This window comes from Lissotriton helveticus, chromosome 2_1 (assembly GCF_964261635.1).
Source record: "Lissotriton helveticus chromosome 2_1, aLisHel1.1, whole genome shotgun sequence".
Classification (NCBI taxonomy): domain Eukaryota; kingdom Metazoa; phylum Chordata; class Amphibia; order Caudata; family Salamandridae; genus Lissotriton; species Lissotriton helveticus.
Genome location: NC_136059.1, coordinates 849,016,146 through 849,088,234, shown reverse-complemented (window position 1 = coordinate 849,088,234; position 72,089 = coordinate 849,016,146).

Genomic DNA, 72,089 nt, shown 5'->3' with positions numbered 1-72,089 from the left:
GGTCTTCGGTAACTTTGCTCCAGCAGCGGGGAGGCATCTGTTGGGTGTGGTGGTGCGTGGTGGGCTTCCTGAAGGTGAAGTGGATGCAGTTATGGTCGGTCCATTGGAGTTCGGTGGTGTGGTTAAAGGAGATGTGGGAACTTGCGGAGAAGATGGGGTCAAGCGTGTGGCCAGCGGCGTAGGTGGGTGTTGTCACGAGCTGTCTGAGTCCGAGTTTGGCGAGGTTGTCGATCATGGTGGTGGAGTTGGTATCGTTGTTGTTCTCAAGGTGGAAGTTCAGGTCCCCGAGGAGGATGTAGTCCTTGGAGGCAAGGACGTGTGTGCTGATGAAGTCGGAAATGGAGCCGCTGAACTGTGGTCGGGGTCCGGGGGGGTCTGTAGACGAGGGTTCCTCTAAGGGTGGTGTTGGGGTCAGTGGGGATCTGGAAGTGCAGGTGTTTGGTGGTGCTGAGGGTGTCATCGGTGTTGGTTGAGACTCTGAGGGGGTTCTTGTGGATGATGGCGATTCCTCCTCCTACTCCATTGGTGCGATCCCTGCAGGTGATCTTGTAGCCTTCCGGGATGGCTATGGCAATGTCGGGTGCTGAGGCGGGGTTCAGCCAGGTCTCCGTCAGGAAGGTGACGTCTGGGGAGGTTGAGTCAAGAAGGTCCCAGAGTTCAAAGGCGTGTTTGCGGGCGGAGCGGGTGTTACGGGGGATGCATCTGAGGTAGTTGGGTTCTTTCCTGGGCGGAGGTTTGGCGAGGCGGGTGCTGGTGTAGCTGCAGTTCCGGCAGGTGAAGGGTCCTTGGGTGCGCTTCTGGGTGGCCCGGTAGCAGGTGTGTTCTCATCAGGAGTTGAGTGCGTGGAGGGTGCTTGCATTGTAGAGGAAAGAAAAAACAAAGGTGGTGATAAACGGAGCATTGACAATACAAACACTCACCCCCAGTCAACTGATCTGGGTTTAATCCATCACCGTTCTTTAGCTCACTCCACCACCCCAGTTCAGACATGGCCAAATGCAAATCAGTCTGACGCTGTGCCTCATGGGAACAGTCCAGCCCGAACTGCCAAGCCATGTCTTCCCTGGACCGGAATCAAGCTTCCCAGGACCGGTTTTTGGCATTACAGCCATCTTCAGCCGGGCTTGCTTGACTCCAATGGCAAAGTGAGCAAGGGACTCATGTCTGAGCATACCCAGACAACTTAGGGCGAACAAAGAAAACCAAAGGTGGTGATGGACGGAACGTTGACAATACAAACACTCACTCCCAGTCAACTGATCTGGGTTTAATCCATCACCGTTCTTTAGCTCACTCCGCCACCCCAGTTCAGACATGGCCAAATGCAAATCAGTCTGACCCTGTGCCTCATGGGAACAGTCAAGCCTGAACTGCCAAGCCATGTCTTCCCTGGACCGGAATCAAGCTTCCCAGGACCGGTTTCTGGCATTACAGCCGTCTTCAGCCGGGCTTGCTTGACTCCAGTGGCAAAGTGAGCAAGGGACTCACGTCTGAGCATAACCTGCCAAATTAGGGCGAACAAAGAAAATCCAAAGGTGGTGATGGACGGAGCGTTAACAATACAAACACTCACCCCCAGTCAACTGAGCTGGGTTTAATCCATCACCGTTCTTTAGCTCACTCCGCCACTCCAGTTTAGACATGGCCATATGCAAATCAGTCTGACCCTGTGCCTCATGGGAACAGTCCAGCCCGAACTGCCAAGCCATATCTTCCCTGGGCGGAATAAAGCTCAGGACCGTTTTCTGGCATTACAGCCGTCTTCAGCCGGGCTTGCTTGACTCCAGTGGCAAAGTGAGCAAGGGACTCACGTCTGAGCATACCCTGCCAACTTAGGGCGAACAAAGAAAAACCAAAGGTGGTGATGGACGGAGCGTTGACAATACAAACACTCACCCCCAGTCAACTGATCTGGGTTTAATCCATCACCGTTCTTTAGCTCACTCCGCCACCCCAGTTCAAACATGGCCATATGCAAATCAGTCTGACCCTGTGCCTCATGGTAACAGTCCAGCCCGAACTGCCAAGCCATGTCTTCCCTGGACCGGAATCAAGCTTCCCAGGACCGGTTTCTGGCATTACAGCCATCTTCAGCCGGGCTTGCTTGACTCCAGTGGCAAAGTGAGCAAGGGACTCATGTCTGAGCATACCCTGCCAACTTAGGGCGAACAAAAAAAAACCAAAGGTGGTGATGGACGGAGCATTGACAATACAAACACTCACCCCCAGTCAACTGATCTGGGTTTAATCCATCACCGTTCTTTAGCTCACTCCGCCACCCCAGTTCAGATATTGCCATATGCAAATCAGTCTGACCATGTGCCTCATGAGAACAGTCAAGCCCGAACTGCCAAACCATGTCTTCCCTGGACCGGAATAAAGCTTCCCAGGACCGTTTTCTGGCATTCCAGCCGTCTTCAGCCGGGCTTGCTTGACTCCAGTGGCAAAGTGAGAAAGGGACTCACGTCTGAGCATCCCCTGCCAACTTAGGGTGAACAAATAAAAACCAAAGGTGGTGATGGACGGAGCATTGACAATACAAACACTCACCCCCAGTCAACTGATCTGGGTTTAATCCATCACCGTTCTTTAGCTCACTCCGCCACCCCAGTTCAGACATGGCCATATGCAAATCAGTCTGACCCTGTGTCTCATGGGAACAGTCCAGCCCGAACTGCCAAGCCATGTCTTCCCTGGACCGGAATGAAGCTTCCCAGGACCGGTTTCTGGCATTACAGCCGTCTACAGCCGGGCTTGCTTGACTCCAGTGGCAAAGTGAGCAAGGGACTCACGTCAGAGCATACCCAGCCAACTTAGGGCGAACAAAGAAAACCAAAGGTGGTGATGGACGGAACGTTGACAATACAAACACTCACTCCCAGTCAACTGATCTGGGTTTAATCCATCACCGTTCTTTAGCTCACTCAGCCACCCCAGTTCAGACATGGCCAAATGCAAATCAGTCTGACCCTGTGCCTCATGGGAACAGTCAAGCCTGAACTGCCAAGCCATGTCTTCCCTGGACCGGAATCAAGCTTCCCAGGACCGGTTTCTGGCATTACAGCCGTCTTCAGCCGGGCTTGCTTGACTCCAGTGGCAAAGTGAGCAAGGGACTCACGTCTGAGCATAACCTGCCAACTTAGGGTGAACAAAGAAAAACCAAAGGTGGTGATGGACGGAGCGTTGACAATACAAACACTCACCCCCAGTCAACTGATCTGGGTTTAATCCATCACCGTTCTTTAGCTCACTCCGCCACCCCAGATCAGACATGGCCATATGCAAATCAGTCTGACCCTGTGTCTCATGGGAACAGTCCAGCCCGAACTGCCAAGCCATGTCTTCCCTGGACCGGAATGAAGCTTCCCAGGACCGGTTTCTGGCATTACAGCCGTCTACAGCCGGGCTTACTTGACTCCAGTGGCAAAGTGAGCAAGGGACTCACGTCAGAGCATACCCAGCCAACTTAGGGCGAACAAAGAAAACCAAAGGTGGTGATGGACGGAACGGTGACAATACAAACACTCACTCCCAGTCAACTGATCTGGGTTTAAACCATCACCGTTCTTTAGCTCACTCCGCCACCCCAGTTCAGACATGGCCAAATGCAAATCAGTCTGACCCTGTGCCTCATGGGAACAGTCAAGCCTGAACTGCCAAGCCATGTCTTCCCTGGACCGGAATCAAGCTTCCCAGGACCGTTTTCTGGCATTACAGCCGTCTTCAGCCGGGCTTGCTTGACTCCAGTGGCAAAGTGAGCAAGGGACTCACGTCTGAGCATACCCTGCCAACTTAGGGCGAACAAAGAAAAACCAAAGGTGGTGATGGACGGAGCGTTGACAATACAAACGCTCACCCCCAGTCAACTGATCTGGGTTTAATCCATCACCGTTCTTTAGCTCACTCCGCCACCCCAGTTCAGATATTGCCATATGCAAATCAGTCTGACCATGTGCCTCATGGGAACAGTCAAGCCCGAACTGCCAAGCCATGTCTTCCCTGGACCGGAATCAAGCTTCCCAGGACCGGTTTCTGGCATTCCAGTCGTCTTCAGCCAGGCTTGCTTGACTCCAGTGGCAAAGTGAGAAAGGGACTCACGTCTGAGCATACCCTGCCAACTTAGGGCGAACAAATAAAAACCAAAGGTGGTGATGGACGGAGCGTTGATAATACAAACACTCACCCCCAGTCAACTGATCTGGGTTTAATCCATCACCGTTCTTTAGCTCACTCTGCCACCCCATTTCAGACATGGCATTATGCAAATCAGTCTGACCCTGTGCCTCATGGGAACAGTCCAGCCCGAACTGCCAAGCCATTTCTTCCCTGGACCGGAATCAAGCTTCCCAGGACCGGTTTCTGGCATTCCAGCCGTCTTCAGCCAGGCTTGCTTGACTCCAGTGGCAAAGTGAGCAAGGGACTCACGTCTGAGCATAACCTGCCAACTTAGGGTGAACAAAGAAAAACCAAAGGTGGTGATGGACGGAGCGTTGACAATACAAACACTCACCCCCAGTCAACTGATCTGGGTTTAATCCATCACCGTTCTTTAGCTCACTCCGCCACCCAGTTCAGACATGGCCATATGCAAATCAGTCTGACCCTGTGCCTCATGGGAACAGTCCAGCCCGAACTGCCAAGCCATGTCTTCCCTGGACCGGAATCAAGCTTCCCAGGACTGGTTTCTGGCATTACAGCCGTCTTCAGCCGGGCCTACTTGACTCCAGTGGCAAAGTGAGCAAGGGACTCACGTCTGAGCATACCCTGCCAACTTAGGGTGAACAAAGAAAAACCAAAGGTGGTGATGGACGGAGCGTTGACAATACAAACGCTCACCCTCAGTCAACTGATCTGGGTTTACTCCATCACCGTTCTTTAGCTCACTCCGCCATCCCAGTTCAGACATGGCCATATGCAAATCAGTCTGACCCTGTGCCTCATGGGAACAGTCCAGCCCGAACTGCCAAGCCATGTCTTCCCTGGACCGGAATCATGCTTCCCAGGACCAGTTTCTGGCATTACAGCCGTGTTCAGCTGGGCTTGCTTGACTCCAGTGGCAAAGTGAGCAAGGGACTCACGTCTGAGCATACCCTGCCAACTTAGGGCGAACAAAGAAAAACCAAAGGTGGTGATGGACGGAGCGTTGACAATACAAACACTCATCCCCAGTCAACTGATCTGGGTTTAATCCATTACCGTTCCTTAGCTCACTCCGTCACCCCAGTTCAGACATGGCCATATGCAAATCAGCCTGACCCTGTGCCTCATGGGAACAGTCCAGCCCGAAATGCCAAGCCATGTCTTCCCTGGACGGGAATCAAGCTTCCCAGGACCGGTTTCTGGCATTACAGCCGTCTTCAGCCGCCAGTCAACTGATCTGGGTTTAATCTATCACCGTTCTTTAGCTCACTCGCCATGGCGGAGTGAGCTAAAGAACGGTGATGTTTGGCATTGTAGAGGAGTCAGGTGTTGTTGCGTTCACAGGAGCCAGGTGTTCTGGTACTGGACTCCGTCCAGGCACGGCTGGCCGCAGGCGGGCTTACCTTAGGCGCGCCTGCTGCACGTGGCTGCACAGCGGCCGCCATAAGAAGGGGAGGTGGGAGGGAGGAGCAGCTGGGAGGGGAAACGACGAATGGGCAAGCGGAGGGGGGGGCCACAGGGGATGCAGCAGTGGGAAGAACGGGAGGAAGGAACGGTGAAGGGAAAACAGAAGGCAAAGGGCAAGGAGAAAACAGGAGGGAAAAACGGTCACAGAAACAAATAAACAAAATACAAAATACAATACAGTTACAGAAAGGCAAACCTACGGAGAGCGGAGGGGGGCGGGGCGGCCGGGGATGCAGTGGCGGGGAGGACGGGCGAAAGGGAAACAGAGGGCAAAAGGGCAAAGAAATAGCAGGGATAAGAACGGTCACCGAGCAAGTAAGAAAAATACAAAATGCAATGCAATTACAGAAAGGCAGAAGGGCACAGAAGTAACTGGAGGAAAAAAAAATGTGGTAGTAAAGTAAACAAAATACAAAATACAATGAAATTACTGAAAGGCAAACCTACGGCCTACCACTGGCCACCAGGGATGAGGCGCAGGTGGTAGCCTGCGGGTGGAGGTGGGCCTCGAACTCAGCAATCAGCAGAAGCTGGGCACAGGAACACAGGCACAGTCAGGTGGAGCTGCGCAGCGTGGGGAGGGACCTGCCCGGAACAAATGTTATGTAGTGCTTGTGCTACTGTGCCACTATTATTTTATGTGATAACTTTATGTGTTACTGTTTTGCTAAGAGTATCGGTTACAATTGTCTTTTTTCTTTTTTGATATAGCTACTCCTTCCCAACACACCAGGAAGGCAATAGAAGCCAAGACCTGGCAAGAATATCAGCGGCTAGTGGCCTTGGAGGTGAAGGAAGTGGCATCAGCTGCAGCCGCCAATTCACTGGGCACCAGCCAGGCCCCCCCAGTTCCTACAGTGGTATGGCGCCATAGTTCAGCAGCAGCCCGCCGCAAGTCTTCAACCACTGCTGCTCCGCCCTGTACACTTCCCACATTTCAGCACCGCATGCTCCTCAGGATGGTGCACCTGGAGGCCAGGATGGAGGAGCATTTCGACTAGCTGGAGAGGAAGATCTGAGTCCCAGCCCACTACTAGATAGACATCTCTTGCCCCTTTTTTACTCTTTTGTTTGGTGGGTGGGACTTGGGGCGAGGGTGGTAATGTAGGAATTGTGGGAAAACTTGGGTATACTATTTTTTATGGACATTTGATTTATATGGACAATATTAATGTTGGACTTGCTTTACAAGACATTGGTTGTGGTTAGGGATTGGAGTGGTTCAGGTGCTGTAGGCTTCTTTCCTTCTGATTTATATTTGTTAGTGGAATACATTTATAGTTTTACATATGATGTAAATCTTTTTTTGGGAGGTTTACTCTTTTACTTCACACTGTTTCCTTTGCTGCAGGGCCGCAGCCAGTTTTTGAAATCTGCTGATAGTGTAACACACAAACAGATAGTTTCAGTACCCTCACTTGTCCTACTACCGTGAGTCTCTCCTCCTAGTCTATGCAGTCTGCAACTATATTAAATCCTATGGACTCGGAAGAGGTATGGGTGTGTGAATTAAATTCCATAATTAGTAGAATATTGCATCTTGAATGGATCCACCACAGTATTTCTCTTACCTATGATTAGGCAAAGCGATGGCTGCATGGTGATGGTTTTCCAAGGTGACATGGTGGTGGTACTAGTAGACAGTATGCTAGCGGACTAGTCAAATCCTAGTGAAAGCAACAGATTCCACTGTGAGGTTTCACACCCTCCTAGCCAAACTCAAACTGTAGGATGAAGAATAATCATTGCTCGGCACTAGTTAAATTGACAAACAGAGTTATTGCCATTTTATATGCAAGCTTTGCAAAAATAATGAGACATTCACCTGAGGGAGACTAGACTGAATCGAGTACGACTAGTAGTAGTACACAAGAAGAAGACTGCCAAATGAGAAAACATGATAAGCAATGCTAAAGTAAAATAAAAAAAAATCAGAATGGTGGGCTAGTACAAGTTACAAACTAAAGTCAACTCGAGCTATAAAGTGGAGTGGACAAGCTTAACCTTTAGTGCTTGATGATGCTGGCAATTTTGATGGATTACGTTTCTCTGAAACAAATTTGAATATTGAATACTGTGCATGGGTGGGCAATTTAATATATATAATATTGCCTGTGTGGACTATACTTAAAGCAGAAGAAGATCCTCACTCTGCCTGACCTTGAGCTGGTCTTGTTTTCACCACATCCTCCCCACCAAGTGTGTGAGCAATTAATGGTGTAAATTTAATTTAGTCACATCTCAATAAATCACATAGCTTGAGGAAAGAGGTTTAGGGGATCAATGAATGGATGGGAAGGGGATTTGAGGGAAAGGTTTGCAAAAGACAAACACTACTACACAAGGACAACACATTCATCTTGGCGGCCGACCATCATAAATCTGTTATGGAGGAAAAGGAAATGCATGCAGGATGATGAGTACTAGACTAGTACAAGTAAATCAAATTTTCTGCGTGCCCCCAGAGAGACCCAAGTTACAATATGTTCTTGTACCGGGCTTTGAAAGATAGCAAATAAAATTAAAATATCTATAGGAGTCAAGTAAACAAACATAAACAACACACACAGTTGTAATGAAAGAAGAGAAAAAATGATACTGTATTGCCCAATTGGGAGTTGCATCTCTGCATTCCTCTTGGACTGTCCATTAATCTTGGGTTCTTGTTGGATGCGTTTTTTTATATCAAGGAATCAAGGAGAAAAATTAAACTGCATAAAGGAGTGCATCAAGAAGACTTTCAGAGGCAGCATGGCTAAACGTCTGTTTCCGTCAGTTACCTCCAATAACAGGCCCCCCACCCAAGCTCCACTTAGCTTCGAATTTGAGCCAGACAGCACTGAGCACAGACACACACAGCAACATAGGATTTTCCCAATTAAGTAAAAAATCAATGCACTGCATTCAGACAGTCACACCACACTCACCTCCACCACTACACAGACATGTGTAGGTCTGGTTAGACCACTTCAATGTCCTCATCATCCAAATCAGTGGGTTTCAGTGAGTTTTAAAAATGCCATCTTTTTCTGGTGGCAGTTTTCGAAGTAGTCACACTCACGCCCATGCCTTGAGTCATTCCATCATCTCTGATCTTCCTGAATCAGACTCCAACTCCAAGTATGGTGTCCAACTCCGTAACAACGGTGACCGGAGTGAGTCCCGACTCAGAATGCAATGGATCAGCGTGTAGTAGTAGAACATTTTTATTAAACAACAAGAAGGTAAATATTGACTTCACTGAGTCACTTTTTGTTTGTAGAGTAGACTAGATTAGACTAGACTTGTGTTTGCACGCTTTGCATTAACTAAGTGACTGGTTGGATCTGAGTCTTTGAAGGGTATAAGTAAGCATGAAACAATTTAAAAAAGCAGTGAGGACAGTGTGGAGTGGACCTGGTGAATGAATCTCACAATCCAATCTCTCAAAGGGAAAGGAAAATAAATAAGCTTCAGGGGAAAATTATTGATCAGCCGTCAGTAGACCACCACAACATTGGGAATGTCATTCATTATCACTAGCACATTAAGCATAACAAACAAACACCGAGGCTCACACTGCCTGCCACCACATGACTCATCACTTCTTCTCGAATCTCAACTCAAGTTGACAGACACAAGATGAGAATGACTTATAATCATTCACAACAAGTTGACATCACAACAAACAACAATCACTCAGTGAGGAATGCATGCCATCTTTTACCTGTTCTTCCGGTGTGCTCACCGTGATCAATTTTTGGCACATTGCAGAATGCAAATCATCTATTTCTTTGCTATATATCAAATTATATAATAATGTCACATGTGGGGCAGTCCTTCTAGGCTAGGAGGAAAAGTTTTGATAGATAGTCAGGGCCCAGGGATGGAGGCAGAGGCAGGCACATATTTGTTTGTTTTCTCGAGCCAATGTCTGGCTTGAGGGAAATTGCTTTCAGGCAAGTCAGGATTCTTCACTGCACACAGTTGCAACTCCATTCTGGCAATAAATTGTGCATAAGCGTAAGACGGTGGGGATTGATTGGTCAACCAGACAAACACAAATATAATGAAATAAATAATGTCCCTTAGTTATATCTTTTTTTGGGGGTGTTTTGACGTCAAAAAAAGTAAGAAAAGCCTTGTAGTCAGGGAAGTAGAGCTCGTCCTCAAACTCTGGTGGTCCGCCCAGAAGTATGTCATCTAACACACTACTTCCATGACCTGAGTCTCTGTCATCTTCCTCCTGTGGTACTTCAGGTATGGTGTAATCTGGTGGTATAAAGTGCTGATTCATTTTTATCATGGTTAATTTCTCTATGTTTTGGAGTGAGAGGCTGGTCTTTCTCACTGTCATTGTTGCACCAGCAGTACTGAAAACACGCTCATCAGAGACATTGGCTATGGGGCAAGCCAGATAATTTATCGCTAGCCTGCTGGGCACTGTCCATTGGCGCTTCTTCCCATACCAGTACAGCAATGGGGTTTGATCAAAGTAAATCTCTGTCGGGTCATCCAGATAGGCCTGGACCATCCGCTCAATGGTCATGGGTGCTCTGCCTTGCTTGGCCTCCTTTGCCATTGCCTCAGCACTGGACTTAAGTACTGCCAGTAGAAAACATTCATTTGCCGATTTTGGGGCTAATGCTCCTGTTCTTGATGTTATTCCTGCTGTTGGGGGTTTTGGCTGTTGTGAGCCAACTGCACTGGCCTCAGACTCTAAACGTGAATGCTGCCCTGCAGTATTTGTTATGCCTTGGAATAGCGGGCCTCTAATTCCTAGCCATTACTTTTTCTCGCTATCCAGGTTTTGTAGTTGGCAACATCCCCATCTTAAAATAGGAATGAAGGTGACCAGCAATGGTTTGTACCATGGATCAAGAATTGTGACACAAATGTAATGGTTGATTGACACAATGTCTCTTTGCACTTTGGTATTTTCAGATAAGCGAAGGATTAAGCTATCCACCAACTCAAAAGCCTCTTTTATTTCCTCTACACCTGCGCACAATGCAGACTCCTCCTTTAGCTGTTCCTGTAGCATGTGAAACAATGGGATAGCTTGGCCCATGGTACTGCCCTTCTTGCCAGTCCCTAAACCTTCCCTTTTCTACATGTGGGTCACCCCTAAGGGAGGACCAAGGTACCCCCATGGGCAGGGTGCATTGTATGTGAAAGAAAATGGCCTGGTGTGTGTGTGGCATGTCCTGATAGTGAATTACAGCCTACTTTGTTTTTCACTATTGCAAAGCTACCTGTTCCCCTTAGGTCAAAGTGGGCAGTTTGATTATAACATCCTATAATCCTAACTGACTCAGAGAACATGGTAGAAATTCGAGTTTAGTATGCCTGAACATAGAAAGATAAAATACGTCTTTTAGTGAAGTTGGTTTTAACGTTCTGTGTTTTCAAAATACCACTTTTAGAAACTAGGTATTTTCTTGCCTAACCATCCAGCCTGCTTCTGCGAGGTTGTGCATTGTCTGTCTAATTTGTGAGTGACAAGGGCTGGGGGAGACTCCAGGAGACAGGGTGAGTCAGCACAGGGCTGAATAGACCTATCTGCACATAGATGGCTGTTAGGAGTAGCACCTGGGTCTGAATAGGGATGTGCCTGCCTCCCACAATGCTGGCTCCACCTCCTGTGGTGCGGTGCGTCTGATGTCCCTGGCCTACACTGTCAAAGGAAAGGCAGGAATCTTGTAAACAAAGTGCTGCAAGACTGACAAGAACTGGTTTGGACTAGGTACAGGACCCTCTGCCATCAGAGGACCAAGGAATTGCTGGTATAAATGTTGGGGCCCAGACCCCAACACTTTAGAACTCTTTTAGGATCAAGAAGACTGCTAAGAAGAAGGGCTGGGGAAGCTGTGAGGCGGAACTACCACTTTGCTATGTGCTTTGCTGTGTTGGCCTGCAGTGGATGCTTCTGTCTTGGGCAGTGAAAGGACTGAACTGAACTTTCTGCAATCTACTTTTGTGAGTGTGTCTAAAAACTTGAGGTAGAGCTTGCCCTCTGTTCAAGAAGTCTCAGGAACACCAAAGACTTCAAGCTCGATGCCGTCTACAACGCTGCTGCCAACTCCGTGTCCTAAAGGCACTGCTGCAACACTGCACCGCGACCCTGGTCGCACCAACGACACCTGCTGTTGGCACCACCGAGCCGCTGCTCACACCGCGACCTGTGGGCACCGCACGCCGCACTGCCTCGCTGCACGACTATGCCATGGTTCCCCCGATGACGCCGCTCCACGCTGGAATGAACACCGCTGCTTGCACCGTGGTTCGAGGGCACCACTCGTTAAGTTACACAACGCAACACCCTCATCCCACACTGCAGCCTTGGCCTACTGATGCCAGTGCCATCGACTCCAGCTCGTCAGCCTGCCAGCACCGTGACGAGCACCGCCTTCATCTCACACCGCGACTCTGGTCTCACCGATGACGCCATCTGATGCCGCCACCGAGCCGGTGCTCACATCGTGACCTGAGGGCACCGCACGCCGCACCGCTTCATTTCGCACCGCAGCATCCGACGCCTGCCGATGCCAGCACTCTCAACTTCACCAGAGAGGAGTTCGATCTGCAATGCGTGTGACTTCGAGGGCCCCAGACGACTCCTGCACCGACATCCCGAGTCGACGCCTGCGGACGCTGTGTTTTTGGAAGCTCAACGAGAAGTCATCGACGCCCTGCATTTCTGAAAGGTACTGTTTGCTGGTCTACCCGACACAGTAGTTGGCCCGCAGTGCCGGGGTCAGCCAGAACTGTTTGGATTTGTTTGGTCACGACGCCATGATAGCCCCGGATGAAGCTATCGACATCAAGGAACTGTGTTTCAATATTATTTTGACAACTGAAGATACTTAAGTACTGGATTGTGGATTTTTATCGTTTTGGTCTTGTTTTAAGTATATACAAATATTGGATATTTTTCTAAACTGGTGTGGTGTCCTTTTGTAGTGCTTACACTGTATTACTGTTGGTTATGTGCAAATGCTTTACACTCTGCCTCTGAGATAAGCCTCACTGCTCGTGCCAAGCTGCCAAGGGGATGAGCAGGGGTTATTTTAGGAGTGTAACTCCCTTATCCTGACTAGGAAGAAGGGTCTCTCCTTTGACAAAGGTGCAAGCCCTTGCCAACTAGAGATCCCCATTTCTAACAATGGTTGTCAGCTGTGAGGATAGTACTTATGTTTGCACTTGACTTACAGTGATTGGTGTGCACTACTACCATATCGCAGACCATTACATAACACATACTTGTTCTTTTGGCCTATTTTTGATCTTGCCAGTTCGAACTTGCTACTTAAACATGCTTAAATCTAGAGCATCATCAATTGCATCAATGGAAATTGCCTTTTAGGAGGATAGGTTGGTATCCTACAACGTAAAGGAATTGAAAACCATTTGGAAGAACCTGAAAGTTCAGGTCACAGGCCTCACCAGGAAGGAGGAGCTACAAAAGGCTCTGTGGGCCTGGGTAGCAGCTAGCCATGCCAGTGGGCAATCTGGTGATCTTGGTAGAGAGGCGGGGGAACCTGTTTCTAGGGTGGATGTGCTTTTGGGAGGGGGGAACCCTCCAGGCAAGGCAGCAGTAGCATGTCCATAGAGGAGCTGGAGGACAGACGGGAAGCAAGGAAGTTTGAGTTGGAAAAACTCTGGATGGAGAGGGCAATGGAAGACAAAAGAATAGCCATGGAAGAAAGGAAGATGATGTTAGACCATGACATTAAAATGAGAGAGCTGTAGCTGGATTGGGAAGCCAGTAGGGCTTTGTCCAGCCCAGGTGGTGGCAGCAGAAATGTTGTGTCCAGCACTGAGGGTGAGGTACATGCACAGACAGATTTGGGGCCCTGCTTCAAGGAGGGGGTTGACATACACCAGGGGATTCAGGATTGTGAGGTTACCCCAGTGGTGCGCAGAGTCCCTGAGGTGGATTGGGGATCTGGCACAGGGGAGCATATTCCTGGTAGTGGGAGGGACACTCTACTAACTCTAGATGAGAGGTGCAGGGAGAGGGGTTCCCCCATGATAGAAGCCCTGGTAGGTGAGTATGGAGACCAGCCAGAAGAGTATGGGTTAGGAGATAGCAACAGTCAGACAGTGTCTCGCCAGTTTTGTGAGAATGATGAGAGGTACTTTTCTGTGGCACTGGATGGTTGGGTGAAGGGTAGTTTGGTTAAAACCTGTGTGGCGCTGTGTGATTTAATTGTTGGAGAGCATATTTTAGGTCCCTGTTTTCCAGAGCTATGCCAACACCCAGTGGATTGTGAGCTCTGTGACCCCCTGGGAACTTTCACTGAAGGCAGACCTTTTGGTGGATTCCAGAGGATCTAGAGAAGCATCTCGGCGGGACCCGGAAGGCTTAGGTATTTCCCAACCAAGGGTGGTGGGAAAGGTTCATGGTAGCCCAGATAGGTCCAGTTTTTGTGAGAAGAGTGTAGGGACTAATGTCCTGTCTCTGCAGAGAAGGAGAGGGAAGGACCTGCCTGCCAAGGTCCCCGAAACCCAGTCCCAGAGCCTGGTTGGTTCCATGAGGGGACACCAGGTAAGGAGCCTAAGCTGTACTGGCAGGCCACCCATTAAGGCGGATACCCTAGTGTCCAGGGAACTGGGGGGAGGGACTGCTATAATGAACAATCACCGGTTCTGGTGTCTGGCAACACCGCTCCAGTTGGGAGGGTGCAGAAGTCCAGATGGAGGGGTGAGAGGGGGATGCATTCCCCCAGTGGGAGAACCAGTGGATCAGGGTCCAGCCAGAAGGGCTGAGCTTCCTAGCAGTGACCATGGTGACACAACTTCTGTCCTGGGGGGATCTTCGTGCACTGTCAGATGAACAGAGGTCAGGAGATATGCGTCAGTCAGACTAACACACAACACATGAGTCATGTTTTACCCTCAGGGGGGGCATGCATGCTCCCAAGGAGGTCCTGTTGCGCCGGGCAGGTGCTCAGCTCAGGGGTTTAGTCCCTGGGTTGGGAAGCCAGGTTCAGGTCCTGCCTGGCCTGGAGGGAAGGACGACTGTAAGCAGTGTCTTGACAGGTTTGTCTTCTAGGGGTACCACTCCAGGTAGGATGGTGCAGAACTCTGGCAGGAGTGTAGAGGGAGGGGGTCCTTGCCTCTGACCCCGGTTCAACCTGAGGGTTTAGACCCTAGGTTGGTTGCTGGAGAGGTTGGTTTCTGGAGAGAGGTCCTGAACTGGTAGGTGGATTGGGCAGGACAACTGCCACAGGAGCCCTGACAATTCTGGGGGGTTGGTGTCCTCCCCCGGAAGTCCTGAATTGCCAGGCACAGGTCCAGAGTGGTAGAGAAAGGGGGCATGGCCTTTGTCCATCTCTCAGCAATCCCACTGTGTGGGGCTTACTGGAGACTTCAATCCCCATCCAAGAGCACAACAGGGAGTGCGTTTGTAGAGTGGTGGGCAAAGGGGGCAAGGCCTGCTTTGAGAACTTAGCAATCCTGCTGTGTGGGACTTACTGGAGGTAATACGAGGGGTAGTTAGCCCCCAAGGATGTCCTTGGGGGCACACTACCCCTTATTGTGTTTTTATCCAGGAGCCTAAATCGATATTACTATTGTATGCCCTTGTTCGGTTATAATCAATAATATCCCAATAACGGCATAGTAATCATATCCATATTCAGTCGTAGCACAAGCTGTCACATTAAGCAAGGCTACTTCCCCAGACTCCTAGAATGTAAATGTAAATGGTAAATGTAAATGTACAGGAATTTATATAGCGCAAATCACCAAGCGGTTTCTAAGCGCTTGCTTAGGGAACCCGTCCTGGTATTCCCCTGTGAGATAACCCCGGCAGGGTATCCGCAAGGTGAAAGCCAGGCATCCCGCCGCGAGGGGCCGTTGTGGAGATTAATCAAGCTATTGCCCAGAGTCGCAGAGTGTGAACCCGTGAATCGAGTAGGCACTGGAGCGAGAATTGTCGAGTCCATGGACATTTTAGGACTCAAGACCCCGCCGAGCCGGGAATTGAACCCTGGTCCCGGGCTGACCTTTGCTTCTAGGTCTGCCTCCTCTAACCAGTGAGCCACACTTCTCCACCACGAACAACGAGTTCTCTAAACAAACCAAACCTCCAGCAACCTGGGAAATCTCCCTTGCTTTTGTTTTGATTTCGTCCTAGAACTCCTGTAAAGCACTGTAAGAACGGCCAGTTCTTAGTGACATCTTTATTGACGTCTTATGTCCAACCTTACGTCAAACCCGGCACCTTTCAGGTATAAATATACCAACGTTGCCTTAAGCAAACACACGGTGGTAGTTTTGGAGCAGAGCAGCTATCTACTTGACCGAGAGCCCAGCTGATGCGAGAGCCCAGGGACGCTGCCCCTCCCTTTGGACGCACTGAGAGAGACGCTGTCTTTTCTCCTGTAAGAAATCCAGCTCCGGTGTTTCCAGATACCTTCGCGGGTTACTGGGATATCGAGTCCTGAGAGAGAGATACAAGACCTCCTGCTTCCTAATACCCAGGTACGCAGCTGACTAAAACCTTAGAGAGAATTCTTGAGTCAGATTCTTGGCAAAACCAACTTAACTTAAACTGCTACTTACTTACTCCTTCCCACGTATTAGGCTTAGGTCAGGTACACCGGGGTAGGGGTATTTAGAAGCACCAGTTTAGTAGGTTAGTCAATGTATATAAGTATGTATATATTTTATCTATTTTAAAGTATCTTATGGCTAAGAAACCATATCAATGCTTTTACAGTATTATTTCTTAATCCTCCTTTTACTGTACGCACTTTACTTTACTGTGAGTATTGCAATTGTGGCAATTCATTTCTCTTGTATGAGAAAGAAGACTGCTCAATAAATAACAACCTTTTATTGAAAATGCCCGTCTTTCTTTTCTCTGCACTCTAGTGAAACTAAGTATGCACACTTGACTGAGTGAAATAGCTGTCTATTGTTTTCACACAACTCTAGAGATACACTCTTATTCTGAGAGAGCAAAGTTGTCATGTTATATGGTTGTCAGAAGCTAATCCCTTCTTGTCTATCCAGGGAGGTTAAACTCCTCCTCGTTTATTCAAGAAAGTTTCTAGTGACCTCTGAGATAGCTGGCAAAAACTTAAGTCTAATATAGTCAGTAGAGACCTAGTTGACCTCAGTCGTACGTCTACACTGCTGAATATATTATTCCAATGCGCAAAGCCTATTGGGAATATACGAACTACACTACATGGCACCCAACGTTTGGTAAGGCGATAAATCTAACGCAAGACGTTAGAGCAACTCAGTCGTGCTTTTTCACACATCCCCTTTTCCCGTAAATACTCCAAAAGACGTCTGGAGTGGGTAAAAGGTTAAAATCCGCCAGTACTTAGTAGAAAGAAACGTCTTTACAAGGCAACTGTGCAGCACTACCCCTGAACTATCCACTCAATTATACATACGTAACAGATGCAAACTCCGTTCCTTTTGCTCTAATCCCTGGAGTGGGGGATAGAGTGATTCCAAACACGAACAGGAGAATTTTCTTGATTCAAGAAGCACATATGGGATAGGGTCTAAGGCACCAAAAGATTAATGAATCTCTGAAAGAATTGCAATCAGAATATTGGTGGCCGGGAATGAGCCTGCAACAACACAAATTTGCAATAAACTGTCCAAACTGCAACAGAGATCGCAGTGGAAACCAGCCGGAGTATTGCCATGGCTCTTCGTATAGATAGCATAAGGCAATCTATACGCAAAATCCAGCAGGAAAAGTGCGTCCCATTTATGTTTAAGACTAGATTCACTTAAAATGTAGACACCAGCGCTCGGCTGACGCCAGAACTGTTATAAAAGATTTGCGAGTCTATATCGGCACATACGCAATTGGCATGCTACATTCTGACCAGGGTCCTGCTTTTAGCTCTCGAGCTTATAAGGAGGCCATGACCAGCATGGGCATTGCATTGCAGTACTCTTGTCCCTTCCATCCTGAGGGAAATGGGATTGTGGAAAGAAAAAACCGAGACATAAAGCAATCTATAACGGCGAGGGTATTAGGTTCGGGTGATGGGTGGGTCCAACATTTAACAAGTGTCCAACGTAGCCTTATTAATCTGCCAAGAAATTCTCTAAAAGTTTTCAGTCCGTACGAACTATTGTTCGGGACTAGAATGCATATTCAGGACTTAGATAGTCAGACTTCAGTGGTAGAAGAAAAATGCTTTGATATCAAAGATCGTTTGGCTATTTTACAGGACTTAAATGAAACAAGAAAAGACCTGAGCTACATAAAGTTAAAACAGCAGCCAACAGCCACTGAAGATAAACCACCTGTCCCAGCAAGGCCTGACTCGATTCCAAAGATTGGGGATCTGGTCAGAGAGAAGATCGCGGTGAAGAAGGAATTTGGGCCTTCTTACAGAAAAGCAGTACCTGTCTTAGCTGTCAGCGGAACGAGATCAGTTGTACTACCGCCCCTTGCTGGTAAAAAGGAGAGCCGAGTTGTATCCATCGACCTGGTAAAACCACAATCATGTGGCCAATAATAAGTAGTAGGCCCAGTGGACTCCCAAGATGTAGCAGAACACCAAAACTTGCTACAATACAAGAGGTTCAAACTGAGAGACTAATCACACTTGATAAACCTGCAGTGAATAAAAAAGTACTATGCAACAATGCCATGGAACTTGTGCCTCTTGAAACCCAAATTGCAACAGTTCGTCAAGAAACACCTGTCTACAACGATGTAGCCTCAGACTATGCTAATGAAACAAAAAATGCAAAAGCAACTGAAAATCCGGAAGCGATTCCAACAATTGACAGAACTGCATCAGGCTACTTCATCAATTTCGATGACTTTTCTGAGGATCCAAGCAAGCCTGAAGAACAGACAACAACAAAAACTTTTAAAGACAAAGTAACAGAACTCTTTCATCAACTCAAAGAAACCTATCTGATTTCTCCATGGATTGAATTTTGGATTGTGTTAGGTGTACTTTTCCTCCTGCTTTGGCTCATCATGGTCCTTTGTTTGGGAACATTCATTGAAGGAAAATACAGTACAATGGACACAGCAAGTCAGAACATCAACTTGGTCCTAAAGCCTCACAAGTCATCTCACATCGAGAAAAGAGAACTATCATCAGTGAATGTCACAGCCAATCCAATACCCGGTGGGGTAGCATGGGACAAAACGGATTACGAAATCTATGGCCCGGTTGAGCTCTTGAAATATCCACATCAGTTAAAGATTTCATTAAGTGACTTTGTAAAACCAAGTACATTCTCTGATGATTGGGACTTTGAAAGTATTAATGATATGATGTCAGATTTAGTTATGTCAGCAAAATTTACAGAACATGATTTCTTACAAGGTTCATCTAATTATCAAGAAATGTATTGCTACAACCACTATGCACATCACTATTTGCACAAATCTGCTCAACCTAGAAATGTTTTTAATTATAATCAATGGGAACATTGTGCAACTCCACCAAAGGGTAGTTCGAAGACATTTTATGAGAAATTCCCCTACTTCTCAGGGTTTAACACAAGTGAAGCAGAAACTTTTTATTTCAAACTGTTAAATAAGACAGGGATGAAAACAATGCTGACAAACACTAAATTGATCTATTCGGAAACATTTTTTGAAAAATTGACTACATTTAGTTTCGATTTTTGGAAATATAACATTGAAACAAAAACCATCTGGGGTACAAAGGAATGGCAGGTCCAAGGTTTAGAAGCATTATTTAGAGCCTGCATGATCCCAGAACAAATTATATTCTTGAATGACACCATTCAACAGACAACCTGTCTTGGCCTAGCCAAAATAAAAGAATTAAACAAACCGTCTATTCCAAAGCCAACACCTGACAGTAATAGCACTACAGATGTTGAGATAGACGTATCCCATATATTAAACCAAAACAGAACACATCCTGATTGGAAAAAATGGTTGATCTGGCCCACAGACACAAATAACTGTCAAGATAGATTCCTGAACAAAATACAGGGGTTCAAGTTGAACAGGCCAGACCCTAGATACTCCCAGAGACAACATCCAGGGATAGTTACAACATACAGTGTAGGAAAACTCTGCCTCGAATGGTTACAGACATCCACACTGGCAGAAATTAAGCAACACTTGACTTTACTTAAAGACGGTGCTGACTTGCATGATTTCATAATGGGACCGCGCAAACAGCGTCAAAAACGTTTCATAGCAGCCGGTATATACGCTACTTAAAACGAAGCTTGGAAAGTGATGCAAATCAAAACAGCAAAAAAATACGAGAAATTGATCGTATTAATTTGGAAAAATCATTTTCTGTTGTGGACAATGGGTTAATGACTCTGTCCTCCAGAATATATTCACTGGACAGTATTGTATCATCTGCTATTGATATAATAGAGCAGGATTTACTAATGTTACAACACGGTCAGTCCCAATTACGTTCTATTGTACAGCTTGGCTGGACGTTGCAAAATATACGTTCAGGCTACGTGCCCTGGCGTTTAATCAACACAACGTCATTATTCTCTATCTTTAACCTTACTGATACACAAATCAGTTTGGCACAAAAAGGAGCAGACTATACGATTCTGAGCATTGAAAAACTTGAGAGATTACCATTGACAATGTCAGAAAGACCTGTCATTGAATGGATAGTACATGGAATAATCACTATTCCGATAACAACTTTCCAATTTAAATACTGTCAAGAGTATATAGCAGCGGGCCAGTATGAAAGGTGGGGTAAAGGTTACATTAATTCATCTTGGAAATTGCCTTACACACACACATGTTATAGTGAAAAGAAACAGAATGTATTTCTTAGTGGGAAAAATTGCAAACAATCACTAAGCGGTATACTTCTGTGTCAAGGTATTGACCTGCATGGGGCCTGTGAGGGGACTGCAAATAACCTTTCATGTCACCAGCACAGCACACCTGCAACACAAATAGAGCCATTCTTTAGATGACTTTCTAACGGGAGTTACATTCTAATAGTGGACCACAGCTGTTGTGGCATGGTGCCAGGAAAAGCCTATCTCATGAGTGTGAGTTCCATGGTCACTTGCTGTATGCAAGTATTGTATCCAAATAGCACTCCAGATACGGAGGCAAAAATTTGGCCTTCTTTGAATATCTCTTCTATTCAAATTGATACTTTAAGCAGAATAAAGTCTGTCCTTTTACAGACAACGGTGCCCTTGACGTCATCAAAAGAAACGTATGATCTGCAAGTTGCAAGGACAACGGCAGAGATACATACCCTTTTATCAACAAATTGCCCCGTGCATTTCCTAGAAATGCTAAGCCAAATCCTAAATATGTCTGATACCAGTGGTATCCCACATATATTTAAGACAATTTTTTCGGGACTGTTAACACCCTTCGAAACAGTTCTGGGCATTTTTCCTAATTTTGTCCATTCTGTCTTTGGCGGCCTACCACTTCTGTTGGGACTCGTAGCAGGCATTTTATTTTTGCTACTTCTGCTTCGATATGGCAAGCCAAGTCGCAGACAAGACTCCAGCAACAATGGAAGAAACGATCCTAGCTATACGCTATCTGGACCGCATAACTAAAGTCCTTGGATTAGCCCGGCTAAGAGATCTGAATATGATCTGCTATCTTTCATTCAGACCCATCTAGCAGAATTGCATCTTACCTGTGCTTCGATGTATGCTATGCGGAGAAGAATGCGTGTTGGACGTCTGTCTTACACTACCATCGGCAGTACCATTGGATATAGATACTTTGCTAAGTCCGATAACGACTCATGCATCGTGTTGTCCCCAGCGGCTACCCATTCTGATGACGGCATTCGTTGAGACTTCACCACTACGATTAGGGGGTAGTGAAGTACGAGATGAGAGCAACATCACCCAGGTACGACCTTCTGTGAGCATTGCTGATCCTGACATCGACGATAGCAATCATGCTCGAGACTGCTCAGTTGCGGCATTTTCGAACTTGATCGAACTTTCACCTGAAGCCGTAGACAACTTTTTTGCTAGTCTGTCTGAAATGATGTTCTCCCCTGAACAAAAAGAATAACTTTTAAGCAAACGAGCACACAGCGTTCCTTGAACTCTGAATTCGGCCTTCAGCTTTAATAAACAAAAGCTACTGAAAATATTTGGAACTATTTTTTCCCCTGAAGCGAAGTTATTTTTTTTCTCCACTTCCAAAATATTTTCCTTGTTCTGGCACATGTACTCTGCTTAAAGTAGAACTATTCTTAGAGAACAGAGCTTCTATTTTTAGGAACTCTAGAGACAATATATTACCTCAGCCTCTAGCACATTTACAGCGACTGTATTTATATGTGATGGAATGGTCTCGACCTTCTTTTCTGTATTACGAGCCATTTCATGTGTAAATTTCGCAAATCGTTCAGCTAATCATATATATGCATCTTTTTAACTGAATGATTACACTGCTTAAAAAGCGTACAGTAACAATATAATTTTACGTGTATTTCACATACACCATTTTACATGCAAAAAAATGTATTTTGGGGTGGGTTGGAATACACATGCACCTTTAAATGTTTACTATTGCTTAGTTTTAGTAATGATGGACATTAGATCGTGGAGTAAGTATTGTGTTTTTATCCAGGAGCCTAAATCGATATTACTATTTTATGGCCTTGTTCGGTTATAATCAATAATATCCCAATAACGGCATAGTAATCATATCCATATTCAGTCGTAGCACATGCTGTCACATTAAGCAAGGCTACTTCCCCAGACTCCTAGAAAGCACAACGAGTTCTCTAAACAAACCAAACCTCCAGCAACCTGGGAAATCCCCCTTGCTTTTGTTTTGATTTCGTCCTAGAACTCCTGTAAAGCACTGTAAGAATGGCCAGTTCTTAGTGACATCTTTATTGACGTCTTATGTCCAACCTTACGTCAAACCCGGCACCTTTCAGGTATAAATATACCAACGTTGCCTTAAGCAAACACACAGTGGTGGTTTTGGAGCAGAGTCCGATAACGACTCATGCATCGTGTTGTCCCCAGCGGCTACCCATTCTGATGACGGCATTCGTTGAGACTTCACCACTACGATTAGGGGGTAGTGAAGTACGAGATGAGAGCAACATCACCCAGGTACGACCTTCTGTGAGCATTGCTGATCCTGACATCGACGATAGCAATCATGCTCGAGACTGCTCAGTTGCGGCATTTTCGAACTTGATCGAACTTTCACCTGAAGCCGTAGACAACTTTTTTGCGAGTCTGTCTGAAATGATGTTCTCCCCTGAACAAAAAGAATAACTTTTGAGCAAACGAGCACACAGCGTTCCTTGAACTCTGAATTCGGCCTTCAGCTTTAATAAACAAAAGCTACTGAAAATATTTGGAACTATTTTTTCCCCTGAAGCGAAGTTATTTTTTTTCTCCACTTCCAAAATATTTTCCTTGTTCTGGCACATGTACTCTGCTTAAAGTAGAACTATTCTTAGAGAACAGAGCTTCTATTTTTAGGAACTCTAGAGACAATATATTACCTCAGCCTCTAGCACATTTACAGCGACTGTATTTATATGTGATGGAATGGTCTCGACCTTCTTTTCTGTATTACGAGCCATTTCATGTGTAAATTTCGCAAATCGTTCAGCTAATCATATATATGCATCTTTTTAACTGAATCATTACACTGCTTAAAAAGCGTACAGTAACAATATAATTTTACGTGTATTTCACATACACCATTTTACATGCAAAAAAATGTATTTTGGGGTGGGTTGGAATACACATGCACCTTTAAATGTTTACTATTGCTTAGTTTTAGTAATGATGGACATTAGATCGTGGAGTAAGTATTGTGTTTTTATCCAGGAGCCTAAATCGATATTACTATTTTATGGCCTTGTTCGGTTATAATCAATAATATCCCAATAACGGCATAGTAATCATATCCATATTCAGTTGTAGCACATGCTGTCACATTAAGCAAGGCTACTTCCCCAGACTCCTAGAAAGCACAACGAGTTCTCTAAACAAACCAAACCTCCAGCAACCAGGGAAATCCCCCTTGCTTTTGTTTTGATTTCGCCCTAGAACTCCTGTAAAGCACTGTAAGAATGGCCAGTTCTTAGTGACATCTTTATTGACGTCTTATGTCCAACCTTACGTCAAACCCGGCACCTTTCAGGTATAAATATACCAACGTTGCCTTAAGCAAACACACGGTGGTGGTTTTGGAGCAGAGCAGCTATCTACTTGACCGAGAGCCCAGCTGATGCGAGAGCCCACGGACGCTGCCCCTCCCTTTTGACGCACTGAGAGAGACGCTGTCTTTTCTCCTGCCGAGAAATCCAGCTCCGGTGTTTCCAGATACCTTCGCGGGTTACTGGGATATCGAGTCCTGAGAGAGAGATACAAGACCTCCTGCTTTCTAATACCCAGGTACGGAGCTGACTAAAACCTTAGAGAGAATTCTTGAGTCAGATTCTTGGCAAAACCAACTTAACTTAAACTGCTACTTACTTACTCCTTCCCACGTATTAGGCTTAGGTCAGGTACACCGGGGTAGGCGTATTTAGAAGCACCAGTTGAGTACGTTAGTCAATGTATATAAGTATGTATATATTTTATCTATTTTAAAGTATCTTATGGCTAAGAAACCATATCAATGCTTTTACAGTATTATTTCTTAATCCTCCATTTACTGTACGCACTTTACTTTACTATGAGTATTGCAATTGTGGCAATTCAGTTCTCTTGTATGAGAAAGAAGACTGCTCAATAAATAACAACCTTTTATTGAAAACGCCCGTCTTTCTTTTCTCTGCACTCTGGTGAAACTAAGTATGCACACTTGACTGAGTGAAATAGCTGTCTATTGTTTTCACACAACTCTAGAGATACACTCTTATTCTGAGAGAGCAAAGTTGTCATGTTATATGGTTGTCAGAAGCTAATCCCTTCTTGTCTATCCAGGGAGGTTAAACTCCTCCTCGTTTATGCGAGAAAGTTTCTAGTGATCTCTGAGCTAGCTGGCAAAAACTTAAGTCTAATATAGTCAGTAGAGACCTAGTTGACCTCAGTCCTACGTCTACACTGCTGAATATATTATTCCAATGCGCAGAGCCTATTGGGAATATAGGAACTACACTACACCCTCTTGTTACCTCCAGTAAGTCCCACACAGGGTGATTGCTAAGACGTCTTCAGAGACCATGCCCCCTTTCTCCACCACTCTGCAAAAGCGCCTCCTAGCAGACTACGGATTGGGGATGAAGCCCAATTTACTCTAGATGGACTTTGGGGGCCAAGAAGCCCTACTGGTACCTCCTGTAAGCCCTACGCAGTGGAATTCCTGAGCGCTGGTCGGAGGCTCAGCACCCTTTCTCCACCACTCTGCAAACGCGACTACTAGTTAAAGAAGTGTTTGCAATGTTACAGGTTTCACATTGGCGAGAATTAGAGCCATTGACGTTGTTAATGCAAACGTTTTTTACTAATGTTTTTTGGAGTGGGGTGGAGTGGAGTGGATGTTTGTTGTGTGTAGTGGAATTATGTGGTATGTTGTGCAGTAAAATTATGTGGATAGAAAGTATGTGGTATTTAGTGTATAGGAATTATGTACACTGATTATGTGTTATGGAGAGTAATTATGTGGTATGGTAGTCTGTGGTGTAGAGTGGTAACCTCAGGTTTAGTCTTCCTCGTTTCCATAGGAGCTCCTGTAAGCTCCTGTAAGCCCTACGCAGTGGAATTCCTGAGCACTGGCAGGAGGCCCAGCACCCTTTCTCCACCACTCTACAAACGCGACTACTAGATTAAGAAGTGTTTGCAATGTAATAGGATTCACATTGGCGAGAATTAGATCTATTGGCGTTGTAAATGGAAAAGGCTTTTTACTAATGTTTTTTGGAGTGGATGTAAATTGTGTGTAGTGGAATTATGTAGTATGTTGTGCTGTGAAAATATGTGGATAGAAAGTATGTGGTATTTAGTGTATAGTTATTATGTATGTCTGTGTTGTGGAGTTGTAACCTCATGTTTAGTCTTCCTCGTTTCCATAGAAGCTCAACTATGAACTCAGTGAGACAAAAAAGAAGGAATTACTGAGGAGCACTTGTGGACCTAGTCAAAGGTATGAGCAGGGCCACTGGAATTATGTGACTGATTAGCTGCACCGACTTTCGGACAATTATCCATTTTCTGAATTAGGCACATAATTCATCATCTGCACCCTAATCTGCAGATTTGAACAAAAAAAGCCTTGTTTCTAGCTCAAACGTTACCAAAAATGCAGCGACAAGTGTTACAGCTTGGTGGAGGGCCCTTTGCAAACCTAGAATGGTTACCTGTTACTTATTGCTAAATGTGGGAGTTAAATTGGTACTAATGGTGTGCAAGCCACTCTTGCTTCCCTCTGCGCCTCTCTTGCCTCTTTTTGCATTTATGTTGCTTCTTTCTGCACGTTTCTTTCTTTTTCTGCACTTCTCTTGACCTCATTCTGCAAAATCTCTTGTACTTTCTGCACCTCTCTTCTCTCTTTCTGCACGTCTGTTGCCTCTTTCAGCACTTCATTTTATTTGTTTCTGAACCTCTCCTATGTCTTTCTGCACCCTTCTTGCCTCTTTCTGCACCTCTATTCCTTCTTTCTGCACTTCTTTTGTTTCTTTCTGCACCTGTCTTGCTTCTTTCTGCACGCCTCTTGCCTCTCTCTCCACCCCTCTTCCCTCTTTCTGCACTTCTGTTGCTTTTTTCTACACTTATCTTGCTTCTTTCTGCACCTCTATTGCCTATTTTTGTAACTCTCTTGCCTCTTTCTGTACCTCACTTGCTTCTTTGCTCTTTCTGGACCACTCTTGCCTCTTTCTGTACCTCTGTTCCTTCTTTGTTCACCTGTCTTGTCTCTTTCTGCACCCTTCGTGCCTCTTTCAGCACCTCTGTTATTTCTTTCTGCAGTTCTCTTTCTCTTTCTGCACCCCTCCTGTCTCTTTCTGTATCCCTCTTGTATCTTTCTGTACCTCTCCCATCCCTTTCTGCACCCCTCTTGCCTCTTTTTCCACCTCTGTTGGTTCTTTCTGCACCTCTTTTGCTTTGTTCTGTACTTTACTTGCCTCTTTCTGTACCCCTCTTGCCTCTTTCTGAACCTCTGTTAGTTCTTTCTGCACTGCTCTGGATTCTGCCTGTACCTCTGTACCAAATGGCTTCATCCCTCTTGCCTATTTTTGCACCCCTCTTCCCTCTTTCTGTACTTTTCTTGCCTAAGCCTACCCACCTGTTCCTTCATTCTGTACCTCTTTTGCCTGTTTCTGCAACTCTCTTTCTGGAGTGCTCTTGCTTCCTTCTGCAGCTCAGTTGCTTCTTTCTGCACTTCTCTTGCCTCTTTCTGCACCCCTGTTGCTTCATTCTGCTCTTTCCATGCTTCTTTCTGCACTCACCTTGCTTCTTTCCGTACCCCTGTTGTTTCTTTCTACACTTGTCTTCCCTCTTTCTGTACCTTTCTTGCCTGTTTCTGTATCTCAGTGGCATCTTTCTGCACTTTTCTTGCTTCTTTCTACACCTCTGTTGCTTCTTTCAGCCATTCTCTTGCCTCTTTCTGAAATTCTCTTACCTGTTTCTGTACCCCTCTTGCCTCTTTCTGCACCCGTCTTCCCTCTTTGTACAGCACTCTAGCCTCTTTATATACCTCTTTTCCCTCTTTATGTACCACTCTTGCCTCTTTTTGTATCTCTGTTGCTTCTTTCTGTACTTCTCCAGCCTCTTTCTACACCCTTTATGCCTCTTTCAGCACCTCTGTTGCTTCTTTCTGCGCTTCTCTTCCTTCTTTCTGCACTCCTCGTGCCTCCTTCTGCACCTCTGTTGCTTCTTGCTGCACTTCTCTTGGTTCTTTCTTCACTGCTGTTGCCTCGTTCTGTATTCCTCTTGCCTTTTATAGCACCACTTTTGCTTCTTTCTGCATTTCTCAGAAAAGGCTGCAGTACTGAAACCGCAATACTTAACATCCTAGACGATCTTCACATGTCGCTCGACTCCAACCATTGCAGCCTTCTCATCCTCTTAGACCTATCGGCTGCATTTGACACAGTCGACCATGCCCTACTAATCAAGGTCCTAAAGGAGAGAGCAGGCCTCGAAAAGACTGTCCTAAAATGGTTCTCCTCCTTTCTTAACAACCGCACACAAAGAATAAAAATTAAAACTTGCGAATCAGACATTCTTCCCATCAGCAGAGGAGTTCCTCAAGGGTCTGTTCTCTCTCCTCAACTCTTCAACATTTACATGGAGCCCCTCACCTTAATTCTAAGGAAAGCTAACATCCCCTTCCACCTTTATGCGGACGACACGCAACTCTATCTGGAAACCACATCGATCTCGGACATCCACAGACTGAACCACACACTTACTGAAGTTCAGCTCTGGCTCTCTTCCAACCACCTCAAACTCAATGAGGAAAAAACTGAAGTGCTCCTAATCTCTAACAAAGAAGAGAACCCCCAAATCCTTGATTGGCTCAAAGCCTTAAACGCTCTAAATGTGCCGCTTGTTCCATCGAACTCCATAAAATCCCTAGGGATCACCCTTGACCCCAAATTGGATATGAAAGAACACATCTCAAAAACCGCCAAAAGTGCCTTCCTGAACCTGAAATTGCTCTACAAACTAAAACCATTCCTCCCCACAAAAGACTTGAAACAGGCCACGCAGGCTCTGGTCCTCTCCAGAATTGACTACGGCATTGCCACTCTGACTGGAACAGCCAAATCTCACCTACGTCCTCTGACCTCCACCCTAAACGCAGCTGCAAGAATGATCACGGGAACAAAGAAATATGAACACATCACCCCAGCTCTAAAGGATCTGAAATGGCTCCCTATTGACCAACGAGCTAGCTTCCGCACAGCTTGCCTCACACACAAGGCCCTGCATACGGGCAAACCGGAATACCTGGCCAATAAGCTCAAAAGGGCCGGGCAGTCTAGAAACCTCAGAAGCTCCAACACGCTCCTACTCATTCCTCTGAAATCCCAGAAACTCTCAACATCGAGCAAATCCTTCGCGGGCAATGCTCCCAAAATATGGAACTCCATTCCACCACACATCAGAATGACCACATCCTTCCCGAAATTCAAGAAGCTACTCAAAGTCCTCTTCCTTGAGCGCTCCGGAACCAACTAGAACTAAACCTAGACTTTATTGTTTCATGTCCTCGCTCACCCCTGAGCTGATTGACTTGCCTACGAATCTCCACCTGGGTCACGCTTGGCTGCTATTGTATAGAGTGTACTCACACCTGTGTGCATTGACCTGCTTTTTGTCCGCATTATCTGTCTAACCCATGTATATTTGCTGTGAAGCGCTCTGATACCCTCGGGTCCAGCCAGCGCTATACAAAACTTTAATAAATAAAAAAAAAAAAAAAAAAAAACTTCTGTCTCCTTTTTCTGCACCACTCTTGCCTCTTTGTGCACCTCTGATGCTTCTTTCTGCACTTGTATTGCCTAAGTCTATACCTGCCTTGCCTCTTCCTGCACTGCTCTTGCTTCTTTCTGCACCTCACTTTCCTCTATCTGCACTTCTCTTGCTTCTTTCTAAATGTCTGTTGCTTCTTTCAACAATTCTCTTGCCTCTCTCTATACTTCTCTTACTTGTTTCTGCACCTCTGTTGCCTCTTTCTGCACCCCTCCTCTCTATTTCTGCAAATCTCATACCTCTTCCTACACCTCTCTTCCCTCTTTTTGCACCACTCTTGCCTATTTCTGTACCTCTGTTGATTCTTTCTGTACTTCGTTCCTTCTTTCTGTACCCCTCGTGTCTCTTTCAGCACCTCTGTTGCTTCTTTCTGCACTCCTCTTCCTTCTTTCTGTATCCCTCTTGCCCCCTTCTGTACCTCTGTTGCCTCTTTCAGCACCTCTGTGGGTTCTTTCTGTACTGCTCTTGCCTCTTTCTGTACCTCATGTGCCTCCTTCTGTACTTCTCTTGCTTCATTCTACACATCTGTTGCTTCTTTCAGCATTTCTCTTGCCTCTTGCTGCACATCGCTTCCATCTTTGTGCACCCCTCCTGCCTCTTTCGGTACCTCTCTTGCTTCTTTGTGTACCTCTCCTACCTCTTACTTTACCCGTCTTGCCTCTTTTTACACCTCTGTTGGTTCTTTCTGCACTGCTCTTGCTTCTTTCTGCACCTCACTTGCCTCTTTCTGCACTTATCATGCTTCTTTTTAAACCTCTGAGTAGTAACATAGTCCATGCTGGTAGATGTAGGTTAAGTAGGTTTATTCAAGTTACACAAAGCAGTAGTTAAGCTCCGTAGAGCAGCCCTACCAGGAGCAGCCTGCTAGCTGCTCAGCCCTTCCACCAACTGTCACCGCTCATACCCAATCACTCAACCATTCCACTCATGGCCCACACACCAACATTCCGCACAGAACACTCATACTGGCTGAGAAGCTAGGAACAAGATATCACAGTAGATAATAACACAACATGAAGATACTACATGATCTCCTTCCTATAAAACAGAAGAATAAAGGAACTAAACTTTAAAAACTATAAACAACAATGTACACATAAGTAAATGATTCATAACCCAGGGATAAACCGTAGAAACCACATCATGAGAGGGAAAAGGGAAGATTCATAAGAATTTCCCATCCTCTCCTTTAATAAAGAAACGAAAATGAAAGAATAATGTGTATACTCCCCATGTATGGAGAATAAACATGCAGAAACGTGGAAAGAAAGGTCTAAAACCCAGATTCCTGCCCCAAATAAGGGACCCTGGGACCAAACCCCATTGAAAGATAGTGAAAAGCATCTACTACAACAAAATCTAACGTGCGGCACATGGTGGCTTATGCACAAAAGGAACAAAACCTTGCAACAAATGGCCAAAAATGTACAAGGGACTAACATCCAAGACAAAACACTCTGTGAAGGATGAACGTGCGGCACCTGGTGGCTTACGCACACAATGAACAAGAACTTGCTAAAAATAGAACTAAAAATCCATTCTCCATGTAAAAAAACAAAATCCTGTAAGATAACCCTCATGTAAGGGGTGCAGTGATGTCAGGTATGGACATGGCACTAAAACCCATTCCTAGAGGGAAAGGGAACAGACCCCTTAAGCCAACCCTCAAGTAAGGGTACCATGGCTTAAAGCAAGGAAATAGGACTAATGACCCATCCCAGGGTGACCTGGAAACAAATGTGAAAGGGAAACAAAACCCTCAACCCAACCCTACAGTAAGGGTGTACGGTTTTAAAGTGAGGATATGGGACTAAAACCCATTCCCATCCCAAAGTAAGGGATACATACATTGAAAAAGTGAGGATATGGGCAAAAACAGTGACTGCCACCCACTAGAAGTCTAGGAACTCCCATGCGCTAAAAAAGATGATAATTCTACAGCTCAACCTCTAGACAACGCAAACACTTTGGTTTTCATTTTGTAAGGAAATGCTCAAACCAAGTAAAATACAAACTGTTGTAATTTGTAAAATCTGTATACCTATGCTGGTGAGCGGACTCTCACCAGGCAATACCTGTGGCATCGTCAAAAAAAATTCCAGCATAAACTCTAAATAATGAGCAATACATCCAAATCAATTACTGATGACATTTGTAAAACCAGTAACCACGCCGGTGAGTGACAACTCACCCAAGTAAAACTCACTTTTTTTAAAAACACAACAGAACTGTACTGTCAATCCATAACCTTAAAAGATAATGCAACATCGTAGAAATTGGCACAATCTAATAGCGCACAGGCAGCTACTTCAAAAACGACACATTGAAAGTAGTGTTTAGTCTCAGCAGGCGCATGCAGAGTGTCTTGTAGGCCAGTTGTTGATGTAGAAGAGAACACAACTAAAGCTAACAACCAACTGGACCGTCGACAGACTAAAAGGAATGTACCTTTTATAAACGGGTGCAAGGCAGAGTCAATAGGGCAGGAGAACACACCCAAAATGCAGGACACCTCAGTGGAAGGAGCAGGAGTCAGCCACATGTTCTCCGACAAACACACCCTCACACCGCACTTTCCACATCTGAATAAGCGTGGAGAATGTGGTTAGCGAAGTGAAAGCTGATCACCAACTGGTCGCATGTGCCACAGCCAACCAAAAGATGGCGGCACGCTGTCAACGTTGTGGTGAGTGGCTCACGGCATGCTTTCACAGCAGTGCATCTGTCAGCAGCCAAAGACGTTGAAGATACTACATCATCAGAGAAACTCCCATGAAGGAAACCATGATGCAGGTAAGAGTGCACACGCTGGATATACACGTTTAAACTTGTGCACACGCTGAGGGATTGCACGCTGTGTACAGCTTGTGCCTCTTTTTTTAAACCGGAAAACAGCAGTTCACCAACACCCGCCGACAATGAAGTCTCACACTACCTTACAAATGAAAGACAAATAATGTCGCACCTCTCTTGGCACCAGGCACTGCCAATACAAACAGCACACCCCCCCCCCAAAAAAATGTAGAGTACCTCACAATTGTGGTCACAGAAGAACGGTGGCAATGTAGTGACAGACATCTAGTTCTTCCAGTAAACCTTTAACGATCAAGAATGCAATCTCAAACTTGACGTAATCCATAGAAGAACAGTGGGCAGGCACCATGCCAAACACTGTGCAGACAGTGCACTCCGTTTACTTGCAATCAAACACTGCCAAGTCTAAATGTCCATAAACATCTTAAACTGCGCAGCATTCATTTTAGAGATGACACGAAGCAAGTCTAGATTGATAATGATTACTTCCCTTGAAATCGCAGTTCTTGTCAAAATGTGCTAGATGAACAGAGTACAACACAAAAAGTTGGATGGAAGGAATGTTGAACATTGTCAAACATTCACCCCAAGTCACAGATCTGGGTTTAATTCATCGGTATTTTGCTCACCATGCCACTCCAGTTCAGACATAGCCAGATGCAAATCAGTCGTGACCCTGTGCCTCATGGGAACAGTCTAGACCGAACTGCCAGGCCATGTCTTCCCTGGACCACAATCAAGCATCCTAGGACTGGTTTCCGGTTTTCAGCCCTCATCAGCCAGGATAACTTGATTCCAGTGGCATGGAGAGCACGGGACTCACGTCTGAGCATACCCGTCCCATTGGGGGTGACAAATTCAAAAACAACAGTTGATGGACAGAATGCAGAACAATGTCATACATTCACCCCAGTACACAGATCTGGGCATAAATCCATCGTTTTTTTAGGGGTGGGCGTCAAATTCTGTTCCACTCGCAGAAATTGCGATAATTTTACATTTTCGCGTTCCGCGGAGAGTGCGAAAATGCCAAAATTTCCACGATCCGCAGCGTACCGGAAATGTTTTTCATGCTAAAGCTTTACAAATACGTTCTCGTGCACGCGATCGCCTTACCTGGATCCCCGCGTTTGCCGACAAGTTTTCCCGATCCGGTCGCATGCTCCATGAGATGTTGGTAGCCGTTTGCGCTATCTCACACACGTTTGCGCCCGAGATCACGTCATTCGCCTCGCGATCATGCACCGCGAGAGTATTAGATCTCGAACATGTCATTCTCCACCGTGAGCAAGAGCGTGAGGACACGAACATGTCTATCGAAAGCGACAAGGAGCGAGAGAACCCGAACACATCATTCTCCACTGCGAGCGAGAGCGTGAGGACGCAAACACGTCATATCCAACGCGACAGGGAGCGAGAGAAGGTGAACACATCATTTTGGACGCACCATCGACATCCGGTGGAAGTAAGGTGAAGCTCGAACATGTAAAATTTTGAATCTGGAGAAGAATATCAGCTCTAGCAGCATAAAACCTTCTGCAAATGATGATTTGGATTGACATTTGGCTGTCCTTTTTTGTGCAAGGAGTCCTTTTTTAAAATGGGGAGAGGGAGGAAGTGCCACAGAATCTCCAACTTCCTGTTCCTGTCAAGCAGGCTCCTCCCAGTGCTTTGTCAATCTCGTGCTCATTCTACCTTTGGATTTTGAGCTGGAAGGTTCACTCTTTTTGTCTGCTGCCTCATTGCCATTAGATTTGAGGATTTTTGAATTGGATATTTTACAAGTAAGTGGTTGTTGAGTCTGTTTGATTGGGGGCATTGGAGTTGTTGCAACTAAAATTTTATTTTGGTAACTATCATTCCTTTTTTTTTAAAACGTTGTGGGTAGTAGTAGTCAGTAGGCCCAGAGCTAGTCATGGGTGGGTGCATGATGAGGCAACTGTTCCTTTGGTGTTTTCTGAATGTATTTTATTTTCAAGCATCCTTTAGGGCATGGATGGCATTGGATTGAGTTGGGAAATGTGTTTTTTTGGGGTGGGCTTTCTGTTGTTGGGCCTGGCCATGTGGCTGGTGGCCATTTTGAAGCCTAGGCCTGCAAGCTTGCCTGGCCTTGTCTGCCAACAGGCCTGCTTTCATCCGTTAGGCTCAGAGCAGGTAGCCACAGCTGCATTAAACAAGTATTTCTGTGTGGTCTGTTGAATTTAGACATCATTTAGGGCATGGATGGCATAGGATTGAGTTGGGAAATGTGTTTTTTTTGGGGTGGGCATTCTGTTGTTGGGCCTGGCCATGTGGCTGGTGGCCATTTTGAAGCCTAGGCCTGAAAGCTTGTCTGGCCTTGTCTGCCAACAGACCTGCTTTCATCTGGTAGGCTCAGAGCAGGTTGCCACAGCTGCATTAAGCAAGTGTTTCTGTGTGGTCTGCTGAATTCAGACATCATTTAGGGCATGGATGGCATTGGATTGAGTTGGGAAATGTGTTTTTTTTGGGGTGGGCTTTCTGATGTTGGGTGTCTTAAAGACATGCCTTAGTTGTGTGTGTCTGGTGTGTGTTGGTGTGCAATGCATGCACCCTGCAGACCTTTTTTGGGCCTGTGTATTTTCGTTTTTGCATTTTATTGCATTAAAAAGACAGAGCAGTGTGCTTTAGCATGCATCCTTTGCCTGGCTTTTGCCTGGCTTTTATAGGCCTTTTGTCAGTTCATAGTGTTTCCCAGGCCTCCTCCTTGTTGCTTGCAATTTGTGAGTGTCCATGTGGCTGGTGGCCTTTTTTTTGTGGTGAGAGTTATTAGTGTCCTGCTTTTGCCATATAGGCCTGCAGGGTTTTCTTATTGGCTTACTGCTTCCATCCATCCATCCCCTTTGCCAGCAGCATCTCCATGAATGATTGATGCTCAAATAATTTAATGCCTAATACATTTGTATTTTGGTGGTTCTTATTCTCTTTCCTATCTTTCCTGAGAGTGAAGTGTGTACACAGTAGTATAACATAGCCCTTGTTGACAAAGTCTCAGAAATGGCTAAACTATATCTTCTTTTGTTTGTTTGTTTGTTTGTACTAGTACAGTAGTAACTGAACCACAACAACAAATGCAACATTTCACTGATGTTCTTCTCCAGGCTTATTTGCTTTTAGGTGCACAAAAAAACAGAGGAGGAGGTGTCATCATCATCACCCGTTGTACTGCCAGCCAGACAGAAGTCCTGCTGCGCATCACATCCACGTGTGTCCACAACTTGTGCACCTGCGTCTTGCCTGACATCTGAAGATGGCCCCAAAGAAAGGTACCAGGTCCAGTACCAAGAAAGTTGCCAGTGAGAAGAAAGAACAGAAAAAGAAAGTGCCACTAACCACGACTGGTGTGCCGGCCAATGCATTGTCCGGGAACCAAGCTGGGACCCTCACCTCCGCACCAGTGGTCCAACCCCACCAACCTAGGCCCAAGCCCTTGAGTGTCGCAGAGGTAGCCAGTCTACTAACGAGCAGCGATGGTGAAATGTCATTATCGCAAAGTAGTACACAATCAACGCAGGCAGAAACTCATCAGATAAGTTGTGCAGCAGCAGCCGCAAGACCAGCAGCAGCAGCCGCAAGAACAACAGCAGCAGCCGCAAGAACAGTCTCAGCCGCAAGAACAGCCCACAATAGTAGTTGTTGCTTCTGAAGTAGGGGCATTTCATAAAATCGAACTTCCTGTAGACAAAGTGGAGCAAACCACTGTTTCGGAAGATCTATTGTCTTCCAGACCACCAGCAAGGAAAAGGAGGCTTAGTCCATCACCTTCTTCTTCAAGCCCCGCTTCTGATGATCGTGATGCCACTTGGCAGCCACCAGCTCAGTCCGAGAGTGATGCACGTCACAAGACAATGCTACTAAAAAGGAAGGTTCCAGAAAAACTTAGAATTATGGAGGTAGATGAACAAGAGGGTGATGATATTGATGAAGACGAGCATCACACACATCACTCCCGACCCAAAGGGGATGGAGACCAACATTCTCACCCTATACAGAAAGGCTGCTACTGAGCAAGATGTAGCATGAATACCACCAACACAGGTTACACCACCACAACCTCCAGATGCCATATTTTCAAAGGCCCGGCAGGGACCTACATCCAGCTCAACCATCTCAGTAGGTAGTGGTAGTAAAAGTCACAGTGTAGCTGCACAGAGTCACATTCCAAGCACACCCTCCAGTTCATCTGGTATTGACAATGGCACATCCAGCAGTGCCAGAAAGTTCTCCTCCCCAGTTTGAGACTTCTTTTCTGTTAGCACCAAGGAGGAGAACGTTGCTATATGCTCAATTTGTCGACAAGGTGTTCGGCGGGGTAAACTTGGTACAAACTATGGTACCGGAGGCCAAGCAAGTCATCTCAGAATACACCACACTATCGTGTGAGAGAATCACCTACGTCACTTAAAACAAAGTAAAAAAACTCAACCCATTAAAGTTGGGCATAAAGAATCAGGGGACGATATTATTGTGGGGGAAGGTGAAGAAGAGGGAGGCATTTCTAGCCCTGTCCCCAGTAGTGTAGCGGTACTGCCACATCCTCCTCAGCAACATCTGAGTGGCACCGCAGTAAAAGCCATACTCAGAGGCAGGCTGAGACACCAAGGCGACCGAGTACTGCAATCAGACACACTGTGTCATTGAGCCTAAGTAGGTTAATGAAAACAACAGCACCACAAAGGAAAGTAATCCAGCCTACAATTGAGAGCATGCTTAGGTTGGAGGGGCAGTTCTAACGCAACCACCCAACAGCACGGTTGTGCAATGCGAAGCTGGATAAAATGTTAGCACTGGACCTTCTCCCTTTTTCATTTGTGGAAGGGGTGGGTTTCCTTGAATTTGTGTCAGCCATCAGCCCTAAATGGAAGGTTCCCAGACGGTCCTATTTCGCACGAATTGCTGTTCCGGCACTACAACATGATGTGCTGGAATTTGTTGGACCAGCTTTGCAGCAGAGTGCTGTTCACAATATCCACCTGACAACAGACATGTGGACCAGTTGCCAAGCGACAGATTACATGTGCATCACTGCACACTGGCTCTCTTTTGTGGGGGTTATAGATAAGCTATTTGAAGGAGATGCTGTTGACACAGCTGAGATTTTTAAAGCTACTCGGAAACATGCAACTGTAGCCATGTTTGCCATGGAGAAATCTCATACTGCTATAAACATTTTGGAAGTTTTGCAGCAAGGTTTTTGAATGGCTGCTCCCAAGAGGGCTTAGTATTGGTTTTGTTGCCACAGATAATGGCAGTAATGTATTTAAGGCCATGGAGCTTGGTTCCTATTTCAGGGTTCCGTCTTTGGCGCACTGCATAAACATTATAGTTCAAGACTTTCTGAAAAAAGAATCTATAGTCAGCAACTTACTGACCACCTGCCGAAGAATATGCACTCATTTCAGCCATTCTTTTAAAGCTTGGCAGCAACTGAGGATCATTCAACGTGACTATAACATGCCAGTCAAAGCACTCATCCAGGAGGTGGCAACACGTTGGAACTCAATGTATTACATGCTTGATCGTCTGTTTGAGCAGTACAGACTCATATTAGTGCAGAAGATCCATAACTCCTCTTGTACTGCACGCTATAAAATAATTTTAACCAGCTTGAATCCAGAATCATTAAAATTCCTTTTTCCTGGTCATTCAAGTTTTTTAATCATTCATGTGCAATTCACTATCCCAATTTTTTGATCACTGATCACTACTGGTTCTACCAGTGGTTGAGCTCCAGGTGTAGGAAGCATAACCACTAAACCCTATGATGATGCTGCCACGTTCCTATAAAGACGGAGAATCAAGATATACCGTCATTTAACCCTGGCAAGTGATTGAGGTTTTTTTTATCGGTACCGTTGAAAGATAAATTAAAAAACCCTGGTGACCCAGGACAAGTGATCCATTTTTCCTCATGATTTTTTGGGGACTGTACAATGGGCCAAGCTATCCCATTATTGAAAATGCTAGAGCATAAGGTGAAGAAGGTGTCTGAATCATACAAAGGTGTAGAGGAAAAAAAAGAAGCCTATGACTTGGTTGAGAGCTTAGCCCGTCGCTTAGCTGAAAATACAAGGGTGCAAAATAAGATTTTTTCACAAGAACATTACATTTCTGCCACAATTCTGGATCCACGGGCAAAATTGGCACTGAAGACATTAATTCCTTTTTCAGAGATAGATGTTGCCCGCTACAAAACTTCGATCGCTGAGGCAGCGAGTAAGTTGGAAAAGGAACGGCTGCTAATTAAAAGCCCGCTAGATCAACCAACAAGAAGTACTGCAGCAGGGCATCCGGCATCAAGTGCAACTTCGGATGCTGAAGGCAGTGCGTTTGGCTCAGAACACTCGCCGTCACTATCGACAACAGCAACAATAACTGGATCATTAGGCCCAGTAGAATCGTTACACGATTGGTATTTACAGTTAGGCATTGGTATTAAGCACAGTGCTGATGCACAGAGAAAAGAGCCTAAAAAAGGTTAACAGCAGCACCCCTGAACATTGAGCGGATGGTCCAGGCCTATCTGGACGACCCAACAGAGGTGTACATTGATCAAAACCCATTGCAGTATTGGTATAGTAAAAGGGCCGAATGACCACAGCTCAGCAGGCTGACGATAAGCTATCTGGCTTGCCCTGTCGCAAGTGTCTCTTCCGAACGTGTTTTCAGTGCTGCTGGTTCCATTATAAAAGTGAGAAGGACCAGTCTCTCGCCCAAAAACGTGGAGAGGTTAACAATGATCAAAATGAATCAGCACTTCATACCACTGAATTACACAATACATGAATCAAGGGAGGAAGATGAGGACAGGGGCTCAGGTGATGGAAGTAGTGTGTTACATGATTACCTACTACTGGTTGAACCCCCAGAGTTTGAGGACGAGCTATACTTCCCTGACAATTAGGCTTGCACTTACTGTCTTCCTCCCTTATTTTCCTTTTTTCGTGTGTCTGTCTTTCTGGTTACAAACTTTGAATCACAACAAATCCACCACCACCGTCTTCTACTCTTCTACTCTTCTTATTTCAATATACGAGTTTCAGATGTCTGCACAGTACAGTCCTCTGAATCCAGCTCCTCTGCTCCATCCTTCTGAATCTCCCTAAATCCATTGCCCTCAAGACAGATGATGATTGGATGATGCTAAATAGAAGAAAAAATAAAATCTTTCCTAGTCCCGCCAAAAGAAGTGGAACATGATGACTACTACAGCTATCCTCCTTTCTGAGCCGAGAGAGACTGCCCATTAACTGGAAAGTGAAAATGAGATGGAACAGGTAATGAATGATGCCATGCATTGGATGTAGACTGAGTGATTTTGTTGTTGTTTGTTGTGCATGAAGTTATTTCATTGTGCACTAATCATCATTCCACACACTAAACGTAACTCAAGGCAATTTTTTCCTTCTCACAACTATTTTTAATACTGCAGCTTGATACATTGCTTTTGATTGAATACAGGAAGGGGACTCAATCTGTACACTGCACACTGAGTATGACAACAGCGCCGTCCATGATGATGTTGGCGAAAAAGACGGCCCGTTAACTTAAGATGAGAAGGAACAGGTAAATGGTAATAAAAATGAATGGCATGCATTGGATACCTGAATCTGAGTGATTGATGTTTGTGTTTTTGTTCTTTGTTGTGCATGAAGTGAAGTCAAAGTGTACTAGTAGTCTTACTGTACACACTAAAGAGTGACTCAAGTCAATAATATTTCTACTCGTATTGTGTAATAACAAAATTGTACTTCTACTGCAGGCCGATCTTCTGCGCAGTCAGTACAAGTATCGCAGATGATTGATGGAGTAATAACAAGTCAGGAGGACGTTTCATGAAGGCATAAAAGGTAAACAAGTCAACCACAACTACAGCAGACCTAAATGTCTGTGTAGAAGTGGAGTCGAGTGTAGCGGTGGGATGACTTCGGTGCATTGATTTAGTCACTTAAATTGTAAAATGCTATGTTGCTGGATATGTGCTTTGTCCAACTCTTTTAAAAAATGTACTGTAAACGAAGGATGTGCAAAGCGACATGCCGTCACTGTGGGCCTGCTCTGTCCTGTTGTTGTTGAAGGTCAATGCTGGAAACAGACTATAGTAGAGATGATGCATACATGCCACCTCGGAAAGTGTTCTTATTGCACTACACCATAACTTGTGTATTTTTTTCAACCTTGTTTCTCAATATCTCTTTTGTTTTTCCATCTACAATTACAGGCCGGGCCTTAAGCTATACTTGGGAAAACATTACAATGCACACTTACCTTACCAATAAATCTACATTTTCCAGGCAGGCAGTGGGGACTGGTGACACCCAAGATTGATGGACGAGAGGACTAAGAGGAATGCCGAGATACAAATCCACATTTTTGGCCAGGCTATCATCATCTTTTGAATAATTTGATTCATTTTTTTGCCTACAATCTTTACAACAGTGTGTTGTTCTTGTTGTTATTATTATCATTAGGTTTGCTCTCTGTTTATGATTCATCCCTACCAATATTTAAAATTTGTATTTGCTATCTGTAAAAGTAAGCCCAGAACAACTGAACAAGAACTGTATGTAATGTGGGTCTCCTTATCAATCATCATTATGCATGCATTTCCTTTTTCTTCCTTAACATATTGATATGGATATGGTAGTCTACAGAGATTGTATTTTGTTGTTTGTCCATGCGTACAGTTTTTTATTTTCAAACCCTTCCCCAAACCCCCTTCCCATCCATTCAACAAACCCTAACCCTCCTCCCCCGGGCTGTGTGACTTATTGAGGTGTGACTAAATTAAATGTACACCAATAATTTATCACACGCTTGCTGGGGCGGATGCGGCGAAAGCAACAGTACTTCAATTTCAAGGCAGAGCGAGGATCTTCTTCTGCTTGGCCACCCATGAGCAGTATATTTTAGAGGTGATTTATATTTACTAAAGGGACATATACATCTACATTAATTGCCGGCATTGATAGGATTTGTTGTCATCCTCATACACAGCACTAACTGTTACGCTTGTGTCTAGTGTGCTCTAGGCCTAGTCAAGTGACTCAACACAACTACAGATTATAACTCTGTTTAGTAGGCTATCTCCACCACCGTTATGTTTTGTTGTAAAATATTTTTGCATTATATTGTTTTGCGGTAAGTTCTGTACTGTACTTCATTCTACTACTCCTCGAACAGTCTCTCTCAGGCGACTGACTATCTCATTTTCTTTTTTTGCAAATGCTGCTGCCCTGCCAGTGTCTACTACTACTACCACCACCACAACCATGGCATGTGAGGAAAGGAAACCATCATCACTGTGGAGCCATCGCTGTGCCTAAGTTAAACATCAAGCAAAGGTAAGAGAAGTTTACCTCACTATACAAGATGTTACCTATGTTAAACTACCCCTCCCTTCAAGTTCCCCCACACAATATCTTTAAAACCTGGGATTCATTACTCCCAACTGTGACCTTTAACCTTTGAACTTTAACCTTTGACTTTTCCTCTTTGAACTTTACCCTCTCACCTTTGACCTTTGAACTTTAACCTTTATGACTATTAACCTGTGACTAACCTAACTTCCTAATGCACCTTTGAGATCCTACCTCGTCCAGGTGTAAACTTGTCTACCCATTCACTTTCAGCCTGGATTGCCTCTGTCAACAACTAATGAACTTGGCTGAAAACATGCCAACTTGACTGCCAACCGCCCTTGCACCTGCTTCAAAGTGACAACTCAGCAAAGCAATCACTTACACACCTTGTACACCTGTTCCAAATCAAAGCAAACCAACACCTAACTTATTAGCCAGGATAACTAATTGAAGGCCCAAAGCGCGATTTAAATGGGCGGAAGGGTGGGGATATAGCATTGCTATAACTATTACCAGCCACTATGTATCACAAAATGGTGGCTGGTTTGTCAAAATGGGTGCATAAATATCTTTTAGGCTCTAAAATAGTCCAATAGAGGGTGGAGCAGTCGCCCAGGCTGCTCTCACTCCACAAACACCCCGGGTAAGAGACCTCTCTACGTTCGGCTGCCCCCCAAGACCCCGTCCTAATGACGTGTTAAGACAGTAGTTTGATGTAATGCTGTACTTTGAGGGGTATGCTTTGTAGATAATGTCGTCTTTGTGGTGAGGTTTATTTTGAGCAGCAACTGCTTCTGAAATATGAGTTGATAAGACCGTGAGAATGCTGAGATAGACCATGTCTGTGAAACTCTTCAATGCATTGTTCTGCTGTAAATTGCCATACACCTCACAACTCTGCTGTAAACTACCATCGTCCCTTGGACAACGCCTAGAATGTTGTATTTTCTCGCGATTTCTTCTATTGTTAATCTTTGCTCCAAATTTCACAGTAAAATAGTAGCATGTTTTAAACACATGCCACGAAGTATGACTAGTTGTTAAAATGACATTGATCCTTCTGAAGCTCACCATTAACTTAGGCCCCTTTTCAGAAAGTAACGATATTGCTGCAATTCGCATTGAAGAGTTTGTCTGCTTTTCTGTGCTGTTTCAAAGGCTTTTTTTTGTACTATGATCTTTACAAAGTCCATTCAAATGTCACAAATCCTTGTCTTGCTTCATTGTGTGACTGGTGGGGTTGTGGGCTTCCCCGTGAGTGATATCCCAATATAAGCAACCGTTGCTTTTGCTGCTTTGAGACCAACATAACTCTGAGCATCAATTTAAAATAATTCATGGCATTTTAAGAAAGACTGAATACTTAAGACGATGTCATCGTATTTAACAAGCCTGTACAACTGCTTTTGATACAACAGACGATTTAAGTTAGTTTCCTTCCATCTAAGGATTGCCCTGGCTTTGTCTTCCTGCAGCACACTCACCATCGCCTAGCCGGATCCATGAGAGGTCTTTTGTGTGCCCTGCCTGGCCCGGAGAACACACAGTGAAGCATGCGGCGCTAAAGAAAATGAAATTGCTCCATGCACAGGATAATTCACCGCCTTGAGTGGCTGCCATTTTCTAAGTATCTTTAATCACGTCTTGCGACAGCAGTATTTTTCAGACCGATTAGGGCACCTTGATGTTATAAAGCCAAACATTGAAAAACATAATGGTAATGTAAAAACAAATATAAAATGATAAATCGGTGTGGCGTACTTTAATGATCCCTGTGACTAACTCCTGCGGAGAGTGCCACACTTAATGATCCTGCTCTGGTTTCTCTTTGGCTTGTTTTGTCTGCTGGTGCAGACAGCTTACAGGAGTAGCGAGCATCTGTTTAATGAGCTCCCACTTCATTATAGAATTACGCTGCTCACCGAGCTACATGTACACTCTGTAATCTGATGCTGTTTTGAGCCAAATAAGTAATTTATGATTACCTGTCACATTGAGCCACTACAAAATGTACCCGGGCTGACTTTCCTGCAAATTAGGTGTCAACAGAAAGCAAACCACAAGATCAGGGGCCCTGATGATGGCTGATGCTTACAGTGGATTGTTCTGATCTCAGATGCAAGGGTGCTCTCCCTGTGAACAATGCAATAAATAGAATATGCCAAACAAAAAACGTAAGCTATGCCAATTATCACAGAACAGCTATACGCTGTACGAGAATGCTTGAGATAACTGGGCTTACAGCCACCAGAGGATCAAGATGGGAAGGTGAGTGACCTAGCTGTAGCTCCCCATAAACGTTTCCTTAGTCCTTATTCTCTAATTTAAGTTGGATGGTTTTAGACCTCTGCTCTTTTCCAGCCGCCCCTTGTCTTACTAACATGCTTCAGTTTTCTTACATTGGTGTTCAGAGATTTGTTAGAGCAGAGTTATTAATAAAGTTTAATGTTCAGTTTTGTCTGTTTAAGTTAGCACAAGGAGGTCGCAAAACCGAATGTACTTGGCAAACATGTGATCTGTCCTTGGTGTTATTTATTCATGTTGTAACAACTAAGGTACTTGGGAGGATGCCTGCTGGAAGTCGTCTAGAAATATTTCAAAATAAAACTGTTGCTGCCTGTAGTCAAGAGTATTAATCATTCACTTCATTCACATATTGGTGGTTCATTGTTCAATCATGAAATCTCATTTCGTCTTGTATGTAGGGCAAAGAGACTTATTGCCTATTAATTTTGGGAGGATTTCTAGAGTGAGCCTGATTTGCCTATTATAATTTCTACAGTGTTAATTGGTTCCTGTCACTATATCTTGACTAGTACAGCTCGTGATGTCTCACACCATGCAAAGGGCATGACTCTTTGCTCCTGTGAATCTATAAAATGTGCTGTTTTTGGGATGTGCCCAAGAGGTTTTTGCATATTCCTCAGTGGCAGACTTTGTGTTGTGGACTTGGTGCTTCGCAATTTTACAGAGCTTTTTCCCTATTCTTACTGATCAGTCTGCTCTTTGACTCTATACTTGGATTATTTTTTTAATGTTTTGTTATACTTATCATTACTATGAAATATTGAATTGCCTGAGTGACTAATCTTTTTTCTTCCTGGAAAGATTCCTAATTTTAAAGAAACATTCATGGTTTAGACTTTGAATCTTGTTTTGAGTAGATTTTTTTATCTGCGTAAGAGGCCTCATCCATTGAGACTCATATATTGGGGTCCTTCAAATCGGCCTTTTAGGTAGAAAGCACAGACAGATTTTGGTAGCAGAGGATTGTTTAAAAGACGGATGGTTACAGGTGGATGGTTTATTGGTGAATAGAATAGTTTCTCACAAATCAGTGCTATTGGTGGGGAATGGCTTGGCCGGCTGCAGGATGGCCGCACCTTGAGTGGGCTCTGCCGGCCAAGCTCCTTTATTCGCCAAAATCCTGTCGCATCTTCACTGCTTCCCGCACCAAAACCGGATTTCTATTCTGCCTAGGGCACCGGGAATCGCCCGCCTCAACCCCCGCTCTCCTACCTGATCTCACGGCGGAGCAGTGGATCTCGTGGTCGGTGCCTTGCTTCCACCTCGGCCTCTTGTGGGCCGTTCCTGCTGCCGCTGGTGCTGTGTGGCCCTGGGCGCCCGCTGGGCCTGCTGCCTTGCCTGTCGCTGGAGCTGTTGGTATCTGGTGAGTGGCGGTACCCCGGTGTTGGATGCTGGCAGGGTTTTGGGCCGTCTTCTGTGCAGCTGGGCCCTGAGGTGCCGTGGCCTAATTCTGCTCCCGCTCCCCCGCTGTCATCTACGCAAGTGCCGCGGCACCCGGGCCTGGTAGAGTGAGCGGCAGACCCCGTTGTAGTGTAGTTCCTATATTCCCAATAGGCTCTGCACATTGGAATAATATATCCTATAGATGTGACGTAAGACTTATGCCTACTAGGTCACTATCGAATATATTAAACTTAATTGTGTGTGCCAGCTAGCTCAGAGGTCACTAGAAACTTTCTCGAGTTCACAAGAAGGAATGAGTTTCTGATAACTGCATAAACATGACAACTTTGTTTCCCCAAGATAAAACTGATCTTCAGAGTCGTGGAAACAATAGATAGATATTTTACCTAGTCATTCGTGCATGCTTCGTTTCATCAGAGGTGCAGAGAAATAGGGAGGCAGGCGTTTTCAATAAAAGGTATTTATTGAACAGTCTTCTTGCTCATGCAAAAGAAATGAACTGCTACAATCGTAATACTGGTAGCAAAGTCTAATGCATACAGTAAGAAGAGTATTATAAAATAATACTGTAAAAGCATTGTATGGATCCAAGACCATAGATGAATACACACATAAATAACAAAGGCTAAAAAAGTACTCAACTGGTGCTTCTAAAATACACCTACCCCGATGTACCTAACCTAAGTCTAGTACGAGGGAAGAAGTAAGTGTGGTGTAGCATAAGTTTAGTATTCTTTCTGCCAAGAATCTAACCAAGATCTCTCTTAGGGTCTAATCAGCTCCGTACCTTGGTTTTAGAATGAAGGAGGTCAGTCTCAGGACTCGATTTCCTAACACCCCGCAAGGGGAGCCTGGAAACACTGGAGCTGGATTTCTCGGCAAGAGAAAAAACAGCGTCTCTCTCAGTGCGTCTGCTGGAGGGTCGGCTTCCTTAGGCATTTGCTGCAGCAGGATGCGTCGGGCAAGTAGATAGTCGAACTGCTCCAAACCACTGTGTGTTTGCTTGGGCAAGTGCGGGCATATTTGTACGTTGAAGGTGCCGAGTTTGAAGTAAAGGTGGACATAATAACGTCATCAAAGAGTCTCAGTTCTTTGAAAACTCCAAGAGTTCTTGGACAAATCAATATTCAAGCAAGGGGAAGTCCCTAACTGCTGAAGCCGAGTTTTCCAAGAAATCGTTGTGAATTTTCGGAACTAGTGAAAGTAGCCATGCCGTATTTGGACTGCATGATCTATGTCTAAATATGGTTATGATTTCTATGCATATATAAGGACATGGAGATTTATACCTATATAAGGGCATAAATCGGGAAAATTACACTAAGGTCCTAAAATGCTGTACAACACCGTGCCCGCTCATCACCGTCCCCCCCTTTGCACTATATCCGGCTCCTGCCGGCTGTGATCCCCGCCGTTTGCCTGCCTTCACGGACTCAGGGAGACGCTGCCTGCTGAGCCGGCCCTGTGCTGCAGCCTGCTTGGGAGCCCCTCGTCTCTGGCTCAGCGGCCTGCTGCTTGGGGTGCGGCAGGGCCGGCCTTCCCGGGCTACCGGCCCATTGCCGCCCCTGGCTCCTATGATCGTTACTGCATATTTTTGCTGGGCCTGATGTGTGGCCCTTATGCAGCGAGGCCCCCCTTTTATGTGCCAGCTACACTCCCAGTGTGGGACGTCTCAATTCTGCCTCAGTGGCTTCTGGGGCCTATGTGCTGGTGCCTGCTCTCCCGGGTTCTTATCCCGCCTCTGCCAGTGACTTACCAGCTGTGATCTCCGCTTGCTGCTCCTCTCCAGGCCTCCTGCCGTATCCTGTCCATACCTGCCTGGCTCTTTATAATTGTGCTGCAAGGGTGTTTCTCGTTCAATGGGGAAGTCCCCTTCTTCCCCTTCAGCTCCCTGATTGGTGAGGGCGTCCATGTTCTTTGTAGCTCTGCATATCTCACCTTCATTGCTCTCCTGCCATCAATGACGTGCTGATTGTGCCTTGACCTCACCTCATGGCTATACCAGCCACTTGCGGGTGGCAACTGATTTGAAGACTTTGTGACATTTCCCATTCCATATCTCTGGCCGTTGTCTGCCCCCCTTCCTGCCCGCGTGGGATGCGACGCTTGCCCTGTCGCGCCAGTCCGGCCACTGTACCCTGGTCTGGCGCCCCTCCAGGATCGACTGCTTGCTCTGCTGGCTCCTGGTGGTTCTTCATTCAGGTCTGCTCCTCTTTCCTTTCCGCAACACGCGCCAGTCTGGTGCACCCTTCGCCATGGGGAAATACGACCCTTAGCAACCCAAGATCGCCTTCGACCTCAGAAGATCCTCCCATCAGGACGGCGCGGGTTGGGACAGCGCCCGATTCTGCTGGTGCGATGGACCCCCTGTGCCGTGACGATGATCTCAAGGCGATCATGCTGGAAGTGAAGTCAACCTTCACCGGCATAGCGTCTCAGCTCGACCAACTCTCTGCGCGTCTTGATTCGGTGAAGGCCAGAGTGGACTCTCATGACAATCGGCTGCTTCATGTCCAATCCAGGGTGTGTGATGCTGAGGATGCGGCTACCCGGGATAGGCAGAAGCTGCTTCAGATGGAGAAGATCCTGGCCGTAATCAGGAAGAAAAACGAGGACTTAGAAGCCCGCTCTAGTCGGAGCAATCTCCACATCACGGGCCTTCCAGAGACAATCAAAATTTCTAGATAGAGGACTTCGTCGAGCAGCTCATCAGGGAGCTCTTCGGGGACGTGCCAGTTCTTCATTGTAGAGCGAGCCCATCTCTCCCTAGGCCCGCACCCTGGCCCTGGTCTACCACCCCGGCCCATTGTGGCAAATATCCTAAATTTCCGTGACGGCAATGCCATCCTCCGGGCTGCACGTGACAAGGGCGCTATCAGCACCAGGGCAATACTCTGTCCTTCTATCCGGATTACACTCTCACTGTACAGGCCGCTAGAAGGGAGTTACTGCCGGCCAAACGCATCCTTCAGAAACATGAAGTCACCTACTCCCTTGCCTACTTGGTGAAATTGAGAGTTCGGCAAGGCTTCAAGACACTTGTATTCCCCGACCCGAGGGAGGCACTGGCTTTTGCCGAGAGGCTGGAGAAGTAGGCTAGCTCTTCCCACTCTGTGCCTCCCCGAGAGAACACTGCCAGACTTAGCAACAACGAGTGACTCTGCGGACCATTATGATTTGTTTACTTTGATGTCTGATCTGGATGCCACTTACTACCCAAGCTTGGCCACCTTGCTTTCTTGCAGGGGTGTTCGCCGAGCCTCGCCATGCCCTCGCCGGGATGATTCCCTCCGTTAATGCTGTGTTACCCTCTCTGAGTTCTGGGTCCCCTGGGCAGGGTGGGAGGGTTACTCAGCCTAATTGGGGGGTTGGAGTGGTTGTGGGTTCCCGGGGTGGGGTGGGTGGATTACTCAACCTGATTGGGGAGTTGGTGTGGGTGCGGGTTTGACGGGGTTTCTGGGCCTGCGGTTGTTGGGTAGGGTCGGGGTGGGGGGTGGGTTGGGGGTTGTGGGGTCTGACACTCCTCTATTGAGGGGGTGGCTTCAGTTCGCCCTCGCGTTGTTGTTCAGAAATGCTCTCACTTGTTTTGACACTGACATTGTGCTGTGCCTACTGCCTTGGAGCGCTTGGAGGCCCCACACAGACGGTCAATAGGAGACCGCTTATGAAGTAGGTATCATGCACCTGGATACCACTCATTAATGCAATGTTCACCATCGGCCATCAAATATACTGAACACAATTTATTGTTTTAGGTGCTCCCACACCACAATGTCCTGATGAAGACCCCAGAATGAGGCGTGACTAACCCTTATATCCAGCGGGGTCGAAACATAGACTACATCATATCCTCGCATCATAGGATCAAATTAAATTGATTAATCTGTCTTATGTGTGATGAGCTTTAGGGAACTACGGATCATTTTAGACTGTAGAGGTCTACTTGGATTGTAACGTGATTGTGTTATTGTCACACTACCTTTACCCAGTCCCTCACCTACCTTATCACCCCCATCTTACCCAAATACCCTTCTTCTCTTCTTCACTGAGAGCACGATAAAAATATCAAAAAGTTTTAAGGCGATATAGATGACTTTGAATTACAAGAGTTATTCATGTAGTTTGGTTTTTAGCAACCAGGAGTTTTGATTTATACATTTGGAGCTATGGAATTTGCTTTGAATTTCAAAAGCATTATGGTTTATGATTTTGTGTTTACTAAATAAATACTGTTGATAAACTATGACAAATCGATTTGTGGTGAACTTTTGAAATTTTGAATTTCTGAATTTTTGAATTTTTGAATTTTAGTAATGCTTCATTTGAGACAAATTGAATAAACACTGACCCCTCTCAAACATACTTACTGTCTTGGTTCATCGCCTTTATTCTTGTATGCCACATTGCAATGTGTTCTCTGACTTGCTTTGTTCATGTTCATTGGTCAGGTCTGGCTGGTCAATATGCTGCTCCACTGGTCCCTCCGTCCTCTGCTCTGCGGCACCTCTTGTGGTTTGTCCTGCGCGGCGCTATTGCTGCTCCCCGTTGTTTTTTGCGCTCTGTACCATGCCTGTTAGCTAGACGCTTGCGCGCACTTCCCGCACTGCCCGTACTGTGGAGCTTCTCCGGGGGCCGTCTCAAGTTGTCTGCTCTCCCTCCCGCCCATGCTGCTAGCTGCCGCCCTTCCTCTTTCCTGTTCCTTAGGTGCGCTGTGCTTACTTACGTGGCTTGTCACCTGCGCTGCGAGGTGCTGCACTCACAATTGCCCCCTTATGACTGACATAGTCTGCTGGTTCTGGCCTTAACGATCACCGCAAGGCCCGACTGATTCACTCACACTTGCGGCGGCACAAAGTGGATATATGTCTCTTGCAGGAGATGCACCTATTGCCGGAATCTGTATCTAGACTTCAATCCCGATATTCGGAGGAATCTCACTCTGCCACCTACTAAATAGTAATATAAGCAATTCCTTGTACATTCTGGTATTTAGCTGCTGGCACGTTGGCACTTTACCCCCCTAGTTCCTACCCCAGCATAATTTGCACAGTCCTCTACTGGGTGCTGGTATAATATAAGTACTTTTTGAATAACCCCGCACCTTGTCGTTAAATAATTTCTCTTCTTACCTTGTAATATCACAGAGTATCTCGCAAATTTCCCCTGCAGTGTGCTGCTGCTGTATTAGCATAATTTCTCTTTTGGGTACGATATAGTTTTAACCCCACACCAAATTTTGGAAGGACAGTCTATATATTCGGGGCAGAACTATAGAGCCAGGTGGAATCCTTAAAATGTGGCTGTACAAAACAGATTTGAACCTTTGTCATCGCTGGGGAATGTGGACTGACTACTAGCCAAAGACCCTAGTAGGGGCAGGAAGGATCATATGCCAACTAATTGTACGGTTCCGGAGACAAGGGTAAATAAAAGGTTAATAGCCACGTCTATAGTACAACTTGAGGTGGATGACCCCTTGGATAGCTGTCTAATGACTGACCCTCAGTTTCTTTATCAACAAGGAATGGCAGAATTAGAAACTGTACGTTTTGCAATGGAACAATCAGATAAAATTATCCCTAATGATATCATAAATATTGTAAATTTAATACCATCTGATAGGCCACAATCATCAGGGAATCAACATTGCAAGTTATTGTTTTGGAATATAGTGGGGTTGGCCGGAAAGATACATGACCCAGCATGGCTGAAGGTTGTGGATGATCACCCGACAATCTGCTTACAAGAGACTTGGCAGATCAGTGAGCTCCATATGGAGGGATTTCGGACTTATCATACCCCAGCTCTTCCTAGTAAAGCTGGCAGAACCAAAGGTGGCCTATGTATTTATATTTCAAATCTGTTAACTATGGAGAAAGTAACGTTTGTAAGAACTAATGATTTTTACCAGATTGTGGAGTTACAGTGGAAGGCAGCTGGCTGTTTGATAATTGTCAATTTCTATAATAATGTTCCAAAAAATATGATCCTGAGTGTCCTGAACCAACTACAAAGGGGCCTGAGGAAACTCCAAGAGAGACCTAAAGGGAACCGTGCTGTTTTTGGGGTGGGGATTTCAATTGTTATCTATGTAGGCACTACCAGAACGGTATATGTGGGTTAGGGGAGGAAATAGACGATGCTGCACCACATTTTACACATTCACTCGTGCAAGATATGTTGAATGAAATCATGTCTGAATGTAATCTAGACTATGCTAATGAATTATGCATCCCTCCAGTAGCCTTTAAGCCCACATATATAGGGAGAGGTTGTAATACGACGATTGATTTTGTTTTGCTTTAAAAAAATAAGAAATTTTAAAAGATTTAAACATTTGTGACACTCTGCAATGTGTTGAGTGATCATTACCCCATTAGCGTCTCTCTCTCTCTCATCCGAGAATGGCATCCGCCATAGAATGGGAGAAGCGGGTTTCTCATATAATCAGGAACTCCGTTTATCAAGTAGAAATGGATATACACTAAAATGGCAGACGGTGGATCCCACCGCGTTTTTGGGGCAGCTCGTACATGAATCACAAGAGGATTTTAATGTGTGTCTAGCGGAGGAAAACAAAGGAGCTGACGTGATAGAAGCATTATTGAACATCTCAGCTAAGATGAAGGAAATTCTTACGGTTAAACAGAAGATGACATTGTACAAAAGACGGGGGTAGTTTGATAATGAATGTAGCAACGCACATAAGAATCTAAAAATAGCCCTAAAAAAGCTACCCAGCTTGCTTTATAAACAGGACCAATAGAACAGAAACCATAAATTAAAAGGCTAGATCTACATGAGGCTTGTGTAAAGAAAGATAATGTCAAGTTTTGGAAGATAGTGAATTCTCCAAATGTAACGGTGAGGGACTGTGATAAGATGGACATAGCAATTACAGAAGAAAGCTGGATTGGCTATTTCAGTGATTTATACTGCACCGGTACAACCCCAATAGATAATGAACTAGGGAGAGAAACACCTCAAGCAGGACGTTATGAGACAGAGGGTATTAATGGGGAAAAGGTGGGCCTATCTGTATACCCTCTGGATATTAGCTGCACTCTGGACGAGATAGTTTGTGCAATACAGAAAAATACCCCCAGCAAAGCCCCGGGGCCAGATGGTGTCCCAATTGATGTCTACCGGTCAAATACCGATATCTGGGCACCACTTATAATGAATCTTTTAAATAAGTGTTGTCAAATTGGTTTTATAAAGTCCTGATCAGATGCAATTTTAATACCCATTTTTAAGAAGGGAAATCGTGACAACCCTAAATGTTATCGTCCCATATCACTTTTATATTCTCTTTTAAAGGTGGTTGGGAGGGTAATTTTAAATAAACTACAATTATGGGCAAAGGAAAAGGGGGTTTATCACGGCTACAATATGGTTTTAGGTCTGGACTGGGCACAATAGAGCAAGGTCTGAATCTCAGTCTTATTATCGATAAATATACTAGGGCAAAAAGTGCAAACGTGTTTTTAACATTTGACGATTTATCCTCCGCGTTCGAATGTGTTATACACAATACATTATGGGAAACATTATTTGAGTTGGGCGTCCAAAATGATATTTTATCATTTATTAGAGAACTTTACTTAGAGGCGGGAGCTAGGGTGAGATACGGGAAAATGGGGAGTGCTCGGCTAGATTTGGCATTGGAAAAGGAGTGAGGCAGGGATGCGTCCTTGCCCCGTTCCTTTTCAAATAATACATTAATAGCCTGGGTGAACGACTGGCCGAACTCCCCCATGATTACCCAAACATTAATGGAAATTCAGTCCCAATATTATTATACGCGGACGACGCGGTTTTAATGTCAAAGAAACCAATAGGGCTACAGAAAACAGTTACACACTTTGTTAACTACATGCAGGTGAGGGGGCTGCAAGTGAACATAAGTACAACATTTAGCATGAAGTGTTGAAAAAGAACTGCAAAGAATTGTAATATCTCTATGAATGGTAAAAAAATTGAGTGTGTAAAAAACTTTGCCTACCTAGGGATACATTTTGATCAGAATGGCACCTGGCCAGCTGCAATATTAGCCCGGAAAACTATGTTTTTAAAAGCTACCGGGGCACTTGTCAACTTGTCAAGACAACTGGGTTCTCGACCGGTTCCAGAATTGCTTGCAATTTATAAGACCAAATGTGTTCCAACTGCCACTTATGGTGCCGGTATATTGGGCTTTACCAATGTACAATGTATACAGGGTTGTGAAAATAATTTATTGCGCTATTTATTAGCTGTACCGAGATCAACTGCTACATACATTTGTCATTCTGATGTGGGTTTGAATCATATTGTAGATATTATAAAATCTGGCTCTTTATTACTTTGGCACAAGATATGTAATTCCCCCGAAGCAGTTTTTTAACCGGGATGTCATCATGGACTGTTTAAAACTGGATAATGTACATTGCATCCCATGGCTACAACATATTAAGGAAACAGCAGATGAAATTGGCCATCCAGATTTATTTTCAAATCCAGATTGTATGAACATTACCTCCAGGAAGTTATTAGAAAAGGAATAGTTGTCCTATCTGGAGGAAAAGCGCTGGTCTGTGGAGAAAGAAAAACATTCTGTAATGGAAAATCACATCATGTTATTATGCACTGGGATTCAGCCATATCTGTCATATGTGACACGCCCCTTTGATCGGATGTTACTGACACGTTTTCGTTTAGGTATTGTGCACAGGGTCATTACATTCCCAATGATGAACGATTGGTCATGTACCTTAGCACTATGTGCTTGTGATGGCAGCTCGGCACAATCAACATTGAACGTAACTCTTTTTGTAGGTTTTATATGTCGCCAAGGAGGTTGTTTTTATTACCGATTCTATAACAGTATGGTTTAAGACATAGAGTAGTGGCATACCTAAAGATACAATGTATGGAAGATGACTTGACAATGGGGCGTGTAGTAAGTTATTTAAAATGTGTGATCAGATTAAGAAAGACAATCAGGTTGTAAAGTAACTGTGCTCCCTTATTTATTGTTCTGGAAATTTATTTTTATCTTTGCTTTTATGTTTTTCAAATGAAAAACGAATAAAGTAATTTGACTTGACTTGACATCCAATTTCCGGGTTTGTAAAATTCAAAAAGTTACAAACATTCAGCCGGAGAGTTTGGTTCAAACTTTCTTAAACTTCCTCAGGGCTTATAGTGATATTCTGCTGCGTCTCTATTTCAATACGTATTGATTTTTTGAGTAGCCATATTATTCCATTTTATAATACAGCCAACTAACTTGTTAATTAATGTATTCAATATGGGGATATATCTCCCCCTTGTCCAATACCTGAATCTGTATTGTCGCGTTTGAACCCACGTTTGATCGCAAAGCCTAATGCTATATTGATGGCAACAATGAAAGGCAGTAGAGGGAGCCCATGTCAACAGTGGGGGACGATGGTACCCATGACTGAGACTTTGACTGTGGATCCACCTTCTCTCGGGCCGACAGTAACACCTGGGACTGCTGACGAGCAGCTGCTTTGTTGGTATTGTTATGCTAACTGCTTGTGCTGTCATTCACCAGGGATGCTCTGAAGATTACTGAAAATGCACTCCAGCCACCTTGGCAGTGGATTCCTATTTTCTGTACACTGCTGGGCTACGGTTGTCATGGCGAGGGGCATCTGTACAGTCACACTCCATCTTTCTGTAGTACATGTGGGCTTGCCCACAAGTGTTTGAGGTTTGTATGGGAGTTTGGATGGGGGGGTTGTTGCTTATTTGTCCTGGGGAGTGGGAGTTGGTTCGAATGTTAGTTGTTGGATTGTTGGGATTTTATGGGTTGCTCCCCACTGGTTATACCATTACTGTCCCAGTCCTGGGTGGGAGTGTTGTGTGATAGTGTGGGGACTGAATAGTGGAAGCAACTGGCCAGCTATAGATGTGCCCAATAGAGACCCCAATGAATTAGCAAATCCTTATTGTGGAACATTAGGGGAACGAATAATTTGACCAACTGGTATAAAGGGTTTTTGTATTCAAACAACAGGAGAGAAAGGGTCAAATAGTCACTCTTACGGGCCGTGGATGTGAACGCTGTAGGTTTACAGCGGGTAGTCGCCTGGCAGAACAACACCGGGCGTGAAGGTTTCCCCTGCCACGAGCGCAGGTTGATATTTCAACTTATATGGACAATTGATGACCCTTAGCAACATAAGGAGAGTCTACATGGGAATTCTGTGAGTTTGTACGTGTATTTAGTCTATCTCCACATAGTGGTTACGCCTTAGGGTGCGTATACCACAGTGGGGTAGCCTATGGTCCTGATGAATGCTGAGCGCAATTAGCTCATTATAGCAGAAACATGTCGACCACGATTATTATATAGGACACACTGGTTCAAACTCACTCAACCAGTAGTTGTCCGTTTGTACTTTGGTTTTATTGAAGGTCAGCTATCCCTTTATTAAAATAGGTATAGGGAATAGCTGTTTCTTCTTTTAACTCACCTTCACAATATGGGCACTATTTCACAAGCCCCCAAAAAAATTAACTCAATGATGAAGCCAGTCACCGACTTTGTTGGTGCATGAGGGTTCTTTTATGATTCACAGTTTTTTTCACTAACCTTTCCCGGTCTATTTCGCCTTTCTTTTGGCCTGGGTTATAAGGTAATTAATTTGCACCTGGTATCGGGTACACCTGGTTTTGTTACTCTTTTGTTGTTTGATAAAGGGTTTTTGTTCATCAACAGAAAGGTGTCCATATTGCACTATTGCAGGAAACACACCTTACGGCTAAGGAAGGGTCAGCACCGCAGAGGAGGTGGTGAGGACAGGCCTACTACACGAACTATTCAGCCTATGTAACAGTGGTACTTATCTGGGTGCATATGGGGGTCTGCTTCCAACACAATGGAATTCTGATCTACCCAGCAGGCAGGTTTTCAGTGGTAACCGGTCGCCTAGCTGGCCAAGAAAAAACAATACTTAAAACCTACACCCCAGGACTTGTCCAGGATTCTAGCCCCCCACCTGGTGTAATCGGTTATTATGGGGGAGACTATAACTGTGTAGCGTACCCAACTCTGGATCATTCTCACCCCCTTGCAGATGAACTCCCTGGTTAGCATGTTATTTGCGGATTAGTAGACTAAATGGGGGCTGGTATATACCTGAGACTCTATTTGGCAATACTTTGAAGACAATACTGTCACAACACCTTCCCCACAGATAGAGTGGGACACTTCTAAAGTAGTGATCAGGGGAAGTACATAGCGGAGATGGTGAGTAGGTTGACTTTATTTGATGTAGTTACAACCTCAAAAGCTAAATTTAGGACATGGAGAAGCGCAGACCGGACCATGACTGGCTCGCTATTAGCTTGGCTTGCTAATCCAACTAAATGGGGCTCGGTTATTGTGGAATTTGAGACAGACCAGGAGACCCGGCTCTATGGGCAAGCGGATATCATCCACCATTTCAGAAGATACTATTATAGCCTCTATATGGGCACTTTGAAGTAAGCCTGAGCGGAGTTCACAGAGTTCGACGAGTGCAAAAAATGCTCTGCAGCACTATGTGGAGCGGAGTGTGTTAGAAAAATTAAATTCAAGGTAATTTTCAGATCCGGGTGTTTATCTGCACTATGAAATTATCTCGAATGGCACCACGCACAACGCAATCGGGTGCTGCTTCCTTTCTGCCTTTCAAGTAGATTTTATATCCGAGCTCCAGCCTTCTCAACGCAAACGGACGGTTTCTCAACACGAGTGGTCAGGAGCATACGCGGCCAACTGCTTTGAGAAATCCGACCACCCGTGTTGAGAAATCTCGCCGAGAGGTTGATTTCCCTCACTTGCGCTCGCCAACGTGACGTTGATGAGCGCAAATGAGGAAATATCTCCCCGGTAGGTGCAGGCTGTCATCACAAGCTGATGTGATACATTTCTAATAAATTGCGCTAATAGCGCATTTATCAGAATTCACATATACTCCTGACAGTATTTCCGATGAGTATGGTGTATCTAGCAGCTTCTGACAATGTAGAAAGTAATCCCTTGTAAATATTTGAAAAAGGAGCTATGTGGGAGCCCAGACTCATATTTTAATGCAGCGAAAGAGCGAAACCCCTGACCATCGTACAATTGACCTAGTCTGTTAATGCCCTCACACTGCCAGACTCTGCCAACATAACTCTGAAATGTTTCGGGAAATATTAGATTACCCCATAGAACAGTGTACTGATGCAACTACCTTGAATCTAACCCGTTTGTAATAGTTAGGGTCAGACGTCTTCTACAAAGTAAACCCAATAGATGGTCCACATGCTAATTGATACGCCAGAGAGGACAAACCAGCTTCGAGCCTGTTTAGCAGAATCTGGATCCACCCGGCTAATGCAGCCCAGTAATACAGCCTGAAATCTGGGAGTTTGAAGCCCCACTGTTTATAAGACAGTTTGATTGAGCTAAGGGCCCTTCTAGCGCATCTGTACCCACAGATGAAATTACCTTTGGCGCTTTCCAAGCGCTTAAAAAGAGACCGTGGGACCGTCAGGAGGATTGAGCGATATAAATAAAGAAACGTGGGCAGAATGCTCACTTTAATTACATTCCACCTACCGAGAATGCTAAGGGGGAGCCGATGCCAGCTACACAATTAGCCATGAATAATTTAAGAAGTGTCTCATGATTCAAATTAATAATATCCTCTACCTGACTACTCAGACAAATACCTAAATATGTAGCCATATATGTAGCCCCTAGGGATATTGGTAAGATATCAAGTTGGTAATTTAGAATTGTCTGGGTTTTAGCCAGGTTTAGCTTGTATCCTAAATAGGAGCCAACATGTTCTGCCTTTTCTGTTATACAGGCTATAGCTTCACAGGATTGGCAGAAAGACAGAGTTATCATCTGCATATGCAGTGAGCTTAAGTTCTATACCATTTAAACATGCTGGAGGGATCCCCACATTCTGCATCAGGCATCTTATAAAAGGCTCAATGTAGAGGGCAAACAGTAAGGGGGAGAGTGGGCAGCCCTGCTGTGTACCCCTTTGAAAAGAGAAGTGTGTGGATGATATGCCATTCATTTTAACGGAGGCTACCGGGTTCTTGTAAAGTTTCTGGACCAAAGAGATAAACTGAGTACCAAGTTCAAATGCTGACATAGTAGACCAGAGTGTTACCCAGGCTACTCTATCAAAAGCCTACTCGGCGCCTAGCATAATCATACCGATTTGTTTGTGCAGTTTGACAGATACATTGAAAGCTGCAATAGCACTATTAATATGAGACGAGGTATCTCTGCCGGGGACGAACCTGTGCTGTTGATCAGAAACTAACCGTGAATGAGGGGGGGCGGGCATGTAGCCAAGATTTTAGAGAAAATGTTGGTGTTGAAATTAATCAAAGAAATGGGGGGGTACGAGCTTCTGTTTTCAGGTGGTTTTCTCTTCTTGGCCAACACCACTATATCAGTCACACTCGAGGATGTAGGGGCTCCCCCCCATTGGTTATGTAGGTAATTAATTCTGTAATCTAGGGTGCCAAGATATCCTGGAAGATTTTTTAAAACTCAAGTGGAATAGTAGCCTCACCTGCCGCCTTGCCAGAAGACAGAAACCTAATTGCGTCTTCGGATATGGCTATCTCTATATCTTTTTGTAATAATGCAGACTCAGCTGCATCAAGTCGTGGTAGGTGGCTCTCTTGCAGGTATTCCAGGAGCCTAGGGTTATTATAAAAAACTGACTCGCAATACAGTTTGGAATAGAATAAACCAAACTGTTCGACCATGTCCTGTGGCAGAAAGTAAAGCAACCCACCCTCTCCTTTAATACATTTGATATTAAATATTGCCTTATTTTCGGTGATCTGAATACCAAAAGCCGACCGACCCTCTCCCCATATTCATACTTCAAAGCTTTATACTTGTGTTAGTTAGCGGCTACTTTCTCCATTAGCCTTCTGTTTAGCATAGATTGTGTTTCTAAAAGCCTCAAGATTATCAGCTGCTCCGCTGGGTCTCTTGCTATAATCACCTGTGCATGCTGTAGTTCCAGATCTAAGTAGTCAAGATGGCACTGTTCAGCTTCTCGAGCTGCACCCTATTCTGAGCTAGAATAAACTGTAGAGGGCCCCCCCTAATGAAGACGTTCATGCAGTCCCATACCCCCTGGAAAGGGGTAGTGTCCTTGTTATTTTCCTAAGTATTCCCCCAATACTGATCGAAGATGAACACGATACTCTGGATTGCTGAGTAAATGTCGGGGAAATGAAAAAGCGCGGTGAACATCTCTGACCCCTGACTGTGTCTGTAATGTTAGCATCACAGGATTGTGGTCAGATGTAATTTTAGGGCACAGCACTATGTAAGCATTTTCCAGAAGTGGTCTCTTCATAAAGATCATGTTGATGCATGAATATTGTTTGTGTGGGGATGAGTAAAATTTAAACCCTGGCAGCGTTGGAAGTAGTGTCCTCAAGGCTAGGGGTGGGCAGAATTTGTGTAATCGCGTTATGCAAATCTCCGCGAAACGATAAAAAATCTCCGCGAACACACAGAAATTCCTCGAACACGCGGAATTGCTTGTTCGCAATGCTTTTTTACTGTTCGCAATCGCTGTTGGCATGCTCGGGGGGAAATATCTCGCGAAAACGCATTTGAGAACGCGAACAAGCAAAGTCGCCGAACGCAGAATTTTGGGCAATTTCGCGTTCTCCGCGGAACACAAAATTACCCAAATTCCACGAGCGGAATGGAATTTACTGCCCAGGCCTACTCAAGGCGGCATCTGGCTGGTGAGTATGCAGAAGTTCAAATATAGCTGATCGGGTCCTCACCATTCTAGCCTCCGTTTTTTTGTAAGTAGTATTGACCTTTTTATCCATAATACAATTAAAATCCCCCATGACTATCAGATTCCCATCTCACCCCAGCAGTTTGGAGTTTAAATAGTAGAAAATGTTGGGGCTATCAGAATTAGGTCCATATAACATACAAATCGAGCTTTTATACTCCGATATCAACAGCTGAACTATTGCCTATCTACCTTCATAGTCGGCTAACGTGCGCAAAACAGTGACTGTTAAGTTTCTAGATTTCAGTATAGCAACCCCCGTGTGGAAGCTGTCTGGGAAGTGCAGATTAACAAATCAAACCCCAATTAATTTAACACAGATCTGTCTTTATAAGCCAGGTGAGTCTCAGTTAGACTCAGTATCTGTGGCCTAAATGCCTGGAGTTCCTCAAAGATTAATTGCTGCTTTCTAGCTTGATTTAGTCCTGCAGTGTTCCAGCACATATACCTGCTTTCAGACATTACAAAAACTAGGTTCTGCTATCTTCCCCTTTGTTTTATCATCCCGTCTAGTTCTGTCTATGTTTAGACTTCCAACTATTGACTGGCTATCTGACCCCCTCCCTCCCCTACCCACCCCCTTCCGCACCGAGACACGCCAATGGAATGATGTAGAGCTGCTCTCCAGTGATGTCAACCTTCAACCTAACCAGACTAAACCCACCCCCCTGTGTCTGCAGGAAGTAATCATCCCCTTTCCCTGTTGTCGCTGACTGACAGCTTGGAGAGAGCAACCTCCTGAACATCCCCTGACTCCCATACCCCCATTCCCCTCCCATCACCACCCTCACTGTGTGAAAAGAAAAATCGAGAAGCTAGAGAAAGAAACAGAAAGGAGTTTCCCCAGAGATAATCTGTGCTCCCCCTCATATTATTACATCTCTTTCTTATATTCTCTAACTAGAGTCAGACTGCCATCTAGCAAGAGCTTGCTTGGCATCAGTCTCTGTATAGAAGAAGTGAGACCATCCATCTTTAAATATCTTCAGCCGGGCTGGCTCCTGCAGAAATATTTGTGAACAGACTGTCTTGAGAGGATCAATTAACTGGCAGAGCCTCTACCGATTGTCCATCGTAGATTTACAGAGGTCCGACAGACATAGAGATGGAGTCCAGTTTAACAGGAGTGGAAGGGCGGGCTTTGAGATAGATTGCTTGGCGGAGCAGGAAATTACCTAAAAATACCAGTATTGGACAAGGATTGGTTGACTTAGCTTGGTTCACTTGTGTGGCAGAGGCGGATAATTGATGTGCCCACTGGACCTGCAAGTCCATGTCCCAGTCAGCAAGACCTGGGAATGCCTGCTGGAATAAGCTGACTATATAGGCCCAAGGCTCCGAGCACTCCCTCCCTTCAGGTATACCAAAAACTCTCAGGTTATTCCAACGTCGTTGATTTTCAAGAACCTCAACTTTTGCCTGTAGAAACACCATTTGAGCCTTTTGAGTTTTGATGAATCTCGCAGCGGAGGTGTTGACTTCTTCGACTGCTGTAACCAGCAGTTTCAGGTCTGATACTTAAGAAACGAGTGTGGCCACCTTGGTAGTGACAACCTCCAGTGCCAGTTTAATCTCACGACTGTCAGCTTTGGCTTGAAGATAGTATATTTGAGCCTCTGCTCTTTGAGTAGTTAATGCCTGTAAAATTCTGGATAAAGAGGGCTCCTCACACTCTTTAGATCTAGAGCTACCAACTGGTAGCCCTTTCGTAGGATCGAGTTGGGCCGTTGGTATAGCGGGTGGAGACGGATGGCCCAATGGATCAGGAGTCCCATCCAGGGTCCCGTCAGGGCTACCCAATTGAAACGTGTGAGAAGTAACAAAGTATTAGCCAACATGAGATAGATTTGGCCGTCCCCCTCATTCAAGTGCCGAGACATCTGTTTTTCCGGAATTAGGCAGTCGGGAGACAATAGTATTGACCTCTCCCCTGGAAGCCAGCCATTTGTGCAGGGGACTAGCACCTGCGCTGACCTTTGGGCTAGTCGAGGCAGGGTTTTTTGATCACTCCACCAAGACAGTAAAGGGGGTTTGGGTCCTTCTTGTCCTTTCCCTCCTTTGGCTCCTCTGACTCCTTTGGTTCCTTTCCCTCGTAGAGATATGAGTCCCAGCGGGGTTCTGCCCTTTGTGGCATTGAGCTCTGAAGCCTCCACTCATTCGTTAATTTACCTGCACTGCTCAGAGTGCTCTGATAGGGCAATAGCCAAGATGTTTGGAGGAGAGTAGATAACTTCCAGTACAACAGATTGTGCCCTAGGTAGTGATAGTGGTACAAAAGGGGGTGGTGATGGACGGAGCATCTGAACCAATCAAACACTCACACCCAGTCAACAGATCTGGGTTTAATCCATCACCGTTCTTTAGCCCACTCTGCCACCCCAGTTCAGACATGGCCATATGCAAATCAGTCTGAAATTTTATACAGACATAATGCCCCTGCACACTCAGATAATAAACATTGAACAATGCAATCGTTGTTAACAGTTTTGGTAGAGACAAAGGTTTAGTCAAAAGTACAATTAAACAGAATGTAGCACGATCAATCAAGCGTTGATGCAGTGTCTTTTATTGTTCAGATGCGATAAGTTGGCAGGGTATGCTCAGACGTGAGTCCCTTGCTCACTTTGCCACTGGATTCAAGCAAGCCGGATTGAAGACGGCTGAAATGCCAGAAACCGGTCCTCGGAAGCTTGTTTCCGGTCCAGGGAAGGCATGGCTTGGCAGTTCGGGCTGGCCTGTTCCCATGAGGCACAGGGTGAGACTGATTTGCATATGGCCATGTCTGAACTGGGGTGGCAGAGTGGGCTAAAGAACGGTGATGGATTAAACCCAGATCTGTTGACTGGGTGTGAGTGTTTGATTGGTTCAGATGCTTCGTCCATCACCACCCCCTTTTGTACCACTAAGTAGTGATAGAGCGCGCATGTCACCCGACTTCAACATTTCCATACTCACTTGGGCCCATAATCAGTTTACAGATTTCTAGAGTCAGGTAACCTACGCTTCTAAACTACCAGATATAATTTTACCTACTAGGTCCTATACCATTGACTTACCAATCCTAGTTGCTGGTACCTGTAACCCTATTGGATCAGGGAGTTAGAATATTAGGTAGAAAATAACATATTCACTCATATAATAACCACAGACTCAGGAAGGTTTTAACTCTTTATCTAAACTTCATAAATGGTCCATGATCCAGAGATTGAACACAATGAGACTCTCAAAAACGAAAATCAGAAATAAAGTATAGCTATGTAAAAGATATATTATGCCAATCATTTAGTAAGTAAAGGGAAGGTAAGAACAAGGAACATGCTATTAAAATTTAAAACAAACTTCTGCAATTTTGTCTAAAGGTGGGGAAAGAAAGGAACATGCTAAATAACACAACTTTCAAGCAAATTATCAAAGGGTGGGAAAGAAGAGTGAACATAAAATGCAATTACGAAAACAATTTAGCATATAACTATAGGGAAGGTAAGAAAATGGAACACACTATTATTTGAAATGACAATTGATCATTTGCAAAGGGAAGGGTAAGGAAAAAGGAACATATGCAATACAACTTTTATCGATTTAGGGAGGGTAAAGAGAAGGACACACACAGAAATATAATGACGATACCCACACAGATTTATATTTACCTAGAATGGTGTGTAGACCAACCCTGGCCACGGGTCAGTTAAGGACAGAAACCCCAAAAGTTGCAGTTGCCAGTAGGCCAGCAGGTGCAGAACAGAATCAGGAAAGGATAAACCAGATTTGGATCAGGACCGGACCACGAAAGGTTAAGACCAACACCTGCAGTTCAGTTGCAACGCCTGCGCTACACCCTCTCTGCAGCTAACAGTCAGAACCCCGATTGGGTTATCGATTTTACCAACAAAGTGCTTCGCCAGCACCTCAGCTTCCCAGGACCCCGATTGGGTCAGCGAATCTTCTGACAGAGTGCTCCGCAGCCCTCTGCTCTCGATCACCTATTGAGTGCGTTGGGTCAGTGACAGGTCAGCTATTCGGACAAGTCGGACAATTTCCCTTGCTAAACCTACGCTAGTTATACTATTTTCCAGGTCAGTGTACCACCCCCCAATGTTGCAAGTGTAAGGATCCCCAATTTCGATTGGACAAAGATTGAGGAGAGGTCGTCACACCACACCAAAACGAAACCTTTGCCGTCTCCTATTTATATTTTCGTTCCCTCCCATCAAATTTAGGTTCACATGAGGTCTTTATTCCGCCCAACAATGGCTGTTCTAATAGCAAATACATTGTATAAATTTGGGTTCATAAGTCCAGGTTCCCATGAGCATCTTCTAGTCAATCATGTTCCTTGGCCATAATCCAAAGGTCACTGTTCCAGAGACTTGAGATTTTCGCGCAGTAGCAGTTTCAACAAATATGGAGTACAGTGTTATGAGTCAGGCCAGTTTTCAAAGAGCGACATGAAATGGAAAAGAAACAGTTTTAGAACACAGAATAAATGAATACACTGTATACCATATATCTCTACTCTATACCGATTATTTTATATTTAACTATAGCATTAATATTAGGCAGAACGAACAGCTTAGCAAAAGCAGCAGTGCAAGCTTCTAGCATGTGAGAACATAGAGCAGCCATCTTAGTTCTAGTGTGCAGAAGCGAACAGTTTCCCTCCAAAGCAAAGAGTACATCATGTCACGTGAGTATGACAGACGCATGCGCAGTAGAAAATCCCGCGTAGCAGCGGCCATATTAATGCAAGCGTATTAGGATTAGTAAAACACATAAGCAAGCTTCACTCGGACACCCCATGTTGATGTATAATATGCAAAATTAGTAAGACAAACATTGTTGGTTACTTTATTAACGTTATTCGAGGTTCATGAGTACGAGTTGCTTCACGTGCGAATCCTTGCTCCATCAGTAGCTCAGTCTTGGATGTGACAGAATGTTCCGTCACACCTAAACTCAGTGGGCTCTGAGACTCAGGGTGGTCCAAAGAATCAGCTAACAAGTTAAAGTCTACGTCATCAAGTGTTGTTACACCCATGTTGAGTACACCCAGTTGCAATCATGAGGGTGATGAAGAAAGAGCGCTGAATGGCAAGGCGTTACTGGAGCTGGCAGCTGCACGGAGTGAAGAGGGGGGCGCAAGGGGATGAGGGAGTCAGCGGGAGAAGGCCACAGGAGGTGCTTTCTTTAGCAGAGTCGATCCCCCATCTTCCTTTCCCTGTAACTTCCTTATATGAAATCATATGTCTATTGTTGTAACTTTAGCAGTCAAGTCATATGTGTTAACCAAAGTAGGTGGTTTTTGTTGTTGTAAATCGTATTCTTTTTCTTCAATAGTGTAAACATTTGTACTGATTTACAGCTTTCTTAAGAGCTAGAAAGATGTGTTTTGACTGTTCTTCAGACTTCGATCTTGGGCGTCTCTTGATTTTTTTTTAGCCAAGCAGTATATTTGTAACCATAATTTGGAGAGATATTTTAGAGTTACTAGATTTAAGGTTAAGAGGTTTGAGGTTCATATCCTTACGTGAAATTGTGCTGCTCCTGAATTAAAACCATCATGGAGCCGGTACCATGCAAATATAACAGTTTGTATTTCGGGTAGGTAATGACCTGGGCTAGATTTCTAGTTTTCACGCTTGTTTTAAAAGGAAGGTTGATCCTTTCACTTTGCATGCATTGTTGTTACTAAACAAGAATAAGCATGATTATCAAATTGTGAACCAGATTGTGACTGCTCAACTTTTCCGTAGGGATGGTATTCAGAAAACTTATAAAGTAATTATACATTGGGCGTGTAATCTCTAAAGTGCAGTCCTGTTAGAGTTGCAAGTACATTTTATGGAAGTCTTCTTATTGACAACGTTTCTTTACAAAGGCACCTTGTATTTTTTGCATGATTACTGTTTTCATGCCCTTGTTTCTTTTTAAAGTTCATAAACATTTTAAATTAAAATAATGTAAATGTTTGTTAAGATTAAAGATATGAATAAAACAACGTGTTGTATGATTATGCCTCATTGATTTTTAAGCTAATTGGGGCCTAATAAGAGCGGTGTTTGGAAAGTGCTGTTAAGCGAAAGGGAAACAGCAAAAAATGAAAGAAAAGATAGAGAATACTGAAGGCAATTAGATCTTGTAATGCGCGTGGACATACATAGTAATGTTATTGAATGCCACATGACTATTCAGCATTATCCTGTGCACTACAGCATATGTGTCAGGAAGTGTTGCAGTACACGCTTACCTCTACACGCTAATCCCATTTGATGTGCTACTTCAAATCTCCCAAACATGCACGTCTTTTAGCATAAGAGGATAGAGAGGGGCTCAGAGTATATGCGTCGCTTATACAGAAGCCTTGTGTCTCAGAGGAAAACACTAAACTAAACACCTGATTGAAGGCAAGAAGGGCTACATCTCCTGTGGAGCCACTGGACTCTCACATAATTGGAAATGGTGGAAACTATCTCGAATGCATAATTTCCTCACGTTCCACAGCATCCTTGCTGGATAGACACATAGTTGCGGTAGCTGACTGACACCTGATGTTTGGAGACTGGAATCTGCTGTGAAAGGTCAACAAAAGGCATCATTGAAATCAAGGACTACTCTCATACCACACTCATATAAGTATATAGATTAGTATTTGTCAATTTTCAAAATAACTGATCCGCAACATAACAAATTTATGTCTTGAAATTGAAAGGAGATTTCCATTAGGATTACCGACACACATTTGCTCTTCGTTAAATGCAGGGCGCCACCCCCCCTTAAGGGCGTGGCGCCGTTAGTGGCAGCCAAAGGGCCGCCCAATTAGGGAATCATTTCCGGGTCACTCGACCCGGAAGTGCAAGTAAGGGGACTATCGGAAATACGTCGTAGTGACCCGGATACAGTCAGAGGGCGCGAGGCTTAAAAGCCACCGACCATCTTAGTGACCCCCTCTTTGTCTGCTGACCACCCAGGAGTCGGACGTCGCAGAAGGAAGTCAAGGACTATCGCGCGGAAACTGGTTGGCGAGGGTCAATCCGACTCAGTGGTGCAGGTGAGTGGGCCTTGCAGTGTGTCTGTTATGTGTTGCTGTGGCGTGAACACTTGGTCACGTGAATGTTAGCGTGGGGGGCAGGGAATGCCTGTCGCGTGTGCGAGCCGCCGTGTTGAGGGTCCGGTGTGCTGAGAATGTTGAGTTTGCGAGGAGACATGCCGGTGGAGAGCCCGGGGGCTGGGGAGCCGAGTTGACTAAAGAGGGGGTCGGGGGTTGTATATATCAACCTAGCCCCCTTCCTTTTTGATTTAAAAGCTAGCGCTTACAGCGGAACGCGCATAGAATGGTGAGCAGCCGTACGATCGGCTCCTGCACATCCGCAACAGCCCCTTTCACCCCGGGGCCGTCGGAAAGATGTAGAGCGGAACGCTCATAGAATGGCGAGCAGCCGCACGATCGGCTGATGCACAACAACCTTACCTTCCCCCCCTTGTTTTTGATGAAATAACGTAGTGCTCGCCATGAGTTAGAGGGTCCGGGCAGGCAGTGGGATTAGAGCGGCATGCGCTATCGGGCGAGACGCTCCTCCCTCTCTCCCGAGTTTAAAGGGATATCTTTGTTTCTATCAGTAGGAGCATAGTGAATGCATTTAATACATTCTAATTGGAGTAAGATGCATTAGTAGCCTGTCTAAATGCATATAATACAATTAATTGATTCTAGATTCATTCGAGGGTGCTGATTTACGATACATCTTCCTGGCAGAGAAGGTATTTATATTTATATTATAAAAAGCATATCATTGGGCTTTTAGCCACAAGTTGGCACAAGTCAAAGCCAGTAGCTTTGTAGGGCAGCCAAACCATGTAATGATTTTAAAACATTTTAAACCAAGAATTTGGTTTGACAAATATGTGTTATTTATGGCATTCTCGAGTCCAGAGAATATCTTGTCGGGACGCTGACAAGAGCGCACTAGTGATGACAAATCCATAGCGAAGCAGGGCTGCTTGGTCGTAAATACGGCAGACAAGTCTGAGGGGGATGGTGCTACAGGCTGACAATTTGATAACAAAGTCAGACATATTATAAGTAATGCATAAGCAATTTAAGGACATAATTGATCGTCATGGGCAAACTGCCAGGAATAACATATGTATAGGGTTCATCAGTTTGGTGGCTAGTCCGGATGCACGTATGTCAATTAAGTGGTACTAACACAATTTTCTTTTAAGTGCAGAATGCCGCCAAAACGGCCAACGAAGGGGAAAGAGGCCCCAGCCAAAAGAGATGACTACCTTGCGCTTACAGAGATCATGGAGTTTACGAAAGAGAAAGGCGTGGACTGGGCTCTAAAGAATATGGGAGAAGGGGCTAGAGCGGACGCGAAAGCACAAGAGGAAAGAGGGAGAGGCAAGAGAACGAGGCGTACGCCGGAAAGGTTTAAAGAGGTGTTGAAAGACAAGCGGCCCAGGGCAGCCGAGCCCCAACCAGCATCACCAGGTGAGAAGGAGGTGCTAGAGACAATAGATTTGAGCCCGAACACGAATAAGGACAATGACGCTCCTGAGGGAAACAATGATATTTCTAATACAGCGCAAATAGGAGGGGCGCCCGTCGCTAATGCGGAGGCGCCCTGCTCTCAGGTTACTTTACCGCCAGTGGTTGCGCAACCGGGTAGCGGAGTGGCACAAGTTTGGGTGCAATCTGGAGGAGTAGCGCAATTACCGGGGATGCAGTTATATAATTCACATGGTCAGGCAATCAGTAATGGTCCAGTAAACATGATGATCCACACCACAACATACCCGGGAAGTGGGGGGCCTATAATGATGAGCGCCTACCCGAATGTGGGTTGTCTACCACAGACTCCAACAGCTAACACCGCCGTTAATTTGGCTGGGCCATCTAGTACTCAGATGCAAGGGGGGGCTGGGGTGCAGACGGCATGTCATCCAATGTTAGCATACAGCCCGTTAATGTACGGTTCCGCATCTCTGACCTTATCGCCATCTACGGGGATCACTTGGCACGTACCCGCAGACATTAAGGAAAAGATACTCAAGGGCGAATACGTTGATGTGTTCGATCTTATTAATGCAGGGGTGGTCTCAGGTAAAGCCAGAGGAGGTACGGAAGGCGAATATAACCAAAAAAAGGTATGGGTAGACTGGTCCATGAAGAATTGGATCACGGGATTTGCCATTTATGCTGCAATTATGTTGGAGAAATACCCCGGGTTGGGCCCTCAAATGATGAGTTACATATCCTTGATACATCGGGCGGCAGCTGAGTTCCCAGGCGTGGGATGGATAAAATACAATAACAAGTTCAGACAAATGAAAGCAGTGCATCCTGGGATAGCATGGGATCAACGTGAGATCAATCTATGGCACACAGTTTTTTATTCTTCCCCCTCAACGTCCAAGACCAGTTCCCCTGCTCAGAGCCAGTCCTTTCGGAGTGACAAGGGGGCTGGAGATAAAAAACAGGCCTGCTGGCTGTTTAACAAAAATGAGTGCACCAGGGGGACCTCGTGTAGGTTTAAACATTGTTGTTCCTACTGTGGTGGAACATCTCACCCAGAAATCAGATGTTTCAAGAAATCAGGAAACCCAAACGAGCAGCTGGCCCATACCACGCCAAAAGGGAAGCCACCTAAAGCATACGACAAGCCTCCCAACTCCCATTAGAAGACATGTTTTGACACACCTCCTTAGCAAGTATGACAAACTAGAGGAGGCTCAGTTCCTGCTTAATACTTTTACGTTAGGTTTCCGTATCCCATCTTCAGCTACCCCCACCAGCGTCCCGCCTCGCAACCAGAGTTCGGTGCTCCAGAATATGGAAGCAGCACAAAATAAGATCATGAAGGAAGTTACTTTGGGGCGGGTCGCGGGTCCATTCAAAAATCTCCCAAACCCTGATTTGGTTTGCTCACCCCTGGGTTTAGTTCCTAAAAAAGAGGAGGGTAAATTCCGCCTTATACATAAACTATCAAGCCCCCCAGGGTTCTCTGTCAATGACAAACTGGACCCGGATCTCTGCACAGTGCGCTATACAATGTTCGACACAGCAATTGAAAAACTGCAGACTTTGGGTGAAGGAGCTTTAATGGCCAAGTCCGATATCGAGTCAGCGTTTAGGCTACTCCCGGTTCACCCGGAGGACACCAAGTTCTTGGGCTTCACTTTCAAAGACAATTATTTCATAGATCTGTGCATGCCCATGGGATGCTCTATTGCTTGTGCTGTATTCGAGACTTTTGCCAGGTTCTTAGAATGGGCGGTGGAACAATTCCTGACCTCAGACAAATCCCATGCAGTTGTACACTATTTGGATGATTTTTTATTTCTGGGTCCTAAGGGTTCACAGTCATGCAGGAAGGCCCTGCTGGGCTTCCAGCACTTGGCTGAAGCCCTCGGGGTACCATTAGCAGCCGAAAAACAGAAGGCCCTACTACATGCTTGACATTTCTGGGCATTGAAATCGATACCAGAGCAGGCGTGTGCAGGTTACCCATGTCAAAAGTGGCTGCCTTTGAGGCTGCGATTGATGACTGCTTAAAAGCAAAGAAAGTTACATTACACCAGCTACAAGTCTTGGTAGGGGAACTGAACTTCGCCTTGAGGGTCATACCAATGGGCAGGGCATTCTCCAGGAGTATAGCAAGGGCAATGTCCGGGCTTCGTGCAAAGCACCATAGAGTTAGACTCTCAGCTGATGTGAGGAAGGACTTGAGGATCTGGAAGTGTTTCTTGCAGGATTTCAATGGCTCGGTGTTATGGCGGGCAGCGAGCACCTCAAATGCGGACCTGGAATTGTTCACTGATGCAGCAGGGAGTGTTGGTTTTGGAGCAATTTTGGGTCCTAAGTGGTGCATGCAGTATTGGCCAGAGGAATGGGCACAACAGGGTCTGACGCGCAACGTCACTTTCCTAGAACTGTTTCCCATAGTGGTGGCTTTACATTTGTGGGGTGATTCGCTCGCAAACAGACACATTGTATTCTGGTCAGACAGCATGTCAGTAGTGATGGTGATCAATAACCAGAGAGCAACTTGCACATGGGTGCTGCGTCTTCTAAAGGAACTAGTATTGCAATGTCTGAGTCACAGTGTACATTTCACTGCAAGGCATGTCCCTGGGGTTGAGAACCAAGCTACTGACGCTTTATCTCGTTTTAAGTTGACAGAATTCTGTGCACATTGGCCACAAGCAGAGAAGACAATGACAACATTCCCAGCGGAGCTATGGAAGCTTGGTGCCCCACAGCCTCCGAGTTGATAACTGCATCCTTGGCCCCCAAGACTAAGAGTATGTATCAGAAGTCGTGGGATTGTTATCAGTTATACTTAAGGGGAGCGGGCCTAGTGGATGCTTTTGTACCCCTGAGCGTATTAGGCTTTATAGTACATCAGAAGGGGAGTGGGAAATCAGTGGCATTGATGAAGAGACAGCTGTCAGCACTAGCATTCTATGCGGGCTTAAAAGGGGTTGCAGATCCAACGAAGGATCAGAGGGTGAGGAGAGCTGTGAAGGGATAGGAGCGCTTAGTTCCGGGTATGAAGGACTCGAGAAGGCCTATAGATGTGGGAATGTTGGTGAAGATCTTAGAGACCCTGCCGCTTGTGTGCTTTTCCCCTTACGAAACTCAACTATTTAGGGTAGCGTACGTGTTAGCCTTTTGTGGAGCTCTTCGGATTTCGGAGTTGCTCCCAGCCTCTAAGGCGGATGGGGGTGGAGGTATAAGGTGTACAGACATAATCGAGTCAGAAGATGTCCTGAGAGTCAGGGTTAGAAGGTCTAAAACAGATCCTTTAGGCAAGGGGACTTGGCTACAATTAGGCAGAGTGGCGGGGGAGTCCTACTGCCCAGTTAGGCTGATGAGGGAGTTCATGCAAACCAGGCCTCAAGGGGGCGATGACAGAGTGTTGCTCCACAGGAACGTCTTACCTCTCACCAGATTTCAGTTCACAAGGGTAGTAAAAATGACCTTGTCAAAGATGGGTGTTGACCCGGCCGACTTCACATCCCATTCCTTTCGTATAGGTGCAGCCACCACGGCCGCTGGCCTGGGGTTACCGGAACAGACTATCATGAGATTAGGGCGTTGGAAGTCAACATGCTATGAACGTTATGTGCGCTCGCAATTAGTATGAAAGCCACCCTCATAACCTCCCCCTCCCTACTTTCAAAGGCTGTTCTCACCATTTCTTTCGATATTTACTCTAGGTACTACCTCCCAAAGAACCCAAATATGTTGGTGCGGCCACTCCTTTATTCGCAGGGCGGGGTCGATCTTCAAGGAAACCCTCGAAAGAAAGGCGCACAGGGCGCAAGGATGGGACCATCA